Raw genomic sequence first — 72,089 nt, 5'->3', positions numbered from 1 at the left:
CTGGAAAGAAACACTGCCAAAAATTAAATGCTAGGCAAGTAATCATGCATCTATAATGAGAAAGGACAGGTACACAGCAAGTATTTTGGGCTTTATTATTTTTGCAGGAATACCTCTGGTCTTGCTTGAGGCCACCAGCACGGTAGAATATAGGAGAAGTCTGTGATATTTCTTGGAGATAGCATTCTTGCACAGAAAGGAAAATTTCTTACACAACAGATGCTAATCTAAATGTTCTGATCACTTGATCTAATGCCCCATAAAGCAAATATTTCCATGGACTATTTGATCAGACTTGACAACAACATCTTCAGCTTGAAGGAATAATGCTAATAGTAACTTTTTTAATTCAAAGCCATATAATTTCCTAATAACTTCCTATATTATAAATAAGAATAGATATCAACTCTTATTATCAGTGCTGCCCGACATGTTTACCCCAGCTGCCAAGCTACAATCTCTTTTACTACAGTAGTCATCTTTTTTGTTTCCCTTTAATATTAACAGAGTGTTTATTCCTTTACCCTCTTTAAACTCTGCCCAATCACAAAGCTGTTCCCCTAAAGGCTGCACAGAAATCTGGAGAAATATGTGTGTTTTAATGCTAGCTGTATGTCATCTAGGATCCCACTGGAGATGACATTATTACTTTTCAATGGCAAGAGCTGGTCACATGGGAGGCGATGTTTTTATTATAATCAGCTGCAGAGAACTGGTAAGGGTGAGCTCATTTGCAGCTGAATATGTTTGAACTTTTGCACCTTTCAGTACCTTTTTGTGAGCAGCACTCTCTCCAAGTGGATGTGTTCGGGAGTTAGGTTTCCTGTAAATGCTGAGATCTTAGAAAATGGCCACAGGAAATGAACATTGCAAAATAAAATAGAACTGAAGAATTATGATGGTGATTATTGAAGCAAAGTAGTTTCATCTGGGTTCTGTAGGAAAGGATTATTATGGTTTAAATATCTGATTTGATTTTAGTTTTCAATTCACAGAATTACTCAAAAAACTTCTTGAATCTAAGTCATATTACTCAAAGCAGATTCCACTTACACTGGCCAGCCATTATGCTGTGAGTCTCTTGGGAGATGCTGAGCACCCTTAACTCCTGTCTGAAACTTCAATAAATGGTCTTCTGTCAAAGCCTTGAGAAACATATCACATCTGCTTCCCTGGAACAATTTCCAGACAATATGCATTTAACTGACTTTTGGTGAGGAATAAATGGAAATCTAGAGGCGTATCTGGTGCTGCCTTCAAATTAATTTACAGTGGTAAATAGATTTGCACTGGCACTCACTCGCATGAAGAACCTGTCATGCAGCTCTTTGTTCACCCCACTAACTAGGCTATTAAACAGTGTCTTTTGCCTTAATGCAGATTTTGCTGAAAAAAACATGACATTTTGCACATGGCTGGGCTTTAAGGTGGTTAATGGAATTAAAGCAAAGAACTCCCAGCACAGCAGGAAACCCAGATAACAGGAACAATTGTTTAGTCAGCACATTTCTGCTCCCACAGGAGCTGAGGCTAATTATCAGGGACAAGGCATCCAGCATCCAGAGGCGTGAGGAGATGACAGCACAACAGCATTTCTCTGCGCAACTGCCCTAGTCAAATTTATTTACACATTCTGGAGAAACAATGCTTTTGAAACACATTTTCCCAGTGCAGATGGGAAAGTGTAGATAATGGATCCATGTAGTTGTCCTACTAAGCTTTCACAACAATTTGCAGTTTGGAAAGCAGCTGAGGCAGTTTATACAGTGCCATCCATACGGGTTGATCCTGGGTAATTTTGGAAAAGATGTATCAAAGGAAAAAAGAGGTTTACAGAGAGAAAGGATTCAAGTCTGGAAATTGTCTCTATGCAAAACAGACACTTTCTTTCCCCCCTCCTCCCCCCCGCCACCCAAATTTAACAAAAAGTCAAATAACATTCCACAGCCATCAAAGCATGTTCTCTTATCAACAAGCTGGCTTTGAGTTAACAGCATACTTATTGATCTTTCTCTATTTCTTTACTAAACCAGGTCATAAAAGGTGAGAAAGAACAGTTTTGTCTGAGTACTTTTATCAGTTAAAAGCATTATTTTGTGCTTAAGGCGCTGGGCCAGATCTTTGAATATGTGGTTCAGATCCTGCTTTTCCTGTGTGACAATATATATTTGCATTTCAATTCCCCATCTGCAAGGTGGGGATCATGTTGTTTTCTTGTTTTACAGAGGTGGTCAGTTCATGGAGTTATGTGAGTGCCTGCATGGCCCAGTTCAATGAAAATGTGACTTTAAGCTGTGTACAGTGGTTGATTACTTAATATTTGATTATCCAGTCCCAGCTCTATCACTGTTTTCCGTGCCTTCAAATTATTTTTTCCAATATTGCCATTCATAATATGAGAAACGTTGCTTTCTTACTTCCAATGGCAGTTATTTGAATAAGTTGTTTACAGTGCTTCCAAAAACATGCTGTAAAGATGGAAATTATTTCAGTCATGTGAACTCCATCCACTAAGCTATCTTTTGGAAAGAGAGTCTGTTTTTTGCTGCTCCTGCTCATAGAGCTTCTTCCCTGTTGTTTCCTATACATGAAAAAATCTATTCAGGCTTCACACATTACTATCCCCTAATTTTCAGATGTACAAATCCAGCTGCAACATCGTGAAAGATGAGGAATGAGAAAATGATAGTTGCAGTCTGAAGTTGGCCAGAACTCAGCTAAGATTTTATCTTACCACTGCCTTTGGTGTCCAGGGAAAGGCACTGACCTGTGGGCCCTCTTCCAGCTCAAACCCAATTGGAGTGCTGGCCCTTGGCCAACAGCCCAGCAGAAAATCAAGTCATGAAACAGGAGAAGTTTTTGAGTCAGCTCCTGAAATAGGTGGAGCAGTCACAGGCAATGAAGTCTTTTTACCATCCACTCTGGGATACATCTTTTCTTCCAAAGATTTCATTGTTTCTGTAGCTTCCTAACAGTTTTCCAGCAGGATTGCAATCTCAGTCTACAAAGCACCAGGAGATTGATTCTAGCTGAAAATGATCTGTGGTAAACAGACAAGTTTCTGAGGACTCTACTTTTCTGTAAGGGAGCAGATTTTTTTGAACAAATTCTGCAGATATCTCCTTTAGGCTGATCATTTCTGTTGAGAGTTAGTTGAGGGAAACCTACTAAATTGCTACACAGGACCACAACTTTCCCAAATGTAAATATGCCGATTATCTGGTCCTGCTCTTATATCATAAGAATCTTTCCTTTCAATCTTTCACTAAAAATCACAAAATTGTATTCTCAAAATTACAGATTCAAATGTTTTACAGTCTGTTTATAATGCAGTATTTCTGTAAACTGTGTGCTGGTTCTTTTACTGCCTCCTAACTGAAGGAGTGTGTTTTTCTGTGATGAGGGAATTCTTTTCACAGTAATGCAAGAAGGCTCAGCAAATTGTGTCAATGTCCTTCTTGAGACAAAAAAAAAAAAAAAAAAAAAAAAAAAAAAAAAAAAAAAAAAGGAAAGTAAGCAAGCAGGCTTAGCAGGCTTTTTAAGAAGGATTCAGCTTTTCACTCCAGGATTCTAACTCAGAGCAATACATATTCTACAATTCCAGCCTGTTCCTGACAAATACAGAGCACACTGCTTTCTCTTGAACAAACATTTTCTAGTAATTTATGAATGTCTATTTGCGTTGATTGAAATGATAAACTAGATGTTTTGAAAAATGCCTGGGATATCAAGAAATTGTACGCAGATCTGGTCATATGTTCTCTAGAAGCACACCACAAGTTGTGGCGTTCCTCAGGATCCCACCCAAGGATAACTCAAAGTTTGTTCTGAAACAAGAAATGCTGAGGGATTTTTTCATGTTTCCCCTTATCCGTGGGGGAATAATTGCTAATAATTTTTTTGAGGTGAGTTTTGAAAGAAGATTATAAGATCATACAACACAAATGCTTATGTAAAACAGAATATAAATAGAAGACAACAGGGTGCAGCAGGGATTGGGAATGTGTGAATAAGTGCAGTGCATATTCAATAAGAGACAAAACTCCTTTCTCACCAGTCTAGAAATGTTTAGTAAACAATCAAATGAGCAGTGCGGGGTGGGTCTAGGAAAAACCATTGCTTAGGAGCTGCTCTTAAGTACCACACACAGTTTTTAGAAAGTCATGTCTTTCATCAAACTATCCAGAGGAAAACGTTTGTAATATGCAAACCAGTTTGGGTTTTGGTAGTTCTACCAGCTGGTCTAGAAAAAGGTCACTTCCTTTGTAGCCTATTGTAGCTATAGCAACGCTGCTTCATTTTAATGCTGTTAGGTACTCCTGAATCAGAAAGGGTATAAAGGACCGGCCTGTGAAATCTATGGATCTCCAGCAACTTCAGTAGAGTTTCTTTTTATTTACGTGAAGTAAATCAGGCCTGGGTCCTTCTTTGAGAGTACTGTTAAAGAGAGTTTCAGGAAGTTGTTTCAGAACATTGATCCAGATAGTTATATAGATTTGAATGCATAAGAGTGGTGTGAAAGTATAATTAAAAACTAAGACAGTATCTAGAAAGCTGATAACAAGTAAATCTAGTAATAAAATGTGGAGACAAATATTGTGAGCAGGCAGGACTTTGACATCAGAAATTCAGTGCAGAGAAGTTCATTCTCAAACATAGGTCAAATTTCAAGATGCTTCCTGATAACATGGGAGGCAATCTGTGCCTGCATGCAATTCCTCACTTAGATAATGCATAGGAAACACAATGATTTAAACTCCCAAGGCATCTGACCTTGTGTGCAGTTGTCTAGAAAAAAAATTATATACAAAATAATATCAGAGCCTTGTGTATATTGTGATTCCATAGCAATGGAATTTGCTGAAGATTTGTGGTCTTGACTCCTGCTTTTTATTAGTCATTACATAAAAGGGAATGGGAAGGAATTTGGAAGTTGTCAGGGAAGTCTCTGTAGTGGGCACTTTGCAGACATCTAGTAAATGAACACAGATTCTAGAACAGGAACTGCACCTGAAGATGTAAATCACCATGCTAGATGCAACAGCTGTGATTAAAAGATAAAAAAATAAACCAACAAACACACACACACCTGAAAAGAAAAAAAATAATAACCAAGAAAATGGGAGGTAATGGCTTACAAAGTGAGTAACATTCAAGTGTGTATGAGTATTAAAATACCTTTAACAGTGCCAGCCAAGCATCATCAGTGTACTGAACTGTGCTTTAGTGTTAACTGTGAGAAGAATGAGCTCTGATCATCTGGAAGGGATGGAAGGCAAATTTGGAAAGGAAAAATTCTCTTTAGAAATGGAACAATTAACCGTCTCACTGCAGAGTAATCCTCTAACTCTGATTTCTAGTCATACTCATCCCATAAGCCCGGGCTGCCCCTCCAACCATTACAGAAGTTTGTCATGCAAACGTAACTGCCAATAGCTGAATATGAAAAAAATATATTTTAATGAGTATGAAACTAAAGAGCTTCTTTGGACTGTTTGAGTCAATGCTAAAAACATTTTTTGAGAAACTCTTACTCATCAAAATATAAATGAAAGAGTTGTGAGATTTCTAATATTCCAGAATGTTTCATACTGAGTTCTTAGGTACACATCTAACATGATGATTTTTAATTAATCAGATCTTACATTCTATTTAAATCTGACTTCTTTTAAAAGATTTATTTTAAATTTCAATTTGCAACTCTCATTTAGCATGTCTGAGAACATTCACTCTCCCTTCTGATGATATTTTGTGGTGTAAACAGAAGCCCAGATTGTTCTTTTCTCATTTTATTTTCATTTTGACATGTTTGTTGGTTACATTTACATTGTGGTTCCTCAGCTTGGGAAGAGACTTTAGAAACAGCATCCACAGCATCACGCCAGGGCACATGTACAGAGCCTGTGGGCCCAAGGAGGGGAAGATGAAGCCAACAGAATGGAAGTAATCACTGTTAATCAAGCAGAGTTAATTACCAGCAGTCCAGTTCAGTGAGCTTGGCACTGCACTTTACAAGGGGACGTCCTTGAATTACTTTCCCCATCTCTGCTGGAGCTTTTCTAAGAGTCGGTTTGTGATGTGTGGAAAGCACATTTGTGGATATGTCTCTGCCTTATTCTTCTAACCATGATTATAGGAATCTCAAATTTGACTGATGGCATTCCAGACTAGCACAGCTCCACTGAAGGAGCTGTCATTGTCTGGCCATGATTGGGTTAGTGTGTGTTTGGGGGACACTTGGCAGCTCTCAAAGTGAATACAGTTAGGTCAAGAAAGCTAAAACAGGGACCTGTTGCCTTGGGAAGGCAAAAGCCAAGGGAGCATCTGATATCATCAGTAGACCATGTTCAGACATAGTCAGAGGATGTTGTAGAGTTTCCAAACTCATTCAAAATTGTGACTGAACACAGCCTAGACAAGAACTATTTGAGCCTCACCAGAAAAAGTTCAACTTAGATGAGCACTATAACAAGGAATGGGAGTTCTACAGAACAATGCAAAGAGGTATTGAGGAGTCAAAGAACAAGTAGTGAATTCACTAGAGCCCGAGGGGGAGCTAAACACTACTTACAGCTTTTTGAGGCCATAGAGAATGTTTCAAACTGTCTGCATTTAAGTAGGCTCCTCAGTTCTAAACAGCAATGCCAATTTTAAAAATCTTTCTTCCTCTTTGCTTTTTTTGCTTTCCATTGGAAGAAAGTGAAGGGAAAAAATGTTGTGAGGTTCTGTATGAAAACCTTGAGGTCCACAAAGTGCAATCAGCTGCTATAGCAATAAGATTTATAAATAATATAAATATAAATCTTATTTTATAATAAGATTCTATAAAAATCTACTCACAAACTGTTGACAGTCCTTTAAAAACATAATTAATCTTCTTGCACCTTGTCCTGGTTTAGAGCAAATGTGGGAGAGAATCCCCAAAGGGGCTCCAGTAGGGAAGCAAATTCAGTCGGCCCCTCCTCCCAACTGGTCTGGGAGAAAATAACTCCTTGGAGAAAAGTGGAAAAAAACTGTTTATTAAACAATAAAACCAAAACAGTATTAAACAATAAAATCCCTTGCCACTCCAAAAGAGATGACAAACTGAGAAAACCCCGTCCCTGGGTTGCAGCTCAGCTCACTCAGTCTCTGATCAGTCCCTCAGTGCTGCAATTGTCACAGGCCAGGCCTGGCCCGGTGGGCCACAGCTGCAGCTGCCGGTGCTCTCCTGGGTGTTCAGTCCAGAGCAGTTTCAAGAGGTCCAAAGAAAAGGGAAAAAACCACAGTCCAGGGAACTTCTTTTCCTCAGCTAGCTAAAAACTAACTAAAGAGCAAAAGAAGAGCTCTGTCCTGCTGTCTGTCCATCCGCAGACAACACAGTCCAGGAGCAGGAATGTGGAGAGTGAGAGCAGTGTCTGGAAAAAAAAATGTGCACTTCTTCTCTCCCACCCCCTTCATTCTCTGCAACAAGTCTTAAAGGTGCAAAACTTATTATTCAGCATAACAGAACAAGACGACTGGGGATAAAAGCATCATATAGTCAACCCAGGACAGAAATATCAGAAATCCAGTTTGGTATGACTGCTCTGCTCTTTAGAAATCTTTAGAAATCTTTTACCTCTGCTTTTCCCAGTACCATCTTGTGCAGTGAAGAACAAATTCCTCTTATCTATGACCTTACATATTTGCTCATTTGAACATCACTCATTTAGGTACCTTATCCAGATAGGTTCTTCACGAATGTAGAATTCAGTCTCCTGAGCAGCCTAGGACCCCATCTCTGAAGGTGTTCTCTGTGTACCCAATTCAGATTAAGTTAATTCCTTTAATAATGGTGACCCATTCCAGGAGACATTTTATTATTTTAAATAAAATTAATTTATATTTCTTCGTCTCTGTTAAAATGTCTAATCTCTTAGCTGAGCAATACATTTGTCTTTTTCATATCTTCCTGTCAGTCATATCTCATAGTTAGGCCATTAACCTAACAAGCAGGTCATTGTCCCTGCCTTCAAATGATAAATTGCTAACTTAAATGAGAAATACTTATTAGTCTTTTTAATTGTAATTCATCACATTTCTATTACTCCTGAGTTATAAAGCTATCTTTCTTGTATGATAATCTTTTCCCGTTCTTTATACAATATTTTATCACTATATTGAAAATGCCTCCCTCTGTATCACCAGCAGATTTCATTAATTTCCTCCTATTCTTTGTGCCAAGACCATCCATGAGAGTATTTTATAATACTGAGTTCCATAAACAGTCCTGGAAGATGCATCTCTGCAATCTTCCTTGAACTCTCAGTGATAAATCCTCATTCTCTCTTTCTCCTACTCTCCTTGCCAAATCCTCTTGCTATTACCATACTCATTTTTATTCACATAGTCAGGTGATTCCTATGCTATTTCATATCTTTTCCACTTTAATTTATGAACTGTATGAGAATACTTTACAGAAGTAATGATAAATTTACTGTATTTTCTTTCCCTAAAAAAAGCTGATTGCTGTCTAAAACAATGGCAGCAGAATCCATTTATTTCATAAACCCAAACTCTATTTTATCCTTGTAGAATATTTTCCTTTGCAACATGTTCTAAAGCCTTGTATACTATACTAAGCTTACAAGTGCATCAACATGTACTTTCTGTATTCTTAAATTCAGAAGTTTGTTTCCTATACAGGATGGAAAAATAGCCCCCATTTTCTTTTGGTGTCTTTGGCAGATAATCATTCATTTCTGACTTACTAACATTGCACAGTGATCCATTTTTTAAACAAATAAAGTCTCCTTCCACCTCCCTTTTTTTTTTTGTCTTTTGATAATTTGTACTTTGTTGCTATTTTTTCCATCTCCAAGGCAGATTTTTTCTTAAGTTTTTGTTTATTTCTAAGATATTTTTCAGGTAGCTGCTCATCCATTTACAGTAAGATCCCTTCTATAAGAGTTATGGAGGGTTTTTAAATCTCCTACTTACCAATCCTCCCAAACTTTCTCAACATTCAGGACTCCAAATTATTCTGTCCACCCTACTTCTCCAAATAGCTCTGTTTCTTTTATAAAATATCTTCCTTTTTTTTCCTAAGTTCTTTTTGGTTATCTACAATAATTTAATTTATATTGATCTGATGTAACTCATAGTCCTCAGACTCAAAATTATTTTATGCTACTGTTGTAGCAAGTTGGAGCAAAGACACAATGCTTACTCAGCAGCATTTTTTCAGTAAATTCTCAAACTTTTTATTTCCTAAGCTAAATGAAAAAAATACAACAGAAAAGGAATGTATTTCTTCTATTAGAACAGCCCATCTTTCAGTTCATGTGATGGGCACTCTTTTTACCCAGTCTTTGATTTATAGTGAATAAAAGACTGATGCATTCAATATATAGTCTTTTCTCCACAATGAAAAACATTATCTCAGTTTTCTTAAAGACACATTTTACCCATTCCAGTAATGCCCACTTTATTCTTTGAGGCTAGAGCCCTGCCACTTGAATAATCCTGATAATTTTCAATGGACTAAGTTTTGGGCATGATATTCTGAGAAGACATAAGAGAATCAGGTCCTAAAAAAAGGCAGCGATGGTTGCTGAGGGATGTGAATTTTTATTGTATTGCAAAGGAGTGTGCTAGTAATTATGGAAAGAAATTCAGGTTTAAAAAAGGATATCAGCAAAAAATATACTAAGACCAAAATACACTACAGTCTGGAGACATCTTCTGTAGGGAATCTTGGAACCAGAAAAGTCTTGGACTTTCAAAAGCAGGTTTGACAAAGCAATAGAATAGGGCCTATATTTTAAGCTGGCTAGCAGAGACTTTTTCCATCTGTAGCTTCCCTGTGTAGCTTCCATGTGTTTGTCTTCTCTTTCCCTGACAGATGTTCTACTCCTCATTAAATAAGGAAGTATCAGATCCTTTTACTGATTTTTCCTCAGTTTTCACTTATAATATAACCCCAGATTTAAATTGCTGCTGCACTGCTTTGATCTATTCCACTGAAATTAATTCTAGGTAATTTTTCTCTCTGATGTACAGTTCCTCTCCATGGCCCAGCAAAGGAGGGAAAGGAAGAAAAAAATGCTACCTGCATTTTAACAGTTCTGTGAATGAAACCAACATACATTTAATCACAGCTTGCAGCCTGTGGATAGGATTCAAAACAAGGTGTTTTTTATTCATTGGGTTTAATGTCACACACAGAAGTTTGAGGCACCAATGGCAGGTGATCAATTTTTGTAAACTACTTCCCATATCTCTAATTTCTTTACAATCTTTTTCTGTACATTGTCAGACTTACATGCATTGCCCCCTCAAATATAGGGCTGGAGTCATTGTTCATCTCTCAGGGTTAACTAATCCATCATTAGATGAACACATGCAGATCCACATGAAATATTTGGTTTGAAAGCCAAGCTTTTACAACAGCTTTTGAAATTTTATTCCCTTGGACAAGCTGATTAATGGTGTCAGCAGTGTTCATTTGCTTTGCAACACATACTGAGCAGATGTTATATTGGCTTGTTGGCCCACACTGAGCATGAAGGGGTAAATCCTTTGAGACCCTGCTTTTATTACTAGGTAACTTACCAAAAGGTCAATAAGTCTGTTTTATACATAAACATGATGTTGATTAAGCTGAGATATTTTGATTCAGTTCTTCTGGGAGCACTTTATATTAGAAGCACAGGGTCAAAACCTGGCATGTCAGACTAGGCAAAACATTGGCTCACTGTAAGGGTAATCTTTTCTGTGAAGGTTTCCTTGTTGAGCCAGTTGTGGGGTGCTGTCATTACAGTTTGCAATTTTTCTCTCAGGAGGCATGCAGGCAAGTGCTGTAGGGAGAGGTAATGTCTTTTCATTAAGGCAGTAAGATGTAAAAAAATAATGTTTTAGGCATGCAAATCCCTCTTTAGGTGTGAAATGGAAATGACAAACTTCAAGCTCAATAGAGAGTGAGAAGGGATGAAGAAAATGTTCTTCAAAAAAATCTGGGTAAGTAGACCTAGAAAGAAAACTAAATGTTAGCAAGAAAAGGAATAATAAGCCATACATAAGCATTTTTCTCCAACATGGGCTAAACTTCAGAAATTAATCCACTGAAGGAGGACTACAGCTGGCAGAAGAGAATCAAGAGCATTGATATAAATGTCAGAAACATTGTGCCATGAATTTTAAGTCAGGTATGAAGTTTCCCAAAGCTCAGGATGTATTCAAAACCAGAGTTTTTACATTAAAAAATGGAGGCTACATGCCTACATTATTTGTTGTCCTGGGAAAAAGATTCTGAATATGAATATACTCTCACAGATAGAAATAAAATTATTATCTCCTTATCTCCCTACCTTCTGAAAATTCAGTGGAGTTGTTAATTGTATTTAATTTACTAATGTATTAATTTTATATGTATATATGCAAATATCAATACAACAATTTGTTAATTTGCATGTGGGATGTTTGTTTTTGTTTGTTTTTCCCCAGAATTCTTTCTTCATCCTTGCCAAAAAGAAGAAAGAAAATCAAAAATGCATGCATTAATCCCATGCAGGTAAAACTGAATCTATTTCAGTGGATGCCAGATATGATTACTCACAATGCTCTCAGATCTTACAGCCTTCCCTAAGGCTCAAGTCTTGCCTCCCAAGTGAATCTCTAACACCCAGTACTAAATCTCCAAAACAGATTTTATAAAACAATTTTTAGTATTTGTAATATTTAAATATCAGAAGTATTATACTATCATTTTTATGGCATCCAATTTTGAATGTAAGCTACATCAGCTAGAATGACACAATTATATTTACATGAGTCTGCTGGTGGGGAAAAACTCTTACTTTACAGCTGTTTTTGTCTCACAAGTTCCTGGGAGCTTAGTTATTTAGCTTATGCTGAAGAGAATGGGTTCAGCCCTGGAGGTCCACAGTCACTGTCTGCTTTTGAAGGTATGACTAAGATTTTGTTCAATTTTTTATTCACATCTCTAGAAAGACAAATGTAAAACAACAATGACATATAAATATACCTGAACTATGGCCTATATTAAGTATATTTTCTGTTAATTACATGTAGACTGTATTTCTTTCCCTAAGTATAGGTATCCAATTTACTTGCATATTATTAAAATAAGCCTCTGTCTTAACAACCAATGCATTGCAACCTGTTTGCTTAAACTATTGAGAGTTTATATGCACTAAAAGCCTAAAAGTAACAAGGCCTTTACTTATTGGACACCTTTAGTATCAGTCTCAGTTGTGGCATTAAGTGGTTTCTAACATTTATCACCTTCCAGCTGACTTCATCCTTCCCCTTGAACAAGAACTTGCGGGCAAAATAGCTACTGAAAGGTCAAGGGATGAAGAAAAGCATCCCCATGAAGAGAATGGCATTTGTTCCTTCTGCCGCTTCAAGTTGAGGTCTTCCTTGCTTCCGTGCTTCCATTTGCATAACAGAGTTGATCATCTGGCCTTTATTACAGCAGATTGAACACAAATCATTACTGAAACATAAAATACATCTGACAGAACACTGCTCACTGACATAAAAATAAAGGTGCTATTGCTGTCTAAGGATACTGAAGGTGATAAAAGAAGCCCTTCAATGTCGCTGATTGATTCTCTTTGTTACAGCTTGCATGGGAGGTTGCAGGAGATTTTCATGGTCATGCTGAAAGAAGGGCTTCTTTTAGTTCACCTCCTTTCTCCCATTGCTATGAAGCTGTTTAAAAGACTTCATATCTCAGTATATAACTTACCACCAAAGTCATCCCAATTTTGATATCCTCATGAACTTAACTGGGCTCCAAACAGGAAGATTTCATCTTACACTGAGATATAACCATGTACTTAATGGTCACCAACCTAACAAAAATACCCTCCTGATCTGCAACATTTTATTGAGCCATTCTGCTTAAAATATGTTTATATATTTATGTATTTAATTTATATTTATTTTATAACTATATGTGTATGTATATAAAATTATATCTATTATTTTATATAACATAAAATATATATTACATATATTATGTATATATTTTATATATTTATTTATATTTCTGTCTGGAAAGACGCTCTTTTCCTTCTCAACATACAAGCAGCTGCAGGCTTTAATTCCTAACATTTAGAAATATACTGAGAAGTATAGGTTCCATACTTACTCAACCTTTTTGACAAGGATTCCCTAACTTTTACTTTTGCTAGAACAAGCTGGGTTGCCATGCTTCCTCTATCTGTGCATTAACAGAATTATTGCAGATACATACTCGGTCCAGGACTTCCCAGGAAAATATTGCATATGTGTGTTGCTGGGCCTCATCTCAGGATGCCTGTGAGTTACTGCTCCAACCTTCTGGTATTCAACATGGTAACTCCTTCTCTTTATATTTGCCCATGAGATATGATATAGTGAACCATTTCCTTCCCATCTGCTGCAACTGGCTGTCCAAGTACTTCAGGAGTCTCTCCAAATCCATTTTCACTAACATTTGTATTACTCCTAACTCATTCACAGGAGAGATTGACCCTACGAGGTTGCAATCTCATCCAACCACTCACATCTTTCTCACAAAGTCTTGGCCAAAGAGCACTTCAGGGCCTGTATTGGCACAGAGGTTGTGGTGTTGCACCTCAAGAGGAGTGGGTGTCACTTGCCCCTTATGTCTGAAAATGCAAAAAGACAGGGGAACTGAGTATTGCCAGTCACAAATTAAAAAAAAAAAACAAAAAAATAACTAGGCTTGAAAAGACAATACTATTTAAAGAAGATGCAGGGTCAGGGAGTCTTTCATCTATATTTTGTTTTTATCAAACGTTGTGGTTGATTTTGAAATCTTTTAAAATTATTTTAACAATCAAAAGGACAAGAAACCTACCCTTTTGTAGCATCATTTATCTATCTCTATCTCTCTTATTTTTTAATTTGGATTTTGACTCTTGAAATCCTTGCACAGTCATTGCTTGCCAGCATCCAAGTGCTTGCAATAACAGAAAAAAACCTCCCAAGTTTGTGCGTTTTTTAGTAACTGGCCATGTGGTTCTTCAGAGAGAAGTATTAGCCCTGTGCAGAAAACTTGGATCTCACATAAAACAATCCTATTTCTTCTTCAAATTTGATCAAAAGCTCTAGTATTTCTGTATGTCTTTTTAGCAAAGTGTAATATTTTCTTTAAAGCTTTTAATATTTTCAGGCTTTCTTCCATTTAAAATTATAATTCAGTTTCAGTTAAATGCGACACAATTTGTTTGAGGTTGAGTCATTTTTGTCTGCAGTTCTAGTTCTGCATTTCAACAGCACCAGTTAGGGCTGTCCATCAGAGCACATTACTTAAATCTGCACAAAGGATATCAAGATTTTAATCATTAATCTGATCTTTCTAAAATATACTTTTACATTTTGATTCTCTTCTTTTCACTACAGTTTTACTCTTCACTGTGCTGATATGGTTGCAGCTCAGCTCAGCTCAGTTGGTGGGACTGCAACAAAAGATCAGACAAAATCAAGCTGCTCTCCAGTTTCTTTATCTGGAAGAGAAAGAGCTGATATCAACAATTTTATACTCCAAGTCACAATTTTAAGAACAGGCAAAGTACAAGTTCTTGAAACAAATTAATTTATTTGTTAAGGAAATGACCAGTCTCATTAGCATAATTTTTGAAACAGAAAATTTGCTTGAAGCTCTTCCTTTTGGATCTCAGCTTCTAGACATTGTCTTCACAGGTCCCAGGTTGTTACAAGGCTCTGTTTGCATCTGAGGCTCCCCTGTGGACAGCATTAGGCAGAAATATATTACAACTAAACATTACATTGGTCTCTGAGAGTGATGAATGGACATAGTATTTCCTTTAGACTGGATACAAAGCCCTGAAACATGCCACACTTTATTCCTCTCTTTCACCTTCAAAAGGACAAAAGAAAGGGTGCTCTTAATTATTTTCCTCGTCATAAATGTGATCTGTTCTCCTCAAGCATGTAAATGTATCAGTAAAAAGCTGCAGCATATGAGGAGCCCGACATCCAAAGTTTTTCTATTTGCCACTGGCCAATGAGGTTGAAAGCAGAAATCAGTGTAAATCAAATAATGATTCGACATGGTATAGTGACTAAATCAATTCAGAGCTAATAACAAATAAGAATACAGGCAGAGAAGAGAGCTAGAACAATATAGACAAGATACAGAATTTGGAGCAGGTGCAAGTCATGAAAGATTGTTTCAAACTGGGGTTTGCATGCAAGAAGAAAAGTTAAAAGAAGTAAACTAAAAGACAAAACTAAATCCTGACAAAAATGCAATACATTAAAGTGAATTTGAAGAGCAATCTCTTAACTATGAAATAGAGAGGAAATGTATGGAAATAATTGAAGTAGAAGATTCATAGTTCCTGATTAAGCAAAATAGATATAGACTTAGGTATTCTCTTAATTCCCACAGAAACTAAAGCCATTATTAAAATTTTACCTGTGCTTAAGTGCTTAATTAATCCTATAATAATCATAGGCTCCTCCTTCAGTTTTCACTGAGCCACAGGATTCATTGTAGCCTGAGAATTTAAATTGCTTGATGCTTTGAAATAGTGCTCTTGTTTAAATGTATAAGACTCACAGTTATAAGATAGAATTAGTCATTCATATTCTTTTAACTGTTCTTGCTTGAAGGATCTTAGTAGTACTGGCCATTGATCTGATAAACATGAACTTGTTTGCGAGTAGAAGACAGTAAGAGATCCTCCCAAATATTTTCCTTCTCTATTTACAGTGTTTAAATAAGAAAACAGAGGTTTTTTTCTTATCGTCAGCATTCCTGAATTGTTTCATATAAAAAGTGCAGTAAAAATGTAAAAAAAAAAAATTATTCTTGGAATTTATGCTACTGTTTTCCCCAGATAATGACTTTCAGCACAGTAAAATTAAGATGTTTCTTACTTAAATAATCCAGAACTAAACGTTAAGTGTTTGTTCTATTTCAAAACCACAAACCACTCAGCAACCAAATAACTCTAGGGTGTCAAATAAATGTGTTTTATGTTCATAAGGCTCCTATCTGAAGCGAATTAATAATGAACCTCGGGTAAATATGTAATGGTGGCTTTATAATTGTGTTTCTAAGGATGAGACTAATTATGTACATTGATGTGAGTCATATATAATCAATACCCATTTTTCTTTCTAAAAGGATGAATTTAAACCCATTCTGCAACTAAGATTTTGTTGCTATTCTTAAAAAATAATTAGCATAATAGGCAATAAAGAAAAAATGAGAACAAAGAGAGGAGTAGAATGATTTTACTGAAATCTATAATAAAACCTAGAAATTCCAAATGAGATTAAAAAAAGTTGCCAAAAGCAACAAAAGCTAGGTTCTAGAACATCTAGACCTGGAAGTATAGGACTTTCACCCATAGCACATCACTTGGTGCCTTAGAATCATACAGTCATAACAGGTCAGAAGGGACCTTCATGGGTTATCTAGTTCAACTCCTTGCTCAAACAGGTCTCATCAGATCAAGTTGATCAGGGCTAAGGGAGTCCCGAACATCTCTAAATATGGAGATTCTACAACATCTTTAAGCAACCTAGTCCAGTATTTGAGCATCCTTTTTACCTAGAATATGAAATTTACTGTAATTTGTGTCTGTTGGCTCTTGTGCAATCGTGGTACATCCATGAGAAGAGACTGGTTCCATTTTCCAGTCCTGTCCTGCAGTCAGGTAGTTGTAAGAAGCAAGAAGGTCTCCTTTTCTCCAAGCTGAAAATATGCAGCTCTATCAGCCTCTTCACATGCATCATGTTCTCCAGTGCCTGACTGTTTTGGAGGCCTTTTGATTGACTCTGTTCCATGTGTCAATATTGCTCTTGTACTGGAGGGAGCCTAAAACCAGTGACAGTACTGAGATGAGGTGTTATGAAAGATCATTCCCCTGGCCCTCTTGTTAATACAGCTCAAGATACTGTTGGCCACCTTGGCTGCAGGGCACAGTGCTGACACACATTCAAACTGTCCTCTAGGACACAGAGGTCCTTTTCTGCTTCCAAACAGCTCCCAGCCTGTACTACTGCATGGGGCTATTCCTTCCCAGATGCAAGACCTTGGAATTGCCCTGGTGGAGCTCTCTCTGAATAGCAGCCCTGCCCTCAAGCTGAATTCAGCTTTTGAAATGCAACAAAAGAATGTAAAATCTAGAGAGCTATGGTGGGAAAGAAGCCCAGCACTCAGAAGTTTCTTGAGGGAAATGAGAGAACCAGATGGAGATGACAGTTTCAGTTATCTCTAGAAGTTACTCACAATGGGAAGAAAACATTACAGAAATGCTTAGTTGGCTAAACATTCTTCTATCAGCACTAAGGAGTTGGTTTGGTCTTCTGTCTTGCCATATTAAAAAACTGTATTTGTGCTAATTTCGTAAGAGGTATTGACAATCTGCCTTATGAGATTGATATCATGTTATTATATTTGTGTTTGCTTCCCACAACATTTTAATTTTGTATCCATTTTGATTTGATGGCAGTGACAGTTCTAAGTCACCAACTAAAACCAAGTCTTTCTTACAAAATTTTTTGCCCCAGAGGAGCTGCCTGGGAACTCTCACAGACCAAAATATGCAGTACTGTGCAGCTGGTGTACCTAAATTCATTTTGTGCTGGAATCTTCTCAGAAGGAAGATCCTGAAAGCTTGTCTTGGAGATCCCCCGGGACAGGTCTGGGAGGGGAGCGAGACTCGGACCGAACTACCATCTGACGGGGACACCCCGCCCTAAAGGCTCCCACGAGGACCAGATTCCCCCAGCCCTGCCCCTAGAGGATAGAGCTGTGCATATCCTCCTCCTCTGAGTCGCCCTGGGAGAGACGACGGACGCTGCAGACCCGTCAAACTGCCCAATCCTGAGCTGATCACTTTTAATAAAGGCATTAAAAAGGAGAAGAAGTCTCCTGGCCCTGTTTATTTCAGCTGGGGGCGCTCGTCCGGAATAGCCACGCTGCAAGAGGACTCAGGACTGGCCATCCTGGATCTTCGGAGGACAGCTGGCTACCAGGACCAGAGAGATCGGCTCAGGACAGCGACGCAGAGGAGCACCGGAGCACCGGACTGGTGAGAAATCCGGTGGCGGGAGTGGGAGACGTGCGCATGTGTGTGTGAGTGAGATGCAGGCCAGCAGCCGGACCTTTGGAGCGAGTGTGGACCCCTCAGTACCGCGTTTCCTGACTCCTGCGAAGGGGCAGGCCGGAAACAGGGGAAAGCGAGTGGAATTAGCGTGAGTGAAGTCGTCTCCCAAGGGGGAATAAAGGGCCCCCCCACTCCGGGCGTGCGGAGTGAATTACTGTGTATGAATGGCACGCACCTAAAGTAAGTCCTGACAGAGGAAGGTCAGGCACTTTTGTAAGTCTTGAGAAGGATTTGAGTAAGATTTGTCAGTCCAGAGAAGGATTCGGGTGTTTCACAAACCCTGCAGGCAAAGTCCTGACAAAGGGAGTCAGGCACAAACCCCAGCGAAGGAGGCTGTGGTTTGCTTTTAAGTCCTGATACGGTGAAGCCTAAAAATTGGCGGGTTAGGCAAACTAAAAAATCAGGCAGTTGTTTTTCCTGACTGAGGGAGTCAGGCACGACCCGGATTCTTGGCCGAGGCTTCGTGTGTTCAAGCCCCGACAGATGTAAGACCTGACGTTGGGAAAGTTGGGCAATCAAGAGATTGGGCAGTTGTTTCAGTATAAAGTCCTGAGCATCAGGCAGAAATTTAAAGTTCAGTGGAGGGGGCTGAAGCTCCTCAAACAAGGTTTTTTTTGAAATTCCCCATCAGTAGAGGCACCTTTGGGACTCTTTTATTGAGACTTGAAAAATGGGATGTTGTAATAGTAAAAAGACCGGCAAGAGACTGAGGGATATACCTCCCAATAGTCCCTTAGGAGAACTGTTAGTAAAATGGGATTCTATAGAGGCCACGGAGGGATTAGATAAAGTGAAAATGATCCATTATTGTATGGAAGTGTGGCCAGAATTAGAGGTGCAAGGAGGATGGCCTTGGTGTGGGACAAAGGATAAGTGGATGTGCCAACAACTAAATAATTATCTGACAGCTCGAGGCGATACTGATCCTGAGCAATTACTCTATGTAGCTTGCTGGTTAAAGAGCACTGTTGAGGATGAAGGGGTGCGAATTTGTAAGGTACAGAGGAGGAAAGAGGGGAATGAAGGAGGGGATGATAGAACTAGGAAAAGATGGGACCCCCTGGATTATTTGCCTCCTTCTGCCCCTCCACCTTATAATCCTCTTCTTCAAGCACCTCAAATGGCAGGTCCGGTTCCTCCCCCAGCTGCCATCTCAATACCACCTGCTCAAATTCCTCCTTCTACCTCTTCAGCTTCAGCTATGATAAACTCAGTATCTCCTCCAGTTCCTTCTGCATCACCACAAGCGCCTACTCCACCTGCTATATTCTCCACCCCTTCTCCAACTCCGCTTATTATACACTCAGGCTCTTCTCCCCCTCCTATTGCTGTCACTTTACCTCCTCCGAGTTGGGACACAAATGCCTCCTCGCCCGATAAACAGCTATCAGCAAATACACCTGCTGATGGGCAGAACGTTCAGGGTAACCCAGAGAACCCTCAAAGTAGCTTGGCATCTGAAGATGGGCCATACTGTAGCACCAGATCCAAGACCTCCAAGGCAGAGAGACTCTTTCCCCTCAGAGAGGTTCCTATGGGAGGAGTAGCAGGAGGTGTTGGCTTTGTGAATGCTCCCCTAACTGCTTCTGAGGTGAGAGGATTCAAGAAAGAGTTGGGGCATTTAGTTGAGGACCTAGTGGGCATATCCAACCAAGTGGATCAATTTCTAGGTCCAAATATCTACACTTGGGGGGAGATGAATTCCATCCTGAGTATATTATTTTCCCCAGAAGAGGTCCAGATGATAAGGGCGGCTGGCATAAGAATTTGGGAGAAAGATAACCATCCAGGACCCCAGGTGCCATCAGGTGAACAGAAATTGCCATTAACGGATCCCAGCTGGAACCCTAACCAGGAGGAGGGAGGAAGGCCATGAGGGAATATAGGTCTTTGATAATACGGGGGATCAAAGAGTCAGTTCCCAAAGGAACTAATACCCAATTGGCATTTGAGGGTACACAGGAGAAAGATGAAGCTCCTGCTGCCTGGCTTAATCGCCTAAGGCGGAACTTTCAATTGTACTCTAGAATAGACCCAGACACCCCAGAAGGTCAAATGCTACTAAAAGTCCAATTTGTTACCAAATCTTGGCCTGATATAAGGAGAAAACTGGAAAATATGGAAGATTGGCAAGAGAAGGACATTAATGAGTTATTAAAAGAGGCATTGAAGGTGTATTTAAGGAGGGAGGAAGAAAAAGCAAAGGCCAAGGCTAGGATCATGGTTGCTGTAGCTAGAGAAAGTGCAGGGTGGGCAGGTCCACCACCAGGAGGAGGCAAGGATAGGCCAGTACTGTCAGGTGCAAGAGGGATGGAGAGACCTCAAGGCCCTTTGAGAGAGCGACATTGCTCTTACTGTGGAGAGGCAGGACACGTCAGGAGGTTTTGTAGAAAGCTCAGACTCGATGTGGCAATAGCCAGGGAACAAGATAATTTAGGGAAGATCCTTAAAGGTGACGATTAGAGGGTCAGGGGCTTTACACTATAGGGGACCCGATGTAACATCTAGAAGAGCCCTTGGTAAACTTTGAAGTGGGACCCTTAAATGAAGAATTAGAATTTTTGAGTAGATACAGGAGCAGATAAGTCCTGTCTCAACAAAGTACTAAGAAGTATAGTATAGTATAGTATAGTATAGTATAGTATAGTATAGTATAGTATAGTATAGTGAAAAACATCTGAAGTTAGACAAAAACAGCTAGGTAGAAAGGATATCCAATAGCACCAAAACTGGCCAGTAATACTTAACTTGTAATAAGTGATGTGAAAGTAAAAGGTACCTTATTGTTGTCTTGTTGTGTGTGTGAGAGTGAGTCACAAGCAAAGTCAGCCTCAACTTCCCGGGCAGGTGGGAAGGGGGCAGTGGAAGTGTGTGTGTGTGACCTGCAAACCAGGCTTGTGTCCCCCGGGTGGGTGGGGGCTGTGACCAAAGTGTGTGTGTGACCTGCAAACCAGACTAGCGTTCCCCAGATGGGTGGGGGGCCGTAGCTGTAAGAGCATGAGTGACACACAGACAGCCTCACAGGTGAATGTGCACCAGAGGCAACCAGAGCCAGGGCCCTTCCAAGAGGCCCAGGGATACTGAGACCTGTGGGCCAACCCCAAGGTGAGGGGAGCCACAGTGATTATCTAGGAATAATGATCCAGTTTGTGTCTTGAGGGTGTGAAGGAATGTGTGAGAATGAATATAGACAAATTAGAATAGAGGTAATGTAGATTGTGCATTATAAGTTTTACCACATGTCCTTAGAGGGAAGTGTATTGTGTAGAAGAATGGTGTAAGAAAAAAAAAAGAAAAAAAAAATTAAGTGTAAGGGGTTGAAAGAAGTATTTAAGCTGTAAGTGAAAGTAAGAAACAGAAGTAAGAGATAAATAGATAACATCTTGAAAAATAGAACAGAAAACCAGTGAATTAAATACACAGAAAAATAGGGAAATAAAAATACTTTGGGAGTTAAGTTAGCTGAGAAATACAACTCCTTGCAAAATACAGAGTATGTAGAAGTTGATGAGAGAAACATGCAAGCTATGGAAAAAAGAGAAATTAACCAATAACATTAAACAGAGAAACTGAGTTTTGATAAAATCATTAAATAGCGGACCATTAATGCCTGTGTTTGAAAGCCCGTTTCAGGTACTCTTCATTACTAACTCGACGGTGCAGACCAAAAGGAAAAGGTTGGACTCACATCACTCTCACCCCCTGGCATTGGACCAGGATTCAACATCAGGTTTTTTTCTCTCTGGCATTGGACCGGACTCCACCCGTTGCTCCTTCTGGCATTGGGCCAGAGTCCCAGTTTTTCCTTCTGGCATTGGGCCAGAGTCCGCACCACTCACCTCCGGGCACTGGATAAGGATTCATCCACATCACAAGTTAATTCACCTGAGTATACTGTGATTTAAAGTTGGCTCTCAGAAGGAAAAGTCAAAAAGACTGAACTGTGTGGGAAAAAATTGGTATCAAGAGTTCTAATGTTTAAAAGGTTTCAAAACTGTTATGTGTAAACTATGTTGGAAAAAAGTTTAAGACTGTAAATAAGTGATTCTGGTTTAAGTTCCCCAATTTAATTCTAAAGACTCCAGGTTAATCCTCTACAGAACACTCCCCTGGGAGGGGGAACCAAAATTGGTAGGGAACAGACCAAGAGAGGTTTAAGCAGAGAAGCGGGTAGAAGGGACTCTAAAGAGCTTGGAAGCTTCTTCTCAGTAAAATTCCCCAAGAGGCAAGGCCGGGTGGGCAGGCTGTGCGAGATGACCCATACCGGACTCTTGGGAAGGGTAGTAATGATGGCTCTGATTGCTGGTGGTGCTCAGGGGAGCCCAGCTGAGCCGTGCAGAGAATGCTACCAACCCCTCTATGAGGAGGAAGTGAGCTCCTTGTCTAGAGTCCACATCAGTTCTAACCCTGATTGTGTTAACCTCTCCCAATTGGTCTTTTATCAGAAAAATAAGAGAGTGTATTGGATAGCATACAATACGGCCACTTTTAGGGAGCCACTCCTAGGAGAGTGCCCTATAGGGGAAGCCTGGTTGTGCTTTGAATGTGATGCTGCTGAAACAAGCTCAGCAGATCTAGTAAAAAGCAAAGAAATGGTGAAAATGGTAAGAAAAATTGTTTCTTACAAGTATTTATATGAGTGTACTGGAAAAGAGATAAACCCCTTTAGAACACATTTCAGGGGAGCTCAAACCCTAGGTTTGATCTCGTCTGGCAGCTGCATTGCTAGAGTGATAAAACCAATTTTCTTATTACCCAAAGAAACTGGATCAAGTTTGGTAGTTCCTATATATAATGATTTGGGAGAAATTAAACAGAACAGGCAAAGTGAAATAGAAATTGATAAAAGCCAAATTCGGATCCCAATATCTATGTTAAACAAAGTTATCCAGCTCCAGGCAGTATTAAAGAATTCAATTATTAGGAACATTTCAAACGAAATAAAAAGGTTAGCATATGTAATGAAGAACAAACTCCTACACTTGATCCCAGTGGGTGGGAGAACCTGAAGATTTTCAAAAAGGATGTATGGGAAAAGGTAGTTTTTCTCACTGTGTGTGTACTTGGAGGATTGCTCTTTTTACTATGCTTATTTATCTGTTTTAGTAGAATAGTACTTGCCGTGCAGACCAACCTGAAGAAACCAAGGAAAGTAACAAGGTTAAGTAACCATGATTACCAAAGTGCACAAGAGATTTATAGTAGATTCAAAACAAAAAATTGTGAGTTGATGCGAGCTTAGAATTTAAGCTCGATCAAAGAAAAAGAGGGGGGACTGTTATGAACAAAAATTCGGTTAATATTTTTTTTGTTAGAAAAAGTTACCACTACTGCTGGGCTGCTGCCTGTGTTATGGTAATTACGGGTCGTTGTCGTTAATGGTTGTTTTTGTATTAGTAAAAGCCCTGGATGGGGTGAGTTAATGGCCCTTCTCCTGAGACAGTAACGGGTGGGGACCTCCCCGAACAGTGAGGAGAAGAGACCTGGAGGGGAGGCATTATGCAAAGTGACTCCCAAGACCAGAATGCTTTGTGGGACCCCCGACTCCAAACTCACGGAGAAACCCCAAAAACAACGAGCCACCTAAGAGTTGAGAGACTGGAGTGATGTCTGCATGTGAGGAGCGGAGTGCTGGGCCTGCAAGAGATGCTGGAAAGCTTCATTGTTCCTCACCCTGTCTTGGAGATCCCCCGGGACAGGTCTGGGAGGGGAGCGAGAGTCGGACCGAACTACCATCTGACGGGGACACCCTGCCCTAAAGGCTCCCACGAGGACCAGATTTCCCCAGCCCTGCCCCTAGAAGACAGAGCTGTGCATATCCTCCTCCTCTGAGTCGCCCTGGGAGAGATGACGGATGCTGCAGACCCGTCGAGCCGCCCAATCCTGAGCTGATCGCTTTTAATAAAGGCATTAAAAAGGAGAAGAAGTCTCCTGGCCCTGTTTATTTCATACATTGCACATGAAATCCATGTATTAAGACAAGTCTTTCAAACCATTGCATTGGTAATCCTTGGGCTCTGTAGATTCTATAAATCTTTGAGTCTTTTGAGGTGTATAACCTTTAATAGTTTATTATTGCTTCTGTCAGGATGGTGGTGCTCCCTTTGCAAAATATGTAAGCTAGGGTCCACAAAAACCATTTGTAGTCAGGGAAAGTAGCTTTGGGATACATTTCTAAGAATGATTAGGCAAATCTGGCCTAAATTTAGAATAGCTAAATCAAGTTCACAAATTACCTTTACAACAGAAGATAACACAGGAGGAAACCTCTCAGGTCCACTAGAACTGTTACTGAATTACATGTAACATGTTCAGATGCTCCTCTTAATGCATGGCACCATTAAGTCATAAATTATTCAAGGAGTGATTTTTCCAGTACACAGCAAATACCACCAATTACTGGTGGTCTTAGGAATGTGATCCCTGTAGTACAGAAAGGATGTTATTGTAGTGATATAACTGCTTCATGTGACCTATGGCATGAACCTCTGTGTCTGGTGAATGGAAGACAAAGCAACATATATAAATTATTTTTGATTCACCTTCCATTATGTGTTGCAGGATGTATTGGTGGCTATTACATCTTACAAGATGACTAAAAAGATCTGTAATACACTTCCTTGACTTGGCTTTCATTGCGGTCTCTTCCCATGTCATTAAAAGGTTTCAAAAAAAGGAAAAATATAAAATGTTCTAAAATGCTCATGTTTCCTAAAAGGCTTATAATTCTCTAATTATATGAGAAGCCACCTTCTAGTAGCTGTGGCACAACTATGGGCCAAACAAAATATGTGTAACAAAATTCTGCTGTTTTTAGTCTGAGCATCCAGATCTGTTCTGGAATCTTCTAAGATTTGGCACAAGTGGTATGGATGTTACGCTCAAGGAAGGAAAGGTAATGCCCTCCATGTTTCTTTGTCAACAGGCTATAATAGCCCTTATATGAAGCCTTAAATAAGCTATAGGCATGCACTTGGACATAGTTAAGTTTTCAGCACCTTAATAAAGAATAGTAATTGTTATGAACAAAAATTCGGTTAATATTTTTTTGTGAGAAAAGGTTACAAAAAGGCAGCCAGATCACTGTCGCTGCCGAAGTTCTGCGTGTTTTGTTATTGTAATCACGGGTCGTTGTCGTTGATGGTTGTTTTTGTATTAGTAAAAGCCCTGGCTGGGGCGAGTTCATGGCCCTTCTCCTGAGACTGTAACGGGTGGGGACCTTCCCGAGGCTAAGCTGTACCTTTCTCATGGTGAAGACACCTGAGAAGGTAGGGGGGGGGATTATGCAAAGTGACTCCAAGACCACAATGCAGCATGGGTCCCCCACTGCATGGAGAAAACCCCCAAAACAACGAGCCAAATAAGAGTTGGGAGACTGGAGTGATGTCTGGATGTGAGGAGCGGGGCGCTGGGCCTGCGGAGGTGCGGGAAGCCTTCGTCGTTCCTCACCCTGTTCTCGAGATCCCCCGGGCCAGGACTGGGAGGTCTGGAGACCCGGAGCGAGCTAACATCTGACGGGGACATCCCTAAAGGCTCTCACGAGGCCCGAATTCCCCTAGCTCTGCCTCTGGTGGACAGAGCTGCGCATATCCTCCTCCTCTGAGTCGCCCTGGGAGACGACGGGACGCTGCAGACCCGCCGAGCCGCCCAATCCTGAGCTGATCACTTTTAATAAAGGCATTAAAAAAGGAGAAGAAGTCTCCTGGCCCTTGTTTATTTCATAATGTTAAAACAATTACTAAACATAATCAAAATACTTCTTCAAGCAACTCTGTGGATTGGGTAAAACAGGCTCCTGAGACGATTTCCTGCCATTTTGGTGGAGCCAGCACTGGACACTTCTAGCCAGGAACCAATATCTGTGATGTAGAGCTGTTTGGGAGAAGTGGAGAACAATTTCGTCCTAAAGTCCTACAGTGCAACAGCTGGAAAGCTCTCCAATCACACTGGTGTGTGCTCAAAAGCTGGGGGACAAGGGCTAAAGCTGCAATGCCTCACAGCCAAGCCCTCCCACATCTAGAGCTGAATTCACGTTAGCGTGTGGAGCACTATGATTATCCTTTCACAACAGCAATACTCGTGTTTCCAAGGGCTTTTATTTGAGTTTTCCCCAGATATTTTGTCTTAATCTCTACTTCTAGAAGGGAAAAAAGCTCAAAAAAGTGAAATATTCGTAGCCAGCTCGCAGAGGAGGTCGGATGTGGAACAGAGCAGGAATTCAGGCGCTGGGTCCCTGGGACTCGGTCTGGGGCCGTAAGCCCCGCGTAACCGGCCCGGGAGGGCGCGGTTCAGGGCGGGAGCGGAAGGGGCCCCACGCTCGGCGGGGCCACGCCGCTGCCGCCGCCGCCGCCGCCGCCTGGGGCTCCGCCGCGCCTGGGCCCGGCCGTGCGGGGCGGAGGGGGCGGCAGGAAGCGGGGCGGTCCCGTGCGCCCCCGGAAGCGGTTGGGCGGCCGCAGGGGACGGGCGGGCTGGCGGGAGCGCAGCGCTCAGACGCGGTCCAGCGCGGCCGCCCCGCAGCCCGTGATGCCCTGGGACCGCTGGGCGCGCCGGCCACGCCGCGGGGCATGGTGAGCCCGGGGCGGCCGCTCCCCGCGGGGACCCGGCGGGCGGCCTCGCTGCTCCGCCCCAGCCTCCTCCTTCTGCTGCTGCTGCTGGGCACCGAGGCGCAGAAAGGTGGGTGCGAGCGCGGCGGCGGGCGAGCCCCTCAGCCTTGGCGGCCGGGGGAGGGAAAACCAGTCCTCCGGGGCTCTGCCCCTGGGAGGGGGCGCCTCTCGGCATATGGCTCTTCACGCCGAACCTGTCCCCGGCCTGGCCCACAAAGGACGAGAGAAGAGCCCTGTTTTTAAACAAAAAAACAAAACCAAAACTAAACAAGAAGCATTTTTTTCCTTCCCGCTCCGGCACTGCCACGGGAAGCTGGCGGAAGGAGGGCTTCACCCGGGCGGGGCGTGACCGCGGCTCGGAGGAGAGCTGGGGCTGTGGAGGCAGCTCCGGGCACTGGGGCAGGACAGAGGTTGTGTGGGGTCGGCACGCCCGGCCCGCGGGTGACCCTCTGCAGGCTGTGGAGTGTTCGGTGTGAGCGAGCAGCGGATAAAGGAAAGATTCTGCTTGCTGTGAAAAGAAACTTACGGTCGCCTGAGAATATGCAAAGTATATAGGAGAGAAACGTGTGACAGAGTAGTCGGCGTTGTTGGGTTTTGCTATTTTGGCTTGGTTTTTTTTTTTTTTTTTTTTTTTTTGTTCGGGTTTTTTTGTTTGTTTGGTTTTTTGTTGTTGTTTTGTTGTTTTTTTTTGGTGGGGGTTTTGTGTTTTTTTTGGTGGGTTTGTTTTTTGTTTGGGGGGGTTTGGTTTTTGTTTTTTGTTTTTGTTTTTTTTTTTGTTTGTTTGGTTTTTGTTTGTTTGTTTTAGTTTGGTCACTTCATGGCAGAAGATCAGAGGATGCCACTGTGACTGTCACTTCGATCATGTGCTTGGGACAAAGTGGTGGGAGTGAGTGTTTTAACAGCAACTTGAAACTCACTTCTGGGTTTGGGAAGATCAGGTTTGTGGTTGTCAATTCCACTTGATTCTTGCACTGGTCTTGCATCGTTTCAGAAATGGATCTCCTCAGAAACTGTTTTGGCACATAACTTTTTCTTTCTATCTCAGAGATGGAAATATGGTTGAATTTCAGAAATGCTGCATTTAAATGCACAAAGAAAATAGGAACTATATGCACTTTATTGTTTATGCATCTAAATTAAACATTTAGTTAATTAAAATTAATTAATTGAATGGGAGAAGCTCAGTGTTGCATCCATGGAGCAAGGTAGTTGTGTGGACCTTTTCCTCTTATTTCCAGATGATTGCGTTTATGTTCCTATACACCTACAAAACAAATGCTAATAAGCATTTGACACAGCTGAGTTTGTTTTCCTGTAATTTATAATGGAGCTGGAGAAGACCCATTTGCTTTTGAGAGGAAATTGGACTTTTTTAATCGCCTGTCTTTTGAAGGTAGCTGCTGGATGAGACAAGCAGCAGCAAGGTGTTCGTTCATTGTGTAGGAGCATCATGCTTGTGCTGACCTGACACTTGTGGGACCTTTTGGTAAGCAGACTGAGTTTGTTATTCTAGGAGAAGACTGAAATAGCTGTAGGGGTAGGGAAGAGTCATAATTTATGTGCAGATGATTGAATCAAACTGGCTCACTGATTAGTCAGGGATGTGTTAGAGGGGGTGGGACCATGCAGCAAGGAAAGGAGCTTGCGAGGACAGCAGGCTTTTAGGTATGTGTCAGACTTCATCTTTCTGTACTTCGGGTAACTGCTGAAGAGCTTCAAGTTGCAGTGTTAATGCTTAAAGTTAGCTCAGAAGTTTCACTTTTGAGTAGGAGGGGAACCTTTCTATTGACAAGCCTCATTTTATTTGCTAGCAAAAGCAGAGCTTGTTGTAAGGTGGGGGACTCTGGTATTGTTGAATTCAATGCTTCAATATGAGAAACTGCTAGAGTTTCTAAGAAGGGTTCTGCTGGTGAGGGACTGTTTCCTTGCCAAAATATTTTCATTTATCTTATTCTACAGAAGGTTGGAGAGCCCATGTCCTGTATCTCTAAATACTGGCATAATTCCAATTTGGGTAAGGAATCCCATATAGAAATGAAGCTGCTGTCTAGCTCTTGAAGGTCTGCACAAAGTTACTACTCAATTCGGGCATTAAATATATGATCAGGCTTCTAAGAGAATATCTTGATTGACAATGAAAGTAACCAAGTATTGGGAAATTCCACAATTAAAGTTGCTTTTAGGCTCTTTTATAAAAGTACAGTGAGTGATACTATGTAGGAACCTAGCTTCATTCATTACCTTAGCAAGGCTGATCCTCTGTTACTAAGTAATTGTTCATTTTCTTTTCTACTGTTCAGCAGCTCCAAGCATCACATTAGACATGGTATTTAAATCTTTTTCTGAAGATAGTGTTTTCATTTCTCACATGCTTTTCTGTAGAGCACCTTTCTGGTGTGAACTGATTTAAAAATAGCATTATTTTGGTCAACAAGAGACTTGTTTTTAATATTGGGTCAAATGGTGCTCCTCTCCTTCCAGACAGCAGCAAACTGAGAAATGAAAAAGTGCAGGTATTGCTGTGGTGCATATATGTTTTTCACACTAGCCCACTGTATTATCTTGTAGGATTCAAGTGAAATTTTTTCAGTCTATCATTAAAATCATTATTTATGTAATTCAGAATTCCTCATTCAAGGACTTGAACTTGAGTGTGTTGCTATCTTCGAAAACTGAGCATTTTGTATTAGCTCTAACACCTTCAAAAGTGCCTTGTGCTGCATTTCATAATCTTGTACCTTGGGGACTGTCTAGCTGATGGCTGTGCAAGTCAGCTCTTGTGATTTTTGAAACAGTTGTGTAGTGATTCTAGATTCTGGTTGCAAGGAAATTGATATTTGAAAAGTACTTAGAGCATTTTTTTTGTTTTTCTTGTAATTAAGCAGGTGTGAATGAAAGCAAGTCAGCACATAAGCTTGCTGCTCTTTGTGGATTGAATTCTGAGAAAGTGTTCTTAGCAGATGTTTAGGTCTTGACATAAATTTGGTATGGTCTGTTCATTAACCTTTTTTTTAATTTAGAAAAACACAGCTAGAGGAGGAATGGTTGCTTAGCTTTCATCAAAGTAGAAGTTGAATAAGGTGTCAGTAATTCTGAAGATATGAAGCTTGTAGGGTCTGTAGAGTAAGAACTTGGTTACCACACAAATTAGTTTGGTACCCATCTGTTGGGATTCCAAGTGGATACCAATGTACCTATATTATGGGAAAAAATGCCTAAAGTTAGAAAGGGCCTTTTATTCTGAAGCTGATTCCCTAGTGGCTTGAAGCAGATTTATTTACTGTTTTGGGTTTTTTTTTAATTAGCATCGAATGCTTGTTTTTGAATGAGATTCATATATTTTGTTCTAAACAATCAACAGCCCATCAGGGTGTTGTTATATTCTCAAGCTTTGTTGAAGAAAGTGCAAAGAACTGATTCACCACTGTAGCTTAAAAATATTTGCTGCGGTGTAGCAGAGAAAAAGAATTTCTGAATGTCTGGTGCTGAGTTACCATCATCTGAAAACTGAATTGGAAGAATTAATGTCCCTGTGCACATTGAAATGGTTTTCCATGGCCTTGTGTTCAGGGACTCAGCCACAGTATTTGTGGATCATTTGTGTTTTCCTTGTTTCTCATCAGTTCCTTGGTGTGTTCTCCTCTCCACAGCGTTCCTGGTCTCACCTCTGCTTGTCCCTCCCATAGGGAATAGGCAGTGGTGGTTTGGGCTGTGGCCAGTCCAGAACTGGGCAGGTGCTGATCCGTCAGCTGTAGTTTGGGGAGAAGCAATCGGGCAAAGAGAAGATGGCTCTAGCTGCATATCCAGCGGCTGAGCAAGATGGAGGGAGACTGCAGCTTCTCCCTCAGGGTCCTGGAAGAGATGATCTCCTGCTATGCCAGGTGCTGATGAGAGTTCCAGCTGCTGGGGCAGCCCATTGCAGGTGTGTCTTTTTCTGCTGCAGAGAGCTCTGGGCATGTGAATACAAAGCACTGCGACACGGCTGTCTGTCACATGAGCGATTGCCATGTGCTGCCAAGCACACAAGTGCCAGTTTCAATTCTTGCTAAATTAGATTGGGTGGTGTCTCACTACTCTTTGTATATGTTGTCCTTGGCTGGGCTCATCTGGAAGAAAGGGAGTCACAGCCAAACCCAAAAGGAATTATTTTGATTAAAAAGACCCTCAGATCTTTGCATGACAGATTTATTGTCCCTCAAATTAACATCAGATTAAGTGTTTTATGAGGAGGAGGGCAGTGCTCTAATGAACTGTTTCACTTTTTTAACGGGACAGTTTTACTTAAGAGTGCAAAATGTTTTGAAGATGCAGTTGTGCAGCCTGAGGATTCAGGGATTGGTACCATTTAGGCAGGACTGCTGAGCCAAATCCCTTTCATCCCTGTGTTGAGAAGTATGGAAGAATTTTTTCAAGACCAGGGCTCAAAGTTACAGTAGGTTTTTTCAGGTTTTCTGATGCTCTTTTTTAACTTCCCAGCATTGCACTTTGAAGATGGATTTAGAGAGGAGGAACAGTGCTGTAAAGAATTTTGTGGGGGAATGCTCTTCCTGAAGGGAAGTAAGCCGGTACTGGAAGTATAGACCTAACAAGAGTGGATATTCTTTGCTCTTGAAAACAAGAATCTCCGTAACATTATTTTTCCCCCTCCAGTTAATGAGCCTTATTTGAAGTGGGTGTGGGAATCTGGTGGGCAAAATGTGCACCCATGTGTTCTGCAGAGCATCTTTTTTGGGAGGGTGCCTCTCAGTACTGTCTTGGTTCAGCCCAGCTCATCTGCAAGCCTGTTGAGGTCGTGCTAGCCTAGTTACTGTAAAGAATGCAGGAATCACCCTTTTGTGTAAGTACCCTTTGTAGCTCTCATGCTCAGGAGAACGTTCTGCAGTTTGGATATAAGCAGTACAGTGCATGTTGATTTTATATATATAACTATATGTCTGTGGCTATAAAAATCAAGCATCTGAGCTGGTGTTAAAAAAGCAGTGTAAGTGTTCTTTCAGAAGCTTGTATGCTGTTACTGTCTCAAGGTAGTGACCTTCTAGCAAATTATTTTCCTGCTACTGTATGGAGATATTCAGCTTTCAAGGTTTTCAGGAGTGTTTTCTTACCTTATTAATATAACAGAAAAATAGATATCTTATTTCTCTGCAATTCTGCCAGCCTGCTTTATGCTGTGGGAAATGATGCATTAGGTTTTTAATGCGATCACTGCTGCTCTGTGTAGTTTAAGTCATCAACTGGTTAAGGGCTGCCTTGAATGCATCAGCTTTTATAGGGCAGATAGTCAGCAGTTCAAATGCAATCCTTGTTGGAATTGCTGCTCTGCATATTGTGAAATGTTTCTATATTGGTTATTTTATTCATATTTTGAAAGGCATTAAAAAAACCTGTTGTTTGTCACCCCCTCTTTTATAACTGCACCCTATGCTTTGGGAAAACCTGGAATTTGTTTTGTAATCAAAGTATTTCCTTCCCTCCTGCATTTTCTGACTGAGTTGCTGTTAGATTAATTTCTCTAAATCAAATATTATGGAACATTCAGCATCCTTTCATTTAAAACAGTGTAGTTGAAACCACTGTCCAAGCACAGAGTGTGGATTTGTGACTAAACTGAAGTTCAGAGAGGTGGAGAGGGAGAGCAGAAGTAATACTGATGTAGAAGGCCATGTGGTAACTTATTATTAAGATAGAATTTTCAGTCCTGGGGTTTTTTTATACAGAATGGTGGATTGTTATCTGTGAAGCTTGTTCATTAATGCAGTAATGAAATACCAAATTTTGCTAAACAGCATCCTTTGCCATCCATTACTGGAGGCAAACAGCTTGAGTTGTGCTATTTGTAGTCGGTTTGAGCTTGTTGCTTTATAACTGAACACTTTGTTATTTGAAACAAAAAATATACCTGAAAATTTGATAGTGACTTAACCTTTGGACCACAGAATAAGACAGATTTTGAAAATGGTTTCTGGTTGATGGATTTTTTTTGTCTAGTGCATGAAAAAAAAAATCAAAAACCTGAACACCTGCCCTTGAATGGGTAAAAAGCGTTTAACCTATGCTTTCTTTTCTAGCATGTAACTTCTGGTGTTTCCCTGCATGACCTCTTAGTTTCATTTGGTGAAGAGTTGAAAGAGGATAACATTTCTCTATGGTTACTAACTCTGCAAAAATTAAATTAAAGCAGATAGTTTGTACTTGTTTAGATATCCCACTATTTCAATCAATTGGATCATAGAATTGTAACACAGTCAGTTGGTACTGCTTATGGCATTTGCATGCTTCCTGTTGGCATTTCTTCAAAATCTCTGTGTTTGGAGTTTTCGCTTCTGTTTGGGTTATATGCTTTTTTTCTCTGTCAATATCAAAAATAATTTTCATTGAGTTAGTAGTCTGTACGGTTGAACCAGCACAGCTGGTGGATACTGGTGAAGCTCAGTGATTAGTTGTCTCTTTGATTTTGGTGTGTTTAGTTGCATCCTGAAAATCAAGCATATAAGTGTTCATCTTTGTAGTAAGTGACAACTCATATTTTGTTGCAAGTTTGCAGTGAGACTGATTTGAGGTGACCTCTCTAGCTGTAAAACAACTGGAATATGTTTGCAGTAGCCATGTGAAATGCAAGTCCACGAACCATTAGAAGTGCAAGGATTCTTAGCAGCCTTTGGCAGTTGCTTCTAAAAAAGTACATTCTTTAGAAGAAAAAGGATTGCTGGAAGTAGAAAATGTGTAAACGAGGGCTGACTGTGTACATGTCAGGCATGCTTGTTTTTGGTGTTTGCTGATGTGAGGAGGATGCATTGGCCTGGTCACTGTCTCTGTACAAGAGATGTTGCGCATTGTGACTCAGGTAATCATTATTTCCCTACAGTTAATTGACTGCTGATATTAATATATATATATACTCTTTTATATTCTCTATCTTAAGATATATGTAAATATACTCTGTTCTCAGTACCTTACTGAAAATGCTAACTTCTGTCCTGTGAGTATCCAACGCCTCTTGCTTTTGAGTGGTGTCACAGTTAGGAGGTCCCAGTTCTGCACCATGGCTGCGATGGTTGTGTACATTGCTATCACATTAGTCAATGTTGTGGAAGCCAAACCAAGTTGGTGAGCTCAGTTGTGTCATTCCTAGCAATACCAGTAGATGTGTTTTTAAGAATGTCTTAGAAGCAGATAGGGTGGGGATGGGGGGTTGTTTTTGTATTTTATTTGTTTTCTTCTCCAGGTGTTTAAAGCATGGTAGCTTTAGAAATAGTTAAAAAGTCTTTTTTAGGATGCCTTTGCTCAAGCTTGAAAACTTTCTGGAAAGAAATTTAAAGCAACTTCCTGAATTCCCCTTCGTTAGAATAGTGACTAGCCAAATTTAAGTACTCAAGGTGTACAAGAAATCAAACTTTCAAGGGCCTTTCTGCGCTTCATTACATTATGAAACCATCATTGTGCAAAATTACTTATAAATTAGGATCACGCAGGCTCAGACTTGATGCTTTTTTCTTTTTGAGAGTGTCTAGAGGTTTTTTATTTGTGTAGTTCTTCAATGCTTCTTTTTCTTTTTTAATATTTCTCTGGCATTTTCTTTATGCCATAGTTTCTCTTTCATTGGCAAAAATGTATTAGAGTGGTTTTGTTAAGTATTAAAGAAAAAAACCAAAGGTTTTTTATTTTCTATGTGGGAATATTTGATTTTGTTAACACTTTTCATTGTTCAGTAAAAGTTTTAAATTAGTGTATAATGTTTTAACATTCTTCATTATGTGAAAACTCAATTCAACAAATCACAGGGGACTGCCTTATTAACCACATTCCATAGATCATGCATCGTTTATAGGCTGAAAAGTGGAAATAAAATCAATGGTCAGACAATCTATATGCTTTATTAAGCACTCCCTTTTCCACTTCACTTCTTCACTAGTTAATCCCCCCTCTAAATCTCCCTCCCAGATGTTCAAGTTTTCTAAATATACTTTTAGCTCAAGGAAGAGGTTTTATTATCTAGGATTGGAATATTATCCATCCGAATGACAATTCTTTCCAGCTACTCATCTTTGGCTTGTCAGTCTTGCAGGAATTTGATGGATTGTGCATGAGGTCACGTGGATTCTCTTAAATTTTTTTCCCCAAAATGGTTTTACTGATGGAACCACTTGTTTAAAGCAACCCCTCTCATTTTCTTGTTTCCTTACTTTAATTGCTGTCAGAGGTAATAATATGATGCATCTTTGTGAATACTGCTAATGGTGGAAGAGGGAACTTGAAAAGCTTGACATGCTTCTGAGAATGGTTGTGAGCAGATAGTTCTTCTGTCATGTTTTCTAAACAGGAGAATGGTGTAAACGCTTCCCAGAGTGATGCTGTCAGTCATCACACTAGTACTGTTTATTGTGACCTGGCATTTAATCAAGATTTGTGTATACATATTCTGTAAAATTATTCCAGATGTGCAAGAGGATAATTAACTTTCATCCCTAAGTACCCTTCTCTCCTCCTCCTCAGCGATCCATTTGTGATTTTCCTAAACTTAGATCAGGCCATCATAAGACCTAAATGTTGCTTAACTGCGAAGAGGAAATCTTTTCAGGTCTCTTAATTGCAAATTCTTGCAGTTTGGGGTAGAAGGAGTACCTGTTTCAGTGCCAGTTGCTGCTTTCGATGTTGAAGGATAACAATGAACTATTTTAGCAGTTGTGCCACATCTCTGTTTAGTTTTACCCTGATATAAAATTAAAAATGCAAAAATAGAATGTGTAAAGTGTTTTAATTAGACTTGGCAACACAAGCCACTTGTATAGCTACTTGCATGTAAACATGGAGGTTTTTCTGGAGAGAAACCTTACAGGAATGAGGCAGGTGGAAGATCCTCAGGATCTTGAGTGGAAAGAAGAATTAGTGGTGCAGTTTTGCATGGTTACTCCTCAGAGTTCAGAGCTTTAGCCTTTGAAAGGATAGTGCACTACAGAGCTATAGCATGTATGCTGAGTATGTTGTGCATGTATGGTTGCCTTCAGGACCACACAGGGTTTCACAGCTAGCAGCTGCTGCATCTTCAGCAGGACTGTAGCCAGTTAAAGCCCATATCTGGTTATTTTAACTTGGCTCCAGAATGGTTAAAATATGAAGAAAAACATCTTGCCTTGTTCAATGTGGTGCAAAGAAGCCACTGGTGCTCAATTTTTCTTTTGCAAATCTGTGAGTTTTGTGATAAACCAAGAAGCCTTAAACCAAACTGTCTGTTAAATTCTATTTTTATGGCAATTGTGTACACGTATCAAAATACATCTCATTATCACAAGGGTAGAAAGAGGAATGCATTAAATTGAATTTTTTGAACACTTTTATACTAAGTTTAGTGATGATCATTTTTTGTCTTTTTCCTAAATATATTTGAAAATTTAAAAATAAAGCGTTTCCATTACTTTATATCTTCATTTTTAAAGAGATGTTTTTAAAGAGAAGTTCTCCAGTCCTCCTACATATAGCATCATTTCCTTCTTGCTAGGAAGAAGGTACAGCAAAGCTGATGTGTGGAGAGCCTGGTTCAAGCATGGCTTAAAGAAAGAGGCCATGAAAATATACAGCTGATGGAGGGGTAAAAGGCAGCTGTGAGGCAGCAGTTCCCAGGCTTGATTTTGTGAATAACTAGGTTCTCAGGCACCTTTTCTATAAACAGCAGGATTCTCAGACAGTCTTCTCATAACAGTCCTTGGCTGCTCTGGGAACAGATATGAAGGTTTTGAGAACTTTTCATATCACAGTGAGAACACTAATTTTGGTTTCAATAAACAACCACGGGTATTGTAAACAAAAGGAGGGGTTAGAGTTTTCTCTGTAACCTATCGTGAGCTTGGATTTTGCAATATGCATGAAGTTAATTAACACTATTATAAAAGATGACTGATTTGATCAATGAATCGGAGTCGATGCTGATCAACAACAAGATGGGTCGTCTCCCTTCGCTTTCAACACTGATGGAGAAGTATAAAGTTCACAGACAGTTTTTACTGACTGAGTTTTCACATACTGACCTCCTACATGCTCTCACTATACTTCTAATGATAAATTTGGCACTTAAAAATTCAAATTTTCTGCTATCTCCTAGTTCATCATCTTGTTAATCAGTAATACATAATGCTTATTTTATTGGTTGTATTCATAGAGGGTCAGAAGTGCAGCAACATCTTTGTTTTAATGGAATATCTACAGGGCAAAGTTAGGAATGAAGTGCCTTTTAGAACAGATTGTGTATTAAACTTTATGATGCTAGAATGACGCCAAGTCATTCAAAATGGGGAAACTCCAAATAGTCCCCGCTGTAATTTTGAAATTAGATTAGAAAATTAATGTTAGAAATCAAGATGATACTGTATGCCACCTACACCAGGAGAAGGAGCTGCTGGTGCAGCTGGATGTGGATTGGGACTGTTTCATCAGTTGGATGACAACCTTTAAAGAGGGTTAGAAATATATATAAAGTCTTTCTTCTTTTTTTTTTTTTTTTTTTTTTTTGTTCAGGTACCCAAACCAGGAGCTTCCTCCTTGACAGCTTCTGTTGATTCCATGGTACCAAAAACTATTTTTACCTGTGGCTGCTGCTGTTTCTTCCCTCTCCCTACCTTGCATCCCCTGCGTTGCTCAGGCTCCGCTGGCTGGTAGGCAATGCCCATCCTTGACCCAGCCAAGGGCAGCTGGGATGGGAACCTGGGCTGCAGCCCAACAGGGGTACAGTGAGCACTAGCAGAGAGTGAGGCAGGGGAGGGGCAGCTGCTCCCCAGAGGCAAGATGGTGCTGCCACCATGGATCTGCAGGTTAGGCTATGCGGTCTCATTTATGAACTGGAAAAGGAAGTGGGAAGTGTTGAGTGTAGTGTTAATTTAGCATGTGAATTATTAGTATGATTGGACAATATTTTTGCCTCTTAGTTGACATATGTGAGGCTTGTGAAATTTCATGTGGTCCTAGTGTGGGGAGGAGTTTGAAGACGTTCCAGAAGGTTTGAAGCCCATCCTGACCATGACCATTGCTTATTGTCATAGTGTTTTTTGCATGACCGTCTGTGTGTTATTTTTTCATTTATTCATCATCTGTTTCTGTTTTGTAGCACTTAAAGCACTGAAGCACAGCAGTGTTTATTTTTAAGAATGTGTTGGTGCAGATTGTAAAGTAAATGCTGTGTCTTGGGAAGTGGGCGACCTGTATGTGCCAGCCAAACAAAGACACAGAGCATGAGTTGTCATTGTGAATCAGCCTAGCCAGCAGATCAGAGGGGCTTCTGCATCATGTACCACTGAGCACACAGTCCTCTCTCAGACTTCTCATGTAAATCACTTTTTGCTGTGCCTAGCCTGTCCTTGTAGGCTCCTTTTGCCAGCATACTATTTAAGCAAGTCATACCTGTCCCTGGCATCTTACTCACATAGTTTCCATAGCGTCAGTAAGTGAAAGTCTTGCAGCACAGTCTTACACAGCTGATGTCCCTACTGTTCTTTTAGTAGTTGTCAGTTTAGTTAGTACATCACAGCACAGGAAACACATATCTTACCTGCTCTGACAACTTAATAATTTTAGATCATTATTTTAAAATGGTATTATATTTTGGATGCTAAATTTAGGATTCCTAAGTGTTACACTTTTGTGTAAAATTCGGTGGCTGAAAGCTAAGACTGGAGTTCCAGAGAGGATGATTGTAAAGCTGGTTGTACAGATTAAAATAATAAAGTGCTAATTATCACTAGCCCAGCACGTGGCCTGTATTGTAAATAAAAACAGTGAAATTTTGTTGTAATGACATATTAAATTTTGTAATTTTGCTGTAAAAACAAGAATCAGCCTCTGTCTCCTCTCACCCTCTCCTGTCACCCCACTGAGCTGCCAACATTTTAAAAAACAAAATGCTTACTGTGCTTTTGTCCTGTTTCTGTCTTTTCCCATAATTTCATTAACTGTCTAAGGGTGCCCCACAGCAGATAAATCAATCCAAGCTGGGGGAGTCATAATTCCACCTGTCGTCCACTTCTTGCCCTGCCATTGGCAGTGGCACCAAGAGCTGCCTCCTCAGAGAGCTGTGTTGATGCAATCCAGCACTGTGTGGTGGCAGTGGGTTGGGGGACACTCTGCAGCCAGCTTGTTCCTCGAGCCATGTTCCAGTGCACCACTCTGGTGTGACTGCTCTTCTCAGGGTTGGGATGGTTTCTACCTCTCTGGTCGGTGTTCAAGATTGTTTAAAATGCAAGCATGGGTTGGCAGTGCTGATGAAAGAAGCAGTTGCTGGTGTTCCCCTACTGTCTTACCCCTCTGTCAAGGAAGGCACTGCTGCATATGCATACTCAAATAAATTTGGGGAGTGCTCTCGGTTAAAACCAACAGCTATTTTTATGCCAAGTCCCTGCTCTGGTTGGTCAGGTGGTTTCGTAAATGTTGCCTCCATTACCAGGAAGGGTGTGAGAGCATGTGGCCAAAAGTGAGAGGTAGACAAGGCTTGCTTTTGTCTGTGGTTGTGCTAATTTAAAGTGCTTTCTAGTGTTTATTGAGCTATGGCCTTGCTTGTGACAGTGTGGGCTATTTTATGTTGTGAAACGTCTGTAATGGAATGAAAGTCCCAAACCAGTGTGTTACTGAGGAAAGCAAATGGCATTAAGATCAAAGTGGACTGTGTGCTTCCTGGCTTGGTAAGAAAATTAATTCTGACAGTGGAACAGTTTGCTTCCTGAAAAACATCACTCTGTGGAATTTGGTGGAAACAGCAGTGAGTTTGGAGGATGCAAATAAGGGCATTTGAAAATACTTGAAAAAGCTATTTAGACTTTGATGTCTCTGTGATTTAATTCCTCAGTGTTTCTTATTCATGGAACTCTTTTGTCTCTGTGTAAACTTTCTTGCCCACACTGAGAAAAGCAAAAAGCATGTGTATGTCTTTTAGTGGTACGCTGAGAAAAAGTAAGGAAATGCAGAGCACAGGAGCTGAACAGAACAGGGGAAATTATAGTAATGCATTGAATCAGAAAGAGTTGTGTATTTGAAGTTAAAATGAATGTTTTAAAATACCCTTTTTTGCTTACATCACTCTTATAGATTTGGTTCTACATTTGTTTAGTTAAACTTTCAATTACATCCAATATTTAGTCTCAAACATACAGAAAATAATAGCTTATATATGTAAAATCTTCTCAGGAAACCCCCTGGTTAAATTGAGTCTGTTCAAAAGCTAGTGCCATGTGTTAAAATTGAGATTGGTGTTTTGATATGCATCGGCTATTCTTTATAGGTTATAATATTGAACTGTCTAATGTCTTTATCATTCACTCTTCTCCAAGTAAAGAAAGGAAAAGTGTTCACTGGTCTAAAAAATTATTTTAAACATGTTTTGGTAGTGAGAAGTTTAGTGGTCACTAATAGCAGCTGTTCTCCAGGAGGAAAAGCTCTGGTTGACTTCCACAACTAAAAAGTATAGTTAATTTTTTTTTTTGGTGGGTATTAATAACTTAGCACCCACTCCTGCATGTTCAGTATTCCTTCATTTTATTAAATTCCACATTTTCTTCAACTATCAAAATCCTTAGGATTTGTTATGTTTGTGTTGGTCTGACTCCTCTGTTTTGTTGATGTAAAGAACTTGGCTCTAAGAAATTGTTTTCAACCATTGGCATGTTGCATCAGACATCAGTGTGCCATGGCCCAGGGCTCATATGAGCTCTGTCAGGAGGGTTCATCCAGGCTGCATTCAGAGGTGCCTGGAGAACAGATGGATCCTTCTCCTGATGGCAGCAGTCTGCCTTCCTCTGCCAGCTGCTTAAGAGATGTCCATGTTTCTAACACAAGTTTTGGTGACGAGCTGAATTTTTCCTCTTTGCTGTGAACTTGGTCCCCAGGACATGTGAGATTGGATGCACATCTGCAGCCCCTCCACATGTCAGGTGTGATGTGTGCACACTGTGCACCCAGTGACCTAGTGCTTCCACAAAGGACTTAATCTATCCTGCAAGTGTGGGAGGCCTGTGGTGTGACAGAGAACTCTGAAAGAAAGCAGGAGACTTGTTCAGGTGTGTACTGACAACACAGGTTGTCAGCCCATCCAGGAATAATTGACTAGGGGATTGATGTCTGTCTTCTGTGTGTTCTTAGATATTCTACTCTCACAGGTTAACAGAAGCAAAAGGTTCTGTGGCACTTCATGACTTGCAAATGAATGAAGTGGCTACTGTCCTGTATGCTGCCATAGTGAAAAGAATTGCACTTTTTCTTGGAGAAATTGCTGAGTATTGCAGATTGCTCCCTTGAAGCTGGTTGTGTGTATGTGTCTCTGGAATTCATCAGTGATGTATAAAGAAGTGTGGTAGAAATGATGAAGTGCCACGTTACATAGAGAGGCTCAAGAACTGCCCTTTTATAGTACCAATACAGCAGGATGTGGGTTCACGGATCTGCAAGTTTCACTGGAATTGTGCTTTTTAAAATTTTCCAAATAGCTTGTGTGTGATGCTGCTGCCCTTGGCAGACTGTATATGCCATGGTAATCTTCAGATTCTTCAGACATGAAGTGTCTGGCATTTCTAACCTAAGTGAAATACAATAAAAAGATCTAAAGTGTCCATTCAGAATAAGCTACTTTAAAAAATCTACTTTATAGCAGTTCAGCACAACTGTTGTTCCTTTCCCTGACTTTCTAGTATGATTGGACAGCAGGTTCTTTAATATGCATAGAGGAGTATTTTTCCTTTCATGTTTTTAAGAAAGCCTGCAACAAAAGGGAGGTTTGAGATTGATGTTTCCATTGAATTGTGTGAAGGAAATCAGAAAGTTTTTCTCTCTAGCCACGGGTAACAATACATTGTTCCAAACTACAAGAGGTAATGTTGTCATTTTTTATTTTTGATGTGTCTTTAAAAGAAAAGTAACAATTTTTAAAACTTTAAATATTTTATTTGCATTTTCTCACCTAAATGTGTTTTGGAGTTCTTTTGCTTTTCTCGTCAGAAAGCTGTGTGCTGTTCATCATGAACATTTAAGAAATACTATTTGTGTGGTGACTGCATTGCAATAACAGGCCTATTGAAATGAGAAATAATTAACTTCTATGCATTATAGTTCATGCAAGGATTTTTATTTCTCTTAAAATGCATTCAGAACAGTGTATCTGCCCATACAGGTGAATGCTAGTATGATTTCATATTCAGAAGGCCACTGTGTCAGTGTATTTGCGCAGTATTTTCAATCTGTGAATGAATAAGCAATTGCTTACCCCATCACAGGAAAGGAAAAGGACAGAACTGGTTAACGGCTCATTGCTTTTGTTTAGGACATAGCCTAAAACTGACTGCTGCTTGTGTTGATAATTATTTTTATATCTGCAATATAAAGAGTTTTGAAATGCTAATTCCATGTGTCACCATGAATGTATTTGTTGGTTTTTGTTGTTTATGTAAAAAAATTCCATGCACTTTATAGTGTGTGTATTTGCTTGTGAAAAGCCATTTTACTAGAAAAGGAGTCTTTTATTGTTAAGTGTTAGCGTATTAAGACTAATCAGAAATCTGACATTTGAATGCATGGCAGCTAATAAACCAAGGCCATACAGACTCTGCATGATAAAGCTTTCACTTTTCTTTGGGTTATAACATGCCTTTAGAAAGAAACCAGGATTATAGTGATATATAAAACATGCGGTGTAGGTTATCTCTTTGTAATGTTGAACAATGGTGTCTTGTGTTAGAAAAACTCTAACTTAGAAAAGTAATTGATCAGCTGTCATCCAAATAGAAATCATATTTGCTATGAGATAGAACAAAGTGTTTTAAAGCAAATTGCATTATTGAAAATATGGCTGAAGAACAGCTTCACAAATACAAGTTTTGATTTTACTAAGCAGATATTCCAGTTAACTTTTCCAAGTATGTATAATTTTCATTCCAGACTGCTAGCAAGATAAACAGCTGCAGTTTGCATCTGCATCCATTTATGATTCTGTGTATACTAGCAGGACTTTAGCTTTTGTAGCCTGCAGCTATCTTTCAATGTGCTCAGATTATAAGGAGAATAGTTTTTGTTAGCAAAAATTAGTTGTGTTTACAAATAGATTAATCAGACCTAATTAACTTAATCATAGGGGTTTGTTTTTTCTGCATTGCTTCAGTGCATTGGACTTACTTTTCCACTCAGCCTTACATGTAATACATTTAAGAATTTTGAAATTTAGTTAAATTTCTTAAGTGTACATACAGTTTTTGGACCTAAAGCTCAGCTTGCCTTTTCATATTCAATAGAGGAACTACATGTATTATTGTGTAATATTAAACACTTAACTGTCACAACAAATTTCTGTCAATAGGAATCATGCTGAGCATTGTGAACATTACTCTAAGAACATTTACATTTCTAAACCAGCACAGAAATTGCTCTTTTTGTGCTACATATCGGGTGAAATGCATGTCTAGCTGTTGAGTAATAGAATTTATCAGTTTGCTCTTTATAATTTAGTGTTGACAATACATAATTTGTGATATTGTTTTCCATTTGTTAAATTAGTTTTAGTACTGTTATTGCAGTTTAAAATTAATATTCAAATATTAGGTAGAAGGCTCCAGGTTGGAGTCACAGGAAAATTCAAAAAATTGAGTGTGTTCTCCAAATAGGAGTGAATTGCAGGATTAAAATAGTGGTACAGTAGAAAACACCATATTTGCAGTTTGGTAGTAGTCAGAGCTTTATTTAATATGCTGTATTTTATTTGCTGTCCACTGGCTTTGTACTTCTTTTTCATTGTGTTGTGAGTACAGTAACTCAGAAAAACCAATGTGCTCTTGTTTTATTGTCAGGTTTCTTTTTTTCTATAAGATGTCCTTTTCAGCACCTGTTTCCTTCTGTACTGAGGTGTTGAGGAAATACAAAATAGCAGGGACACTTCCTTTACTGTCCATGCTGTTTTGTAAGTCATTATGGATCACTTTCCATCTCATTGAGGAAGTTGTAGCAGTTCTGTGGTTGCCTGTGATGATAAGCTAAGCAAAAGGCAATGGTAGTTGAGTGGTATTTGTCACCATTGCTGTGTCATTTGCGTGTGACTTACCTTGGAGTTTCCTCACAATGTGTTTTGCATGGTGTGGTATGAGGCTTTGAAGATGAACATGGGACCTGATTTCTGTCTGTTCTTTCCTAGGTGATGGGTGTGGACATACTGTGCTGGGCCCTGAGAGCGGGACCCTGGCCTCCATAAACTACCCCCAGACCTCTCCCAATAGCACTGTGTGTGAGTGGGAAATCCGTGTGAAGCCTGGGCAGCAAGTTCAGCTCAAGTTTGGTGATTTTGATATTGATGACTCCGATTCCTGTCATTCCAGTTACCTGAGAGTTCATAATGGCATTGGCCCCAACAGGACAGAAATAGGTAGGAGCTATAATTGTCAGTATTTGAGAACTGTTGTCTTGTAGAGAACTCAGGTGTATTTTGTTACTTTTGTTACTTTTTAACACCAGCTGCATCATAAATGCAACACAGATCCTGTAATAATCTTAGATTCTTGAGATTCTCAAAGGAAGCTCCACTGCAATGTGGGTTTATTTTCTCTTGACATTTCCTAGTAGATTGCAAAGTTATTGAAAACAGTGAAGAGGGAACTGTAAAACTAGAATCATCTTAATTAAAAAAAAAAGGTGCAAATATCTATCTATCTATCTATCTATCTATCTATCTATCTATCTATCTATCTATCTATCTTTATCTTACCTGAAAGGCCTTTCTTTTTAAATGGATTTACTCTGATTTCAGCTGTTCATCTTGGTGGTGTTAAAGGATGACAGGCTTCAAAAGGCATATAGTCCAAATATCCTCCATCCTCTGATAATGTTTTTCGTTTTCATTTTCTTCGGGATAATTTCACCACTAGAAGTCAGTGTTTTTTTTTTTTCAAATAGCAGTATGATGTTCTCATCTACATCAAGGTGTACGTAGGGTGTTTAGACTCTAACAGTTACTTTGCATAAAACTGAAAATGAATTGTCATTCTTCTTTTTCTAAAATTAGCTATTATGGAGATGAACTTTATTTTCTTTCCTAAAACTTTAATTTGGAGAGGGAGAAAAAGGTTTACTTCACTGAGACTGTTTTTGTGCAAATCAAATGCTAGTCCCAGTAAATTGAGTCTTTTTCTAAAGAGGCTAGTGGAGTGTTAGGTTTATTAACCCTCTTTTCCGACTGTTACCTAGGTAAGTGTGTGTGAAAATAAGTATGTGCTTGGAGCTGTTGAGCCAGACTTGGTCTAAAATAGGAAACACTGAATACCTTAAATGGCAAGGAATATCAAGTTCTGATAAGTCTATTACTGACTTTTACAAGGGACTTAATGGGTTCAAGTAAATTCCTGCTTTATTTGTTTCCCTTGCTTTTCAGCTGTGGCCTGTTCGTGGAGCAGTACAGCATGTTGGGAAATGTGTGTGTTGTTCTGCTCTTAATAAATTAAGTCAAAGGACAGACAGTGATGTTAACAGTGGCAAATGCAGATGAGGCAAGATTTGGGGTGTTTTTTTAATGTTTGAAGCAACAGACACTGGAGAGATTAAACAGTGACTTGAATTTTCTTGGGAAAATTCTGGACTTATCCTAAGTTTTTCCATTCAAGACTGCTGGCATGGTCTACCATTAAAATACTTGTTTTACGTAAAATCTGAAATTCGGTCATACCTTTTTTAACCCAAAATGACTTAAAAGTTGGCTGGTTAGATTAAAAAATAAATTGTTAGTGGGTTCATTGATAAACAGAGAGGGTTTCTAATGAAACTTTTAAGGGCTAGTGCTTATTCCAAGCCTGTTGAGTATTTATAAAGAAATAAAAAGAAGATTCAAATGCTCAGTGTTAGGTTTGTCTCTAGTGTAAGTGAGATCTAGAGGAGTTTGTGAGATTTCAGTACAGTCAAATCACTATGCATTTGCAGTCAGATGTACTTATTTAAGACATGAGAGTTTCCTCTCGTGCTGTATTGTAGCTATACAAAAGCACTCGGGATCCTTCAATGCGTAAGTACAGACAAAATAGCAATATTACATCTTCTGCACACACCTTCTGACAAAGGTGTTGCTGTCGTCATGCTTTGTCCATTCCTAGTGCTTCCTTTTTAAAAGATTGTAAAAAATCAGGCAAGAGGCCAGGGAAGAGTTGGAAAAATGATTTGTAGTCTCAAAAGTATGCCGTGCTATGAATCATGAAGAGCATCACTCTACAGTTTTTCAAAGGCTGTATGTCCATGGGGCAAGCAGCACTGGAGAGTTTATCCAAGCTGGATGTAAATGGCTTGCATTTTGTATTTGCCTGAAGAAGGGGTTTTAAGAGGAGTCTCATGATGGTCACTAATGTAACAAGATCCAGTGGCTGGAAACAAAACTTTAAAAGAAAGTTTTCTGTTTTTTTATTAGAAGATACCCTTGCTTTGTTAAAAAAAATCTGACTAAGCAACATCTAGAAAGCTCTGAATAATGACAGGAATTTGTATTTTAACTTTTAAATTTTTTAAAATTATTTTGATAGTGTTTGGGAGTGCAGTTCACTTTTAAAGGAAATTGCCGTACATCTTATATTTATTTTGTATTATATTTTTTAAGAACTATTCCGGGAGGACTCTGTTACTCCACTTCCTCTACATTAGTATGGTAATTTGCCTTTATTTGAGGAAGGAGTCTTGCCTCTTTTTCTGCTATTTCTGCTATATGATAACATACTCATTATGAGGAAAGCAAGTGGAATGATGAGCTAAAACAGAGGCAGTGTCATTTACTGCTGGTGATTATCCACTTTGCTTATCCACTGCAGAATCTTAAATAGGGGTATAGATGGTTTCTACAATATTGAATGATCATGGTAGCCTGTAGAACAGAAGATTATTTTTTCTAAACAAGTTAATTAACTGGTCAGTATCTTTACTAAAGCTTCTAGTTAGTAGGACTGTAGAATTCCATATTGACTGGGACGTGTTTAACAGCCATTCATCCATTAATGTGGTATCAATTCTAGAACTTCATAGGGCAAATACTGTCAATATCTGTGGACTCCAGCAGTTGAAATGGTGTTATTTTTGTTCATTTTTTATGACAAGAGAAGCACCCAGGTACAGAACCTTTGTTATGTATTGTCTCAGGCGGATCCCCGACCAAGGAGTAACGTGCATTGACTCCATGACTGCAGAAGGCTGAACAAATGCTTTATTAAGCTATACTATATTATACTACAGACTACACTAATACTATACTATACTAAAGAAAAACCTGTGACCCTTACAGACAGTCATGACACAGCTTTGACCTAACTGGTCAATCAGTCCAAAACACCATCACCAGTGTCCAATTAACAAATCCCTTTTGGTAAACAATCTCCATAACACATTCCCCATGTGCCATACAACAGATGCAGCAAGTGAAAATAAGAACTATTTTTCTTCTTTGTCTGAGCTTTCTCACAGACTTTCAGCTTCCCAGGAAAATCCTGGGAGAGAGAATTATGTCTCTCTCTGTTCAAAGAATATGTGAATACCACAGTTAGGTTTTTTAGGTGTGACAAAATCGAAAGTGAGCTAACTGGTAATTTATGTTGATGGTGCTTACCTGTGATATGATATATGTATGATACTGCTGAAATGCAGTGAGCTGTGCCTGCTGCTGTCCAGAATTAGGGAAAGTATGTGACAAAAGCCATGGAGGTGTCTATGAGGAGGAAATGCTTCAGCAGCTTTGGGAAAAGGAGGACTTTTTTCTCATTTGCTTTGGTAGATGCTTCTCATTGTCCTAACTTGATCCTTTTCCTTGTGAGATTCCTCATGTTCTTTGAAGCTCTGAGTGTGGAGGTTATGCATGGCTAGAGATGAATGGGACGAGGTCACATTTATCTGCAGATATTGGGGTACGCCATACCTTTGACAGTGACAAAACAAATGTGGAACGCACAGTCTGCCATTTGCTTTAAATGACTGCTAAGCATTATTTAGTGTCATTCTCATGTATTTGCTTTTGAATATACGCCAGAACTAATGTGAGCCTACACTGCAGATGAAATAAGAGGCTGGAAATTGCATAAGATGCTTATTACATGTGTTGTTTTGGGTCAATATTTGTTCTCCTCCTTCTCTCCACAGGAAAATACTGTGGATTTGGCTTTCAAATGGATGGTTTAATTACTTCAAAAAGTAATGAAGTCACAGTACAGTTCATGAGTGGAATTCACACTTCTGGACGTGGATTTCTTGCAGCTTATTCAACCACTGGCAAATTAGGTATTTATGATTATTCAGTGATTTTTCTCTGCTGGCAGAATTAGAGCTGTAGTAAAAACAGAACCAGTTCATTTACTCCCACATTCTTACAAATTAACTTCTAAAAATTTAGTACATTCTTCATAATACTTCTGTGTAGGAAATTTGACTGCCTACCTAAAAGTTGCTGTAGTTCTAAAGAAATGTTAACAAAGCTTACCTTGAATATCAGAGGAAAAATGTCAGTTGTCTGTTATAAATGAAAGGACTGCTTCAGATTCAGGACAAAAATGCATTTTTTCAGGTAGCAGTCAAGGTGGCAGATAGCTAACAAGTTTTCTTATCAAACTGTATATATTTTACACAGACTAACCTCGTGGAAATTTTTATTTCAGTAGCAGCATCCTGTACTGCTTTGACTTTCATGTCATAATCTTTGGACTAGATTTTTTCTCTTTTTCTTGGGTTTTTTCCCCCTGGTGTTGGTTCTTCTAAGCCTCTGAAAGAGGCTGCTGCATTTGTTTTGCATCTCCTCCCACTCATTGTAAAGGTGAGTGATAACACGTGGTCTGCAAGGAAATGAAGGAGCAGCAACAACTGCCTCAGGAGGCAAAAAACCCTATCTGGAAGTTATTTTAAAAAGAGCAGATAAAGAGTCTCAGTTTTTAATTTTGTAGAGTATTTGATGCTTTCCTCTCTATATTTTGGACTGTATGTTGATACACAGCAGACAAAACCAAGAAATTTGTGGTATCAGTCATGGATGCCAGTAACACAGCATTCTAACATTTGTTCTCTATGGTGCTTGTGTTCAGCACTGCAGAACCATTAAATGGTGAAAACACAGGCCTCTTTATCTTATTAATTTAATTTTATGAAAAGAACATATGTTTCTGTTTCAGATTTGTCTCGGAAATATAGCTATAAATTAAAATTAAGCTACACAGAAAATGAATTTTTGTAGTATTATCTAGAGTCATATTCTCAGTAGATTTCCCAGTGACTCAGACAATTAGCAAGGTTCTACTGTGATACAAAATCTGTTGCAAGAAAATTTAGTAGGAATGTGTTTTTTCATTCTGAGATTTTGTTAAGCCTCAGAGGCTCAAATGTATGTATTTGTGCAGTTTAAAAAGCATATTCAACCTTTTGTCTTTTTCATCCTTTTGACTTACATTTTTTCTTTCCAGACTTAATTACCTGTTTAGACAATGCAAGTCACTTTTCCGAACCAGAATTCAAGTAAGACTGATTTTTACCTTTTTTCCTCCCAGTCTCTTTAATGAAGTAATTTAAGTGTTTCTACTTTGCTTTGTCACATATTCTGATGTAGCTTGAAAATTGGCCATCCAGAGAACTTGAGACACAAACTAATTAGGGGTTAGAGCTGAAGAATTTTGACATTTGCACTCCTCCTTCCTCCTCCTGTCTCTCCCATTTGTGTTATTTACATGCAGTATACAGTAGAACCTTGTTAATTTGCACTAACACATAGGAGCTAATATCTCATTTTCATAGAAAGAATATTGCTTTTATGAATACATTTTAGCAGGTACACAACTTAATTACTGAAATTTGTATTACAGTTACCTACAGTTACCTAATGTCATCATTAAATGATGACACGTGTTAGAAATTGCAGACCCATTTCAGAGTTTGGTGCTCATTAATGAGGTTCCGTGGAGGCATGGAATGCTCTACGTTCTGAAGGGGAACGTTTTCCTGTTTTCTCCTTCCCTGTTTCCATCTAATGCAAGGCCAGTCTGTTTAAAGCTGCAGACTATTGTGAAGTGTCAAAGCTTAATTTTTGGAGAACTTAAGCTGTGGCAACCTGGAACATTTCAAAGTACAACCTTTGCATTTCTCCTTCATTTTCCCCGGTTCCAGAATAGGGCTTTTGTTGTAGGTTGTGGCCTTAGTCAATGTGTGACAAAGTCTCTGAATCCCCCTATTTTCATGGAACCTACAGCATTGCTTCAGTTGTTGCTGAGTTGGGGTGAAAATGTTGATGCGTTTGCTCCACTCTACTTTTAGCTCTTGAAGATGTAATAATTTTCTTGTGTGCAGTATGAAATGGTCCTAGAACATGAACACAGGCCTGCTCCAGAGGTGCTGGTGTCTTGCCTTGTGCTTTTTATGTGCTAGTGGTAATTTGGCCAGTGTTTATGATCTAAGCATTGCCAAAAGCTGTTACAAAATAGCATTACTTTTCAGATGCTTTATTTAAGGGTGCCAAACAAATAGATATGCAGGCCTCTAGTTCATAAAATAAAATTCTTTAATATTTTTAGTTATATGACTTTGAATTTACAGGAGCCACATAGTATTCATAATATAAAATGCTGGCCTTATTAGTTCATCATATTGAGACTGGAACTGTAATTTCAGCTGGGACTTATTTTAAAACATTTTCAAACGTCTGTCCTCCTGTTGTGTACATGTGAGTATTTTTGGTCTGATTTGATAGATCTTCAGTTAGAAGATATCATTACATAGTGATACATGAATAGCAGAGTCTTGTAAATCAAAACCACAACTTTTTTATAACTGTAAGAGAGTTGTAGGTGCATGCCTATCCTGACTTGATAGTTTCTTCTCTTTCAGTAAGTATTGTCCAGCTGGATGTGTGATTCCTTTTGCTGATATTTCAGGCACTATTCCTCATGGATACAGAGATGTAAGTGAAAATACCATGGGCTCAAATGAATTTTCATAAAACACATGGTGGATAATGCAAGTCAGTTGTAGTTGTTTGCATTGGTTGTGCTTCCTGTATGCTGGGATTTGTGCCTCCTAAAAGTGAATAACATGGTACTCATTTTTTAGCACTGGTGCTAAATGACAGGTGCTTCAGATGTTGCCATCTCCAAGAAGTGAAGTAGTGTAGTGGAGTCTCAAATACTTTCATAAGTCCTGCAGAGAAGGGTGGATCAATCAAAAGATTGGGTTTTTTCTACTTCCTGTTTTCTTTTAGTTGGTTTTCTTAGGCTGGGAAATTGAGATTTATAAAGAAAGAACCAGTTATTTTAATTATGTCGTTTTATTTTTGACACTGTAATGCCTCTTTCAGCAGTGTCTTAGTGGTGATCTTAATTTTTGTTACACTTTAGAGATGAAATACTGTTTATGCTCAGCAGCTATAAAACAATTTGCAAAACAAATTTAATACTGTACGAGTATTTCTGTAAATTGGTAATTAACATCTTTAATAATGTATTGTTTACTTAAAACAATGCAAAACCCCATACAATATTATTCTAATGTAAGCCTTTGCTGGTCAATTAATGAACTTGCCATAGGATGGGGGGATGTTTGCTTTGTTTATTATAAGTGATTATAATTTTACTAGCAGCCTATTAAAAATTACATTAAATACTTGGTTTTTATTTTAAAATACTCTTTTAATAAGCCCTTAGATGTAGCACAGAGGTAAGACAATGTAAAAATGTTAGTAACCAAAGATTTTAGTATTAAATACAAACTTAAAATGTGCCTGTTTCTTTTCTTCCCCAAATAGTTGTAAATCCCAGGCTACTTGCTTAATCACTCCCATGTAAAAATGTCACCACAGTGTAACTGTGTTACATGTTCTGGTCCCCAGTGAGTCCTCACTAAGTGGCTGCAAGGTAATTTTTGTAGCTAATAACAATATTAAATTGATTCTCTGCCTCACAAATTTGCAGCATCTGCAGGAGTTCTGCTTGTTGGGACTTTTTTTACAAAATCTGGAATAATTGTTTTCTATGGAGGAAAACGAAACCTTTTCATAAGGAAACTTAAGGAAATAAATGCCCTATGACTTTATTTTTGTGTACTTTATCAATGAAAAAAGGCTGTGAATTTCCCAGAAGTCAGGCTGTGTGGAAAAAAATGAAATTTTCCAGCACTTTAGACCAAGTTTCAGGTTGAGGTTTCTTATGCATCTCTTTGAAATGTATGGGAACTGTTTGCTGCTTTAAAAAATATACAAAATCTTGATTCCTTTCTGTGTGACCCTAATGTTCAGAGTCCTTGAGGGCTTGGAGCTCTCACTGCTGACATCTGGTGAGCAGGGAGGAGAGAGCTGCATCTCCTACTAAATCCCATGCTCTTACTTTAATGGAGAGGGGAGCTATGTTGATCCTAGACGTTTTGGATGTGAGCTTACTCTGGGCAAGCCTGACGGACTTAGTGTGATAAGTGCTGCTCACTGTGGCCCCTGTAGCCTGCAAGCCAGGGAAGTGTCACTATGACGTTTGTTAGTAGATTCTGTCATCCAAGGAGAAAAGGCAAGAACATGATACCCTATGTGTCATGGTTTGACACTGGCGCAACACCAGTGCCCCCATGAAAATATATTCTCCCCAGTGGCTGCTGTGAGATGTGACCAGAAATAGATCAAAGCAGGCTCCAGCTTAGGAATAAAGGAAAAAACTTTATTAACTTACAATATGTAAAAAGGAACACACAGAACTCAGAATAAAAACCTTCCCAAAACATTGCTCCTCCTCCCCCCAGTTTCCACCACAGCACAATGAGATTAAACCTTATATTCTCAATCCAGTTGCCACCCCTCAGATAATCAACTCTCAGTTCATCACCACCTCTCAGCCAGGGTGCATGGCTTCCCCCACCCCCACCCAGCTACTGGGGAGGGGAGGTGAAACTACTTCACCACTGGAACCAAGAAGAGAAAGTTCCCCTGGAAGTGCTCTGCTTTAACCCCTGTTTTCTCAGAGGCAGTCATGTCTTCAATGGCCACACCAGGTGCCAATATTCAAATCTGACCACTGATTGGTTTAGCCACAACCTCCCTGTCAAGAACTTACTTCCCTGTCAACCCACAACACCCTGCAAAAACATTTTTTATTACTTGTCTCCACTGACTTGTACAACATAGGTAATTGACTTGTTTAGGATGAGTTGTATGCGTGTATTACTGTGGCTTTACATGGATCAGTGCTGGATGGTTAAACCATGTTTAACCACAAGATATAATAAAAAACCCCTTGGCTGAAAGCTACAAAATCTGCAGTGCCTCACCCCTTAATTGTGAGAAAATAAACAAACATACTCTCAATGTTCTATTAAAATTTTTTCTATGTGTTTACATGTTTTGTTGTCAAATATAATTTATTATAGGCTGAGCCTGGCTGTCTGGCTTTTTCAGACTGATTCACCTTGGTGTTGGTTTGAGGTCATTTAATTACAACAGTTACATTCTAAATGCAGCTGGGGAGGACACAGTGAAATGTAGGGCCTTCTTCTTGTGTTTTTATAAATTCATAATAAAGATGAGTGCTTTCTAAGTAACCAAGACAACACTTAACTAAAAATAGTATTTTAATGTAATAATAACAAAAACTGTAGCTGGACAGTGTAGCATTTACAATATATGGTGTGGTGTTTAATTTATTCACTTAGTAGTATGAAATTTTTCTTTCCCTTCCTTCTTCAAGTCGTCATCACTTTGTATGGCCGGTGTTCATGCAGGTGTCGTGTCAAATACTCTGGGTGGTCAAATTAATGTTGTAATCAGCAAGGGCATTCGATACTATGAAGGCTCCTTGGCTAACAATGTCACCTCAAAAGTGTAAGTGTATTTCCTTATCTTTAGCACCTTAGGTCTTGGTAGTGTCTCATTGTGGGATTAATTTCAGCTCGTGGAGCTATATGTTCCCTGGACAGCTTCTCTTCTCTAAGTTTCTCAGACTTTTGCTGTAGTGTAATTGTTTTACCAAATTGTTTTACCAATTGTTTAATCTCTAGACCAGGAATTTTCATTTTCCAAATTCTGCAAGGAGTTTTTACCTTCTTGGCTATAAATTCCTACTGGTCTGCAGGAAAACAGTAATTTAATTGCAGCTTTTCATTTTTAGGAAAAGACTGTGGCTTGTCATTGTATCTCAAGACCCACAGATGAAAGCAATCACAGGAGATTGATTTGTGTTACTATGATTAGCTTAATTTGAAAAGAAAGCATTTTAATGAAGTCTTGCATTTTGCTGGGTAGATGTTTGTTTGAAAGTATTTAACCCAGCATCTCTGAACTTGATTTCATTTGAGAAGGTGTTTGTACTGAAAGTGCTGCAACTCACTGGCAGGATGTGTTAATCATTAAGTGCTTGTTCAGGCACATGTGTATATATTTCAGTGGCAAGCAGTCAGACAAGAAAAATAAATTGAAGACAGTTTGTTTCAATTTTTCTCACTGGGTACTGCAAAACATCATCTTTTCTTCTCTGCAGGGGACCCTTGTCTACAAGTCTCTTCACCTTTAAGACAAGTGGTAAGTGGTATCACATGTGTTACATGTTACTACTTTCATACAAAGTTTGTGGATAGAAGTGGGTGTGCAGATATTTGATTTCTTAATTTTTGTTCTCATTTGTGAGACCTTTCCTTACTGTATTCTTCAATTAAAAAAATATGTCTATTTTTGTATTGTTTTACTATCTCAACTTGATGATTAATCATCACTATAGGTACAGCAGTGTTTCAAGTAAGCCTTGCTTATGTACAGAAAGAGATTCAGTCTAATTAAATAAATTAGCTGTAGTTTTCTTAGTGCAAGCTAGTTTTTCTGTAAGTCACTTTAAATGCCATCTTTGAGTGGATGTTGGAAATATGTGAAGACAGTGGCCTTTCTTTAGTCTCTTTAACTGTTTTAATAACAATTTAAAAACCATAAAACCATCACATCTGTTTTTCATAAAGATAAAAAAAGAAAGGGAGGGGGAATCATGCACATACTTCTCAAAATAAATAAATGCTTTTCCTAATACATAAATCAGAGGCACAGTGAAGGAGGATATGAAGACAGGAATCTGATGGGAAGGAGTGTTTGGTGATGGAAGTGTATAAATAAACAAAAATTAGAAAATACAGTGCACATATTAATAATTAATAAAAATTTTACAATTATTTCTCTCTCAGGTATCTGCAAGAGCCGAGAGAAAAAATTACAGGTCTATGCATAAAGAATATTAAACACAGTGATCCAGGCAGGCTTTTGCTGGGCTTTTTTGTCTTTCACAATGTGATGTGATAGTGTGTATGAAAGTAATTAAATGGCCTGGAAATTGGAAGAGAGAGGAAAAAATGCTGATCTAGACTTTGTGAACTTCAGTGACACGTGAGAAATTATTGAATAAGCGAGAGACAAGATGCAGCTCTAGATTAAAATGTCTGTAGTTGGGTTGTCTAGGAGTTAGGTGAGGGGAAAAGAAACCCTGTAGTAAGCTCAAATGAGGTTTATCAGACTGTGGTGAAGGTCCTAGTGTGTTCCTGCTGTTGCAGTTGGTTTTATGACTTGGTATGAAGTAGAGGAGTGTGTTATCAAGGCTAGAGGCATGGTCAGTGCAGAGGAAGATGAGTCTGCTTATACAGGAAAAACTGCCTGACTTTGAGAGTCGATAGAAATTAACTGAAGCATCACAGAGCAAAGAGTGGAATGTAGCAGGTATTTAGAGACTGAGGCATTTTTGCTGCCAAGTGGCAGCATGTTAGATGGAAAATGACTGATGAGGGAAAGAATTCCCTTAGTGAAGTGATCTTGTGCTGTGGCAGGTGACGTACATTCAGCAGAGACAGTAAACTACTAATGCCGTCTCTCAGGACATGGGCAAGACTTTCTCTGGTGTCCAGTCACATTTGGGCTCTGCCACCTGTGCCTTCCTTGAGGGATGAGTGCCCCCCTTGGTGGAGAGGGGAAGTTCACAGGAGAAGGGAAACTAGGCTGGGTTGTTCAGCCTGCCTGACTGAAGGCACAGATTGCTCTCTGCTGGTACTTCTGGGGACTGTGCATGGGAGAGAGATAGTATAACAAGAACAAGAAATCTAGCCCTGAATTTAGGAAATGTTTTTCAGCTACCTGCAGAAGGCAACATGGGAAGAAACATTTAATAAGAATGGTAACCAGAAAAATGTAACTAATTTCAAGGATGTGTTTGAGCTCAAGGCCAGGATTATGACATGACTTCCTACATGCTTTGGTTTTGTTCAAATTAACACTGTGGTGCTGGGGTTGATTTGAAAACTCAAGAAGTTCTACAGACACACAAAAGGAACTAATGAACCAGTAGCCTGTTTCCCATTCCTGCAGCAACCAGAGATACTCTTAGACCATGAAGGTTCCCCAGTGCTTCTCCTTGAGTGCTCTGTGTGAGTGAGAGAATGACTCTCTCTGAGGGAGGTGACTGAGAGAATATCCATATTACCCTTGGAGCAAGCACAAATCATGGCATTCTCGTGACTGGTTTAGTTCTAGTATCCCTGTTAGAAAGCAAAAGACAGTGTGTTTTGTTGGTATTGTTGTTATGGAATAAATTTAGATGGCTGTTTAATATTTGCATATAAAGTCTTGAAATCCAAGCAGCGTAACTTCAGTTCTCATTTGCAATCCTCACCTTTTCTGTTGCTCAGGTTGCTATGGGACACTGGGGATGGAGTCTGGGGTGATTCCTGATTCCCATATCACATCATCATCAATTCTCGAGTGGCCTAACCAAACAGGACAAGTAAACATTTGGAAACCTGAAAATGCCAGACTAAAAAGGATTGGACCTCCTTGGGCTGCTTTTATCAGTGATGAACATCAGTGGTTGCAGATTGACTTGAATAAAGAAAAGAAAATAACAGGTAAGTGAATCTGATGTGACTTCTCAGCAGCATTCAAAATTTTTGGTTACTGATATCCTTTTTTCCAGTGTTGGGCCTTAGATAAAGCTCAGGTGTCACTTAATTACCATTACACTTAATTTGCTTCCATGTCCTAGCTAACACACTGAGGAGCCTGGAGCTGAAGAGATGTAGTTTCATAGACATCTCTTCCCTCAGAATTTGTTGAAGTGTTTCCCGTGATTTTATTGGATTCTTGATTCTTCCCTTTTCCTGCTCATTGACTCCTTGGAGATGCAGATCAAAATCCAGTCAGCTCAGCCCACTGGTACCTCTGATGCAGGTGTAGTGACTTGTTTCTTAGATTTTCCCTAGTGCCTGTCATGACCACAGTGAATCCAATATCAACACTGAGGTGTTGGCATTTTGGGTTTAATCTCCAGGGTAGCTGTGCAGCAGTGTTACCTGCAGTGCCAGTGTTACTGTTTTCTGGTTTAATCCTTCAGTGATTTGCTGTTGTTAATGGGCATGTTTGTCATCTGATGTAAATCAAAATAAATTGGATTTAGGTTGAGTGCTTCATAGAGTCTAGGGCTTTAAGGCTATTGTGAAACATGTTCCACTGATCAGTTTGTGTTTGTGTCTTTCCAAAATGCCTGAGTTGGTCTCTGTAACCTCAGCTGCATACTTTGCTATCAGCAGCGTGGCTTGCTATCATTAAGCATCTTGGATTTACCAGTGGCCTTTATTTCCTCCCTGGAGACTCTTTGGATTTTGCATTACTCCTCTAATTCTTGTGCTAACAAGCCTTTCCAAAAAAGCTTTGCTGTGTGAGTTGTGCTGCAGAGCTGCAGTTTTTTCAATGGTGCCTTTAGGTTGGCAGTACAAGAGCAGGTAAAAGCTGTGTCAGCAGCTGGAGACAGGAGTGCGCTGTGGTCAAATGAAGAGGCTGTTTCCATCAAGAAGTGGGGTGTGGGTGAAAGGGCTTAGCAAGGTTATACCATGAAAATTAAAATACAAAGTAAGTAAAATGAGTTGACTAAGTTTCAGTCACTGTGGAAGCTTCACACCCTGGCCCTTTGGATAAACTTCTTGAAGTTAACTGGACCAGTTAAGACTCTGCATTATACAGCTCTGGATTCAAAAACCAATCTGTTAATTTTTACGAAGTGGTACCTGTTTTTTGTCCTTACTGGGTGCCTTAATTTTCACAGGTATTATAACTACTGGATCAACTTTAGCAGAGCACTACTATTATGTCTCAGCCTACAGAATTTTATATAGCGATGATGCACAGAAATGGACAACATACAGAGAACCTGGCATGAGTAAAGATAAGGTAAAAATACCATATACTTTCTAGGTATGTTCTAAGGAGATTTCACAATTGTAAATACAAGTCAATTTCGGTATGGTGAGGAATCATTAAATAACTTTCACTTTCAGTGTTGTTTTGAATCATGAAGAGCAGATAAGCAGAGGAAAATACGACAATATGCAAATATGTAAGGATTTGAACAGTTCTAAAATTCAGATGTTATTTTTATTAGTATTTGGGGTGGGAACATTCTATACAAGAAACTTCTGTTGCCACTGGTAGGTTTTCTGGTACTGCATCTCTTTGAGAATAATTCTATTTCTTTTAAAACAGGTTATGTGTTTTAAAATTAAGCTTTACTTTTTTATCCTCTTATGGTTAGAATAAATGTAATGAGTTTTTTCTATTTCAAGATAGCAGATTTTCTCTCTGCCATCACCTCGCTTGATACAGATTTACTTTTGAATGCATCTGCTTGCAGGGTTCTCCCTTTTAGCTTGCCAGACTAGCTGGGAGGTGCTAGTCCCTGTTTTTTTGAAACATGTTTGGAATTCCTAACATTTTTCAGGAGACTAGAAGCTTTTCCAAGCCTTTCCTGTAGTCTTTTTTGCAAATACCTTTTAGAGATTTGGCAGTACTCAAGAAAAACTTTTCTTAATTTTTCATGGATTAAAAAAAGAGTAAATGCTTGCATTGGAGAAGAAGGACAAATGAGAGTTGCAGTGTTGGAAAAGCTTTGTTTAACAGCACAGAGAGAAGTGGAAAGAGTTTGATAATAAAAAGACTATGAAAGTGATTTCTCATTAAAAATTAGTGCTGTATTGAGCTCAGAAGCAAATTATTTTTTAATGCAAAAGTTAGGGTAACAAAAAATACAGAGCTGCAGGTAAGGTTAAGTTACTTCTGTAACACTGGATGTCAAAAGCTTGACTGATAAAAGCCTGAAGTAAAGATCTTTACTGTTAATCTTTCTTGAAGGTAAGAGTTCGTTTTGATTCTTTTTGCCCTTGCGGTTACATGCTCAGCCTCAGAAACCTGACATGAGATTCAGCTTTCAGAGTTGTGTCGCTGCTCTGTAACATCTGCATATATTGCTTGGGCAGCCAGATGTGCCTTCTTTTGGTGCTGGCAGGCATAGCACGAGCAAGGATACAGTACAGCAATTCAGTCTGGGTGCCTCCCCTCAGGAAGTCACCTCCCTTATTTTGCTTCTCACTTGCATCCTTACCAAAACAAAAAATTTGTTTTGGTAAGGATGCTACAAGCCTGTCATTGAGAAAAAATAAAAATCAAAAAACCAAACCAAAACAAACTAGTAAGGGAAAAGTGGCTGTAAATTAGAACCCAGTCTGCTGTGGGCACATGAACTTCAACTACTTGGTGTTATTTATTTCCAAAATAGCATCATAGGCTTGCCCCTGCATTTACTGTGTCTTCATTTGTTGCTACTGAATATATTTAAGAACAGGAAGCTTAAATTCAGAGCAGGCACTTGTTCTGAATGGATAGTTTCCTGGAATAATTATTTCAGGCCTCTTGGGATATTCTAGTCATTTTTTTCAAAAACTCAGCAGTGCAATACAAAAATCTCTTCTCTCATGTATCAAGATTGAAACAGCAGTGATAACAGAGATGTGCTAAAAGCTCTCGACTGCTTCATGTTATGCAGACACATAATCTGTTGCACAATGCAGTGCTTGTCTTTAAGAATGGCAGGGTGCTTTATTTCTTACCAAGTGGTGTGAGTGAGAAGAAAACTCCTTGTAATACTGACTTTTTTCAGGCAAGTGCCATAATTGTGTTTTGCATTGTGTCCACCATGATTTGCAGTGTCTATATCGGTGCTTCAAAAGAAAGAACTTGTTCACTGTCATCCCAGTGGTGACCTGTGTTGCAACAGCACCACAGAGCTGCATGTGCAGGACCAAAGCCTCACTGCTGTGCACGAACATGGAGAGGCAGCTCACTTCCTACCAAAAGACATGGTGCCAAACCAGTCTTCCTGAAGGAGGGGGAAGGTTGGAGCACTGGGCCAAGCTGCTGTATTGTTTTAAGCAGCTCAGGAGTGGCAAACCCGCAGTTGGCTGTAAATCTGTCAGTGTGCTTACACAGCATCTCACAGGGACTCTGCTCACTGCTTTTAAACTTCAGCCAGACTCATTGTGTGTTGTCACATTTCGATGAGTTCTTTGTGTGCAAGGATAGCAGTGAAGGACCAGCTTGAGCTCATCCTTCACGCAAAGTCTGTGCTCTTCTCTTGCAGAACCTCATGGCTCAGTGTGAGACAGAAGAGAGCTTTCACATTCTGAGCCCCAATTCTTCTATTTTGTTGTAGCTCAGCACTTGCAGGCAACAGCCACGAGAGGACAGTGTGGTTCCACACTTGAGGGTGCCCCCCAGTGCTTTCTAAGGACAGGCTGTGCTGAACTGCTGGACTGTGTGAAGGCACCATTTAATTCCACCTTGCAGTGTCACAAGTCCTTGCTATCCATGTATATTTGAAGACTAAGCGTAAAATACCAAGAAGGAGTTAGAATGACTCAGTGCCATAAACATGTGTGTAACAGCAGGCTGTGCCTGGGGAGCATCAGTAGGATATTCCATGGTACCTTTACTCTGAACTGTGTAGCTGTGTGCATATACATCTTTCTTTGTTTTATTTAGTTGTAAATGTAATAGGGCAGGCAGCAGCGCTGTTCTGGGGTGAATTGAATCCTTCACTGTTTATTCTTCCTCAATAAAACATCAAAATTGGTAGTACTTACTCAATTACTATTGTATTTGTAGAACGTAATGTTTCTCTCTTTTTTTTCTCCTTCTTTTCTAGATATTTCAAGGGAATACTGAATTGTACCAGGAAGTTCGCAATAATTTCATTCCACCTATAATTGCACGTTTTTTTAGGATTAACCCCTTAAAATGGCACCAGAAAATTGCAATGAAAGTAGAATTGCTAGGATGTCAGTTTAGTATAGGTAAGACAACTGAAAACTTTCAACTGTGCAAGACAAGAAGTGAAACTATTAAGGTTGTACATGAAATTACTAAGATTAAAAGTTACATCATGGGTTTATTTTTGATAAGTACTTCTTGGCTGCATAATCCTTCTTTAATTGGTATTTAAAGGTTATCCAAAAGTTACCTTAACCATAAAATTACTGAATTTAGATGTACACAAGGTAATTTACAAAATAAGTGTGTCATAAGATGCCAATCACTTGCTTTTCATGTCATTGATTCCTGGTAGGGGGTTTCCTCGTTATATGACATGAACAAAAGCTTTCTAGCAAACTGTTCCAGCTGTCTTCTCCTGAAAATGAGATATGGAAAACTAGCACTCAAAGAACTTGCCTTATAAATCCTTTTCTTCTGAAGGTCGTGCTCCTAAAATCACTTTGCCAGCACCACCTCAGAACAAGAATGATAAGAATGCTGACTTCATGGATGACTTCATTCATTCAGTGAAGACTTCGCTGCAGACAGATAAAACAACTTTCACACCTGAGATAAAAAACACTACAGTGACTCCAAGTGTAACCAAAGGTATCCATTGTTAAACAGTGAAAATGTTTGGAGCTCCTTATAGTGCTTTGACGTATACTAAATGTGCTTTCTGCATTGAAATTTTCTCAAAACAACAAATTACAGCAGGTTGTCAATATTTTATTTCTAGTATTTACCAGTTATTAAATACACAAATGATAAAAGTTGTGCAGTTGTATGCTGCACGAGGAAACAAAACCAATCTGCCAAGTAATATATATATAATACAAATGTATATAAAATATATATTTTATAGATATATAATAGTTCCATCTTCCAGAGCTTGTTCAAGCAGTGTTCAGCTTTTTATCACTGAACAAACTTTGTCAGAAGGAAAAGTTGTAACTTGGACTTCCCTTCTGAATTAATCAGGTGTAGCTGTTCTAATTTCTTAGAACAAAATACCTTTGATATAGCAAATCTTCTCTGGAGCAATTTTTTTGACGTGAAATTTGAAAAATGTCACCTGGCATAATCATTTTGTTTATCAAAGAAAATGGTCAGAAAAGGGAGCAAAGTCATTGCAGATGTGGGCACTGCTGAAGTGTCCTTTGGATGGCAGGGGACAGGATCACACACAGACCCAGCACTGACTGATTGGGATTAACTGTTAAGGTACTGTAGAATTTACTACTTAAAGGAAGTTTGAACTTATAAGGTGACATTAAGGGATTTTCTGCATAAATAATAGAATACATTATTGTAACAGAAAAACCATATATTAAAACAAACTGATTTTGATGAAAAACCCTGCAAAGCCACCAGCTTTGCATGCATGTCGAAGAGCCAGATGTTAATTGAAGTTGCGCTGTGGGAGCATCCAGCAAAGTAGCTTAGCTGGGGGATCTGGTGTGATGGACACTAAACGTTAAAACTGTGTGCTCTACTCAAGTAATTTTCAAATCAAAAACTGATTTATGAGAAGCTCTTTCTGTCTGACACCACTTAATTTAATGGCTTTCAGATGTGGCATTGGCAGCAGTTCTGGTTCCAGTGCTGGTGATGGTCTTCACTACCCTGATTCTTATCTTAGTTTGTGCATGGCATTGGAGAAACCGGTAAATTAATAGATGGATGAAAGTGCTTTAAATGTCTGTTAGCCTGGTGTGTGGGAATGAAATGCTGCATGTATTGCTGTGGGAACTCTGTGGTCTGCACTTGTAGAAAGAATTGCATTCTTTCTGAGAAAAAAAATCACTTGACTAGCGAGGACATAACAGCTTTTTGTAACGTTTTTCATTGGAAATGCTTTGACTGAAAACTGGTTTCTCTGGTAGCAGCAGACTGGTGATGGGAAGCCAGGTTACTGGTGCTAATACATTAAATTTGAGGACCAGTTACAGCCAAGGTGATAGTTGCTGAGCATTACTTATTGTATCTTTTGATAAGCAGACTAGTTAAAATAACACCTTTTTTCCTTTTTTTTTCTCACAGCAAGAAAAAAACTGAGGACACATATGATCTACCTTACTGGAATCGTGCAGGTAACAAAATGGTTTTTTGAAGCCATTTGTTCAGTGGTTTTTTGTTTGATGTTTATTTCACATTGCACTTACAGTTTCCACTAGCAGAAATGCTAGTGGAAACTCTAATGCTAACTGAGGGATGCATAACAAACTGAATTTCTTTTGTGGACCAACTAAATTGTACTGCTTCTTTCTCTGATTTCTTTTTTTTTTTTAAATAGTAAATGTCATGTCTCCTGTTAGATCTCACCACTTCAGGGTTTTTTGTGAACGAAGTAGAAAACCTTTTAATTATGCAACACAAGGAGAAAAATTAATTTATAAGGAATGTCTCTATACATTTGATAACCATTTATTTGGTACTTTTTGTCCTGGAAAAAAATCTTTCATCTTAGCGTATAAGTTGGGTCAAAAATTTTGTTTTCATTACCCTAGTAAGCACGTGGGATTTAGGTATATCTTCTAGCCAACTGTCCTGTGTCTCATAAACTTAAGATCAGACAATTGCACCAGGCAGCTCTTTGCAATGGTCCTGAAACCACCTGTGCCCCAGGTGCAAAGGGCAGCTGCAGCTGTTGGGTTGGTACTGCTGTGTGTGCTTCACTTCTCCAGCCTCTGTTGAAAACTTGCACGCCTGTGTGCCTGCTCACTGGCAGTCTTAAGTATGTCTTACACTTTAGACAAGGAACCTTTTAATCTCTTTCATTTGCTACGTATCTGTTTCTGATAGCTCACAGCTCTGATGTCTTAGGGTATTACTCAAAATCGTGATAATTGAGTTATTTACCTATTTCAACAAAATACAAGCTTTGTGAAAAGTATTTTAGTAGCTTAAAATACAGTATATATGAAATCTTGTGTGGGTTTTTTTTGCTTTTTTAAATTCATGTGAAGGATGGTGGAAAGGGATGAAGCAGTTTTTCCCGATCAAATCAGCAGAACATGAAGAAACTCCTGTATGCTACAGCAGCAGTGAAATCAGTCACCTAAGACCAAGAGAAGTCCCAACAATGTTGCAAACAGAGTCTACAGGTACTTTGTGGGCCATGTTTATATATATATATATATATATGTGTGTGTGTGTGTGTGTGTATATATATGTGTGTATATATATGTATATATATATATATATGTGTATATATATGTGTGTATATATATATACATGTGTATGTATATGAATGACATGCCAAAAATGTCAGGAATCTGGCTACATTTAGTTATTTCCTGGTTTTGGAGGGGGATGGAGGAGAAATGAGTCATTCTGTGGATAAGCATATCTCTTAAAATGCAGGCTTTTTTTGTCTGCTCTCTCATTTCATGTGCTATAGATAGACACTTGTCCAAGTTAATGCAGTAGCTGAAAGGTTCCTTACTTTAAACTTCATAAAGGGTGAAATAATTCTTTTGGTTTTATTTTCATGCACTGGAAATAATTTTGTCACAGTATTTTTATGCACAAATTTGAAATATGGCACTTGATTCTTTATCTTTACTCTATGGGTTAAATCACACTTGGGATCTGGAAAAGGAGAGTTTATGGATAGCTCCAAATACCCTTTCCCTGGTGAGCTAGGCATGGGAGGAGGATGACTGAATGTGCCTTTGGTTCTGCACTTACCTGCTGATGGCAGAATTTGGCAGATGTGCAGGAATTACAGCTTCACTGCAGGCAGAATTAGCTTTCTTGTTTTGCTGCTTGTCTGTTTTACCCCAGCTACTCAGGCTTTTCACCTCCAGCTTTTGTAACTCAGATTATCTGTTGAGCTAAAATATCTCAGACTACATGCAGGTTTCCCCTCAAAGAACAAACACTCCACCCCAAGGACCACTTTTTATCGAGATCTAGGCAGAACAATTTTATTTAAACCTAATGTAAATAGAAGAACACTTCAGTCCGCTTCATTTTCAGGCAGATTTGCAGCATGGGAGGTTGCAGCTCACTTGGGAAGAAGTATAAATCTGAGAAGTGTGGATGTTTTGGTTTTGGCTATCTCAATGACTTTACCTATTGGGTGGAAAGGAATCCTTTTCCAAAGCAATTGGCACTGGTGGACAGAGATGGACCACTGGTTTGATGTAGGATAGTGATCTCTGGCAGACTATTGACAGGCTGTATTTAATGTGATGCCACTATAAAACAACTCCAGTAAGTGTATTTATGTTTTGTTTTGTTGGGGCTTGCAACACAGAATATGCTCAGCCTCTGGTACGGAGAATTGTGGGCACACTTCACCAGAGATCAACCTTCAAACCAGAGGAAGGAAAAGAAGCCAGTTATGCTGACTTGGACCCTTACAATTCCCCCATCCAAGAAGTTTACCACGCCTATGCCAAGCCACTGCCCGTAACCGGACCTGAGTATGCGACTCCAATAATCATGGACGTGTCCAGCCATCCCAGCACCCCTCTCGGCGCTCCTTCTGTTTCCACCTTCAAAGCTGCTGGAAATCAAGCTCCTCCACTGGTTGGAATGTGCAATAAACTGTTATTCAGGACAGACAGTGCATCCTCAGCACAGGCACTGTACGATATACCAAAGGGGCAGCCAGGGCCTGGCAGTGCCGACCAGCTTGTGTACCAGGTGCCACAGAGCGTGGCCCTTCCCACTGTGAGTAAGGATGAGCAAAGTTAGTAGGGTAGAATGATGGCTTGTTTCTAAAAGCCAGTTCCATAAAGCTCACAGCTTCAATTTTTTAATTCCATTGTTTCGGTATTGTTAGTCTTAAATAATACAACATTGAACCAAAAGACTTGGTATGTGAGATCTGGGAAAACTGTGATTCTGCTTTTCCTTAAGCTGTATGGACAATTAACAGCTTGTCTCCTGCAAAACTGTGGACTTTTGTATTACTACTGTATAATTGTCTGTCAGACATGAGAGAAGAACTCTTCATGATTAGCTCCAGTAATTCATAAATGTGATGAATTAGGAGAAACAATTTAAGTACAAAAGCCAGTTATTTCTTCCCAATGGTACTATTTTTTTTTGGGGGGGGGGGGGGGGGGGAACCCACTTCAATACCCAAAGCTCTTAATTTCTGTGCAAGCACTACAGCTTCTAAAATTCCTCTTTTCATTGTAAAATGTCTGTACAACTTTGGACTTGACAAGCTGCTATCAGGACTGATGACAAAAATCCCTTTAGCTTCATGGCATAAAATAGTTTTGATTCTGAATTACATTATTTCAGCTTTTGTTAACAGAATTGGCAATTTTCAGCTAGCTGTGTGTTCCTCAGAAGGTTCCTGCCTTTTTGGTTAGGTTAGCCTTCCAAAACTAGAAGATGCTGTCTTGTATAATCTCTTTTCTGCCTCTTCACCTTAAGCCACTCAGTCTTATTTCTTCGTAGGCATCCAGGAGGCACAGACTGACAAAGCAAACTACCTGGGAACTGCTTTTACATTATTCCCTATGCTTGTGAGGGCCACTTGAATATCATCTGCCTCCAAGTCAGACTTCCCTAATGCTCCGTGCAAGAAGCATTCAGATCTTGGAGGTGACTTGCATTGAGAAAGACCCTGCCCTGCCCTCCCCTCCCCCAGAGTGTCCATTATTCTGTGTTCAGGTCTGAGCTTATACAAAAAAGATCTGTACATACTTTTGTGAGTGCTTAAGGAAGCACACAAATATTCTAATGGTGCACAGTTTGTGTTAGACATGCATTTAGCACGTATGGTATGTTTTAGCACAACTGCGAAATTTAGCCTTAGGGCTTTTTTTATGATTGTTCTTATTAGAAGCGTGAAAGATTCCAAAACTTTTGCAAATGAATGAGTACTATTCCAAAGAGTCCATTTCAAACTTATTTATTGAAATTTGTGTCCTTTGACTGTTCCAGTGTTCTGTACTATGAAAATATCCTAATCAGTCATTTACTGGGGTAACGTAGACTCATTTTAGCTAGGTTATCACAAAATGAAAACAGTCTGAATGACGTATTTTTTATCTTGTTAGGAAAAATCCCCACAGCTTTCTCACCTAAGTAGGAGAAAACTCCACTATAAAAATGCTCTATTTTTATTCTAACAGCACTATTGGAAGGATGCTGAATCAACTCATACATGTGGACCCCCTCCCTACACAGTAGCCCAGTTTTATGGACTTCAGGTGTTACTGTTTGTTTGTGATGAAATTCAAAGCGTTGTTTACTGCCCAGGTCCTTAAATGCTGTGGACAACGTCTGAATGGAAGCTGCAGTGCTGTTCAAGGGGCTGCCACCATGCCTTATCACCAGTAAAGTATCCTCACTTACCCCTGAAAATCTGTTTGTAGAGGGGCTGTATATAAACTCCGGAGTCAAAAATCACTTGTGGCCTGTTCAGCATCTAAAATATGATCTTATGTAGAATCATAGAATGGTTGGGGTTGGAGACCTTAAAGATTATCTACTTCCAATCCCCTGCCATGGGCAAGGACACCTTCCACTAGATCAGAGCTCCACTAAACTTGGTCTTGAACACTTCCAGGGATGGGAGTATGCATAATTTCTCTGAGCAACCTGTTCCAGTATCTCACCATCCTCACAGTAAAGAATTTCTTCCGTTTATCTAACCTAAACTTCCCCTCTTTCAGTCTGTACTTATTTCCCCTTATCCTGCCACTGCAGTTCATGACAAGGAGTCCCTCTCCAGCTTCCCTATGGGTCCCTTCAGGTACTGGAAGGTTGTAATGAGGTTCCCACACAATCTCCTTTTCTCCAGGCTGAGCAGCCCCAACCTTTCCAGTCTGTCTCCACAGGGGAGGTGCTCCCGTCCTCTTACCAACCTCATGGCCTCCTCTGGACTTGCTCTAGTAGTTCCATGTCCTTCTTATATTGGGGGCACCAGAGCTGAGTGCAGCACTCCAGGTAGGGTCTCATCTGAGCAGAGGAGAATCCATCACCCTTCTGTCCATGCTCCTCTTGATGCAGCCCAAGATCCCATTGGCTTTCTGGGCTGTGAGAGCACATTGCTGGCTCATGTTGAGTTTTTCATCAACCATCACCCCCGTCCTTCTCTACAGGGCTCCTCTCAGTCACTTCTCTGCCCAAGGTGTCTGTGAGCCTGGGGTTGCCCTGACTCAAGTGTAGGACATTACCTTTTTCAACTCCAGGAGGTGCCACCTCTCAGGGCTGTCCAGTCCCTCTGGATGGCATCCCTTCCCTCCAGCATGTTGATGGCGCCTCACAGTTTGGTGCTGTGGGCAAACTCACTGAAGGTGTGCTCAATCCCACAGTCCCTGTCACCAACAAAGATGCTGAACGTTCTCTGTGCTACCTTGAAGCCTAGTTGTAGAATTTCTGATCATTCATTCTCATTAATTGAGAATGACATTTTTTAGTTATTTGTTTTAGAGCTTCGTGTCTTAAGCCTAAATGTGAATGTAAGGATGGTAAATAAGACTCATTTGTGAACAGCAAATTCCTGCCTATGATTGTACTTTTTTGTTGCTGCAACTTTTTCTGACTGACAAAACTAGTCTGCAATCTTTGTAGTTTTGCTTAAACATGTAAGTAACTGTTCCTAGCTATCAGCAGCAACTATGACTGAAATTATCTGAGCTGGTTTTATTTCAAGGGGTGGGAAGTTCTTACTTTCCACTAAGACGTGACAGTACGGTTACAGTCAAGTTAAGAATCTTTTCTGTTCTCAACCTGTACCAGTTTAGGCTTAGAAAAATTAATCTATCATAAAAATAAATGGATGTCAGTATAAATAACACACCTGGATTTGATTTTTACTGCAGACCAGGAATGGTAGAACTGTGGATAGCTGAAGGCTAAGGTGTTGTAAGAATTATGCTGTTTCTCTGCAGTGGGTTATTTTTTAAGCAAACATAATGCAATTTCATTCTCTGAGGAGCATAAGCTGTTAAAGAAATGGATGTTTTTAAAATGCAAGCCCCTTTTTGGAAGGAATTTGGTCCTAGGTTTTGCTCCTACTTCAGACTTTGGACATGTTGTCTGCTAGGGGCAAGATACATTTGAACATGTAACAGTTGGGATTAAATTGCATGGCGCACTAAGACTAGACTTTCCCTGTGTACAATAAAGGGAAGGTACATTTCATGGATCTCTCTTACATGTGAAGACATGTATATAAAATGTATTTCAATCTTGTTTGGCTTGAATATTGTCCCAGAATGTATGTTCTTACCTCAGCATGTATTGTAGTTGCTCAGTATCTGTATATGTTGCTAGGACTTAGACTGTATAAATAGTGAGGGGATTTTATATGTTAAAAAGTATTTTAAATAAATTGTATGTACCTATTACTCAGTCTGTTTGCTGTTAACCCCTACCTTGTATCTGATTCATCTGCAGTCTGGAAATGCCAGGGTTGTTTGTGAGTTACATGGGATTATGCCCTTTCTCCAACAGTTTCTTGGCAGCAGGTGGGCTGGTCCCTGTCCCCAGCCCAAACCCTCTGCACTGCTGGAGAGGCTGCTGGTTCAGTCTTCAACCAGACCATGGCTATTGCCAGTTACTGAGTAAAGCTGATGCTGCTTGTGCTTTTTCATCTTCTTCATATGAATTCCAGCACTGCAGTGCCTCATACAAAGAACTCAGTCATAATTACTCTGACGAGTAAATGTAGTTTGAGTTTGCAATATCTCATCTTGTCTTCTGCGCCACCTGTGGCCAGTGAATGCACAGAAACCACCTAAGATAAAGAAAACAATGACAACAAGTAGTAGCCCCCCAGTGAGTGGAGATTCTAAAAGAGGGATGCCCATCCAGACTATTTCAGCAGACAGTCTGTGGATAGGTATGTGTGGCTTGCCCTAGTGTCAATGCACTGGCTGCTGCTCCAGACCATTCCCGTGGAGTGGTCTGTCAGTTAGAGCCTGCTGTCCTTCTTTTCCAGTTGAGATGTCCAAATCTCTGGGGCCTTAGAGACCTTGACCTTAGAGTGTGATGGATTCAGCTGTCTTGATGGCTGTTTCTGTAGTCAGTAACACTTGGAAAGTTCCATGCCACTTTGGCACCATTGGTGCATCTTTCCACTCCTTAAGCAGGACTGAATCCCCTGGTTGGATGTTATGAACAGACAAAGTCCAAAGGCAGGGACTATGCCAACTGAGCTTCCGGTTGAAGGGATTTCACGAGAGACAGTATCCTGGCCACATATTCTTTTAAATATACATCACTTACCTGTACATCCCGATAGGTTGAGAATTACTTGGGTGAGGAATTCCAAACAGTAATTCAAAGGAAGAGAACTGATTCTCTCTTCTGGGTCTGGCCTCCATTCTTGCCAAAGCCAATGGAAAAAGCCCTACCCATGGCATCTTGGTGCCTATTACCAGCTTCAAAAGGTGTTTCTTTATTTCACTCTTCATTTTTTTTCTACCTGACACAAGCTCTGTGCCAGGGAATATGGAAGATCCATTGTTTTCCTGAAGTAGCCATAACCCCTGAAGGAACTTCCCTGTAAAATTAGCTCCCCTGAGTCTGTTGCTTCTACAGTCCTGTATCTTGGAATAATTTGTTTCAAAAATACCATAATGATGTGACGCTGTAGCTGCGGAAGGAGTTGGGAATGCTTCTGGCCACCTTGTTAGCTGATAATACTATTATCAGAAGATATTTAAGCCTTCCCACTTGGGACATCTTGGTAAAATCCACTTAGCATTTTTAGAAGGGGCATACAGCCCGAGGCCTCCCTCCCCTGGCAGCTTTCTTGGTAACCCTGTCACTGGCTTCCACACAAATCAAGCAAACTTTACAGCTGCTTTTGCCAGACTAAAAATATTCACAGCAAAATACATCTTGAGGAAGGCTTCTGCCAATCCTCGAGAACTCCAATGATTCCCTTCATGAAGTTGTTATAATATTTGTATGGCCAGAGCTTCTGGTCTCCATTGTTTGCCATCCCTTGTAAACCAATTATTCCTTTTTTCTCTCTGCCTCACTCTTTTTAAATATCTCCAGCTCCTCTGATGGAAAAGACAGTTTCTCTGGCAGTGATTGAGTCACTGGGAGCAAAGAGAGGGTCTTTGAGAGTTCTGGCAAAAGTATTCCTTTCTGAGTTTCTTCATCCGCCAGTCAATTGCCTATTGCCTGCTCCAAGTACCTTGCCTGATGTCCCCTAATGTACATCATTACCCCTCTTTCTGGTAAATTCACCAGCTCCAAGGGAGGAGTAATTAAGCTGTCATGCGCTAATATTTTTTCCCCTGCAAGTTAAACCTCTTTCCTCCCACAGATTTCTAAATGTGTATGCCACTCCACATGCAAGCTTAGAATCAGTATGAATGTTAATTCACAGCAACATCCTCCCTTCTTCTAATTCCCTTCCCTGGATTATAGCGTTTCCTGTAACTCGCTTCCCTACCTGTGAAAGCTCATTAGTAAACGCATTTCCTCCATTAAGCCAGGGGCTGTCTCCTAAATTTTCCCTAAACCAAGTCGGGAGATCTGTCATTTGAAGGCAGTCATGGGTTTCTTCCTGGACCCCCTCTTGCGGACTGTTCAAAGTCCTTGTTTAACAGGAGACTGGGTTAAACCCTTCCCCACTTCTAAATCCTAAATATTTTTGTTCCATTCAATAAATTTTAGACTGCATTAAGCAAGCCGTGGACATCCACTTAGAGGCTTTTTCAGTTCACAAAACTTTAATTTGATGTGAGACTTACATAAGTCTCATAAAACATTCTCCTGTCATCAGTTTTTGGGCTTTGGTTTCTACTAAAGCCATAGCTGCACAATTCGGCAGACGATGAGGCCAGCTCCTGACCGGAGCGTGGGTTGTGCCGAAAGACTCCTGGGACAAGTGCATAGCTTCGGAGAACTTCGTAACTTCTTCTTTAGTATCTCCTCTTGCCTATATCTAAGTAAAAAGCTTTTTCATTATGTCTCGCAAGGAGAAACTGTGCCTGTTCAGAAAACATCTCCAGTCGGGTTGTAGAGGTTGCAGGCATGTCTGCAGGGTGTTTTGCAAGAAGCAAAAGAAAGTTGTCCAAAACGCTGTGCATTTGAATGCTAATGTGTTTGGAAAAGGCAGGAGAGTGGCAAAGTACGGTTTTCTATCATTTTACAAGCTGCGCACACAATCCCGGTGTTGTGTGGCTTAGTTGTTTGCTTTTCAGAAGCTGCCGCTCTCTCCGTCTCGCAGAGGTGAAGAAACGGCTTCTTCGGGTGAAGAGCATTGTGCTGGTCGCAGAGCATGGTCTTGGTTGCTGTGTGCTCTGGAGCGTGGATTCTGCCAAAAGACGC

General features: G+C 39.6%; 1 protein-coding gene across 2 annotated transcripts; it reads left to right on the top strand.

Annotated features, from left to right (window-relative positions):
• Positions 1–26,649: 26,649 nt before the first annotated feature.
• DCBLD2 (discoidin, CUB and LCCL domain containing 2) lies at positions 26,650–69,110 on the top strand. Of its 2 annotated transcripts, XM_058825342.1 has the most exons (16): positions 26,650–26,816; positions 43,893–44,120; positions 47,852–47,989; positions 49,159–49,210; positions 50,573–50,645; positions 53,407–53,540; positions 54,196–54,236; positions 56,372–56,587; positions 57,781–57,905; positions 60,712–60,859; positions 61,260–61,427; positions 62,392–62,485; positions 62,862–62,911; positions 63,788–63,925; positions 65,083–65,501; positions 67,050–69,110. In XM_058825342.1, the coding sequence occupies exons 1-16, from the start codon at positions 26,708–26,710 to the stop codon at positions 67,128–67,130; spliced, it is 2,214 nt and encodes a 737-aa protein (XP_058681325.1). In that variant the 5' UTR covers positions 26,650–26,707; the 3' UTR covers positions 67,131–69,110. The 2 variants fall into 2 exon arrangements, with proteins under 2 accessions (XP_058681325.1, XP_058681324.1); XM_058825341.1 differs by lacking the exon at positions 67,050–69,110 and having other exon boundaries at positions 65,083–65,738.
• Positions 69,111–72,089: the final 2,979 nt, after the last annotated feature.

The sequence above is a fragment of the Ammospiza caudacuta genome, chromosome 2 (assembly GCF_027887145.1).
Source record: "Ammospiza caudacuta isolate bAmmCau1 chromosome 2, bAmmCau1.pri, whole genome shotgun sequence".
Lineage (NCBI taxonomy): Eukaryota > Metazoa > Chordata > Aves > Passeriformes > Passerellidae > Ammospiza > Ammospiza caudacuta.
Note: the sequence above shows the minus strand (reverse complement) of the source record. Positions and strands in the feature narration are given on the sequence as shown.

Bases quoted from the DNA above. Each gene is read 5' to 3' on its own strand.
- DCBLD2 (XM_058825342.1), top strand. From the start codon at position 26,708: ATGGTGAGCCCGGGGCGGCCGCTCCCCGCGGGGACCCGGCGGGCGGCC. The intron at 50,646-53,406 runs GTAAGTGAAAAT...TCCTTCTTCAAG, and splicing joins TTCCTCATGGATACAGAGAT to TCGTCATCACTTTGTATGGC. The intron at 53,541-54,195 runs GTAAGTGTATTT...TCTTCTCTGCAG, and splicing joins AACAATGTCACCTCAAAAGT to GGGACCCTTGTCTACAAGTC.